The sequence below is a fragment of the Phasianus colchicus genome, chromosome Z (genome assembly GCF_987193195.1).
Source record: "Phasianus colchicus chromosome Z, bPhaCol1.hap1.1, whole genome shotgun sequence".
Taxonomy (NCBI): Eukaryota; Metazoa; Chordata; class Aves; order Galliformes; family Phasianidae; genus Phasianus; species Phasianus colchicus.
This window is the reverse complement of record NC_143476.1, coordinates 25,750,027-25,822,115: the sequence shown is the minus strand read 5'-3', so window position 1 is coordinate 25,822,115 and position 72,089 is coordinate 25,750,027. Positions and strand designations below refer to the sequence as shown.

Here is a 72,089-nt window from a genome sequence, read left to right as displayed (position 1 = left end):
TCCTGCAGCAGATGGGTATGCAACATTTCCTTTGCAGTGAGCGTTTGGAGAAGGGAACACTACCACCTTCAGAGAGTTGGTGGTAGAGCATGTGGAAATGCACGAGCTGTCTCCAAGTCTGACTGCACGAGCTGAAATCAAACACCCAAGATTGTTGTTAATTCTTCTCCTTGTGGGACAGGGTGTCTTCAGCTAACTCTATGCCAGCATTGGTACATCGCTCTTCTTTAGTGTCTTTTAAGTCAAAAGCACTGCTAGGTGTAATTTAGAGTAGTTTTTAAATAACCAGGGCATTGTTGTTGTTTGGTTTGGCTGGTTGTTTTTTGTTGTTTTAGGCATTTTTTTTTCTTGATGGTAAATGCATGAATTTGCTTTGAAAGGTCTGGCTTTTCTTGACTGAGGCTTCCACAGGGCATCTAGAGCAAGTCATGAAACAAGTCCAAGCTATAACTCCAGCTAGCAAAATCAGTTTCTTCGTTGCAGAACTCAAGCTTCAGCATAAGCTTCCATGTGCTGTCCTGATATTTATTGCTTATTTACAAGGGCCAAATCCTGCCTGCATGGTGGTTCTTTGCGCAAGGAGTCCTGGTCCGTTATGGTACTGGTAAGAAAAGCACTCAGACTCTGTTAGGAATCATTTTAAATGCAGTTTATTAGAGCCAATATTATAAAGAACAACTCTATTTACCATTCTAGCTGCCAAGGACAAGACATCCAGACAAGAATTCTGTGCTGCACTTTTAGATGAAGAGACAGCCATGGCGGTGTTATGATCTCTTGCACAGCTGGAAGCTGCCCGTGGACTCTGCATTACCATCCTGCAGCTGAGAAATTTATGCAGAGCTACATAACCTGAAAGTCAGACTGGATGTGCAACCCAGTTCTCCTCAGAACTGTGTTTTCCCCTGCTGGCTCAGTCTCAGTGCAAAGAGAGCTGATAAGTTAACGTGCCCACTCTGGAGGCCTGCAGCCACCCGCAGCCACCACTGAGGTACCACACCACTTGTCCAGGAGGAAAAAAGCACCTCAGACCAAAGCTTCAAAGTATGCAATAGTCACGTGATGGGATATGTGTGCAGGAGCAAAGGAAGGGCTCAGGCAGCCCACAGCTGGCCACAAAGCACCGGGCCCAGTAAGTGCACAGTTGTTTCTGAGCACACCTGGCCACTCCAGGTGCCCTGCCAGGCAGGGAGCGATATGCTGTAAGCACTGACTAGTGGTCCAAAAGCATCTCCAGAACAGACCTGTAGAGCTAATGCATAATATGCCCTAGGGCTGAGGTCTTGCCCCAGATTACTTCCTCATGCCTGGTGTGGAGGCTGCTGGAAAGCCTCTGCCTCTTGGATCAAGCTGGCCCTATCCCTGTGGAGTGGCTCCAGCATGCAGCTGTGATGCAGAGCAGTGTGCCAGCAGGGGCACTCAGTTTTGGATGCCTCTGTGTGTGCAGCACTGGACATGCATGAGGCAGGCAGGCTCCAGAGCCCTGGCGAGGCTCAAAAATGCACTTAGCACAGGCCATGCCAGGAGGAGCCACTGAGAATAAACATCCTGGAAACTTCACTCCTTCTGCAAAATCCTTCTCTGACATGTGATGTGTCCTCCTGGCTGGCCACAAATAGAGAATAGTGGGCAGCAGAGATCAGCAAACCGCACATTTGCTTCTTAAGAAATGCTTCAAAAAGATCAAGCAAAATACTTCCTAAATCCCATGCCACTAGAAATGCTATTTTTTGTATTTTGTTGCAAGGAGTAAATGCCCACCAACCCACAGATCATTCTGAGGTACAGAAAGAAGACTTTGTTTTCACAGCTCCTGAACAAAACAACTGGATACTGTTCATTGCTAATAGAATGAGCTGCAGAATGGGCTGGCTGTCCAAGAGAGACATGTGAGAGTCTGTAGCTTTCCATCTTCCCATCCCTGCTTGCTCTCAAAAGGCAAGAAATAACTATGCAGCAGTGATTTATCCTGGGCACTTCTCCATTAAGGGTAAGCTGGGTATTCTCATTGCTTTGCCTCAAGTGATAATATTTACACCTTACAAAAGCAGAAAATGCCTTTTCTGCTTTTACACCAGCCAGAGCAGATCCCAAACACATAAACTGCTGCTTGCTCCCTCATAAAACAACCCAAATACTTTGCTCTCCTTTCTTGGAGATGTGCAAGACACACCAGAGTTGAAAAATATTTTTTTCTCTGAATATCACAGCGGAACTGAAAACAGAGCGTCAGTGTGGAAGTCCAGAGTGGAATACTTGTTTTTGTATTGACTCACTTATGAGGTTTGTGCTGCAACACTTACTTAAGGAATGTTATAAACTTGTGTTTACACAGACCCTCTCTCCCTTCCTCCAGTTATAATGAGTGCTGAGGCTGAAGCACATGATGATGAAAGCAAGCAGACACATACTTCATACAGCATCCGCTACTGCTCATGTCTGATGCAGCAACAAATATGGTACTTGGAGAAACCCAAAGAACTCCCAGATAAACAAGCCATCACCAGATGATGACCCACCTGAAGTACTGTTGAGGTGTGAATTGTAAGTAGGGATGTGGCTCAAACATTGCCCTTCCTCTGCCCTACAGCTAGTTTCCTGTTTTAGTCCAGCCACACCGTTAGCGTGGGGCCATGAAGGACTCACTTCACACTGCAGAATGGATGAAAAGAAGCTCTTTCATCCTCGAGCTAACATCAACCATGACAGTCCAGGAAATTCTTTTCTCAGAGGGTGGTGAGGTCCTGGCACAGCTGCCCGGAGAAGCTGTGGTGCCCCATCCCTGGAGGTTGGATGGGGCCCTGGGCAGCCTCAGCTGGTGGGGGGCAGCCCTGCCCACGGCACAGGTTGGGGCTGAGTGGGATTTGAGATCTCTTCCAACCCAAATCATTCTGTGATCCTATGAAATTTGGCCTGGACTGTGTGTTGTTGAACAGCAGAGAGACCAAATATGTACACTGAAGGCTTTGGTATCTTGATGCATACCCCAAGTAAAGTAGCTGAGGCCAGCAGGCCAGTATGCTTGGATGCAGCCTGATGTTTCAAAACTAGGATATTTCCCATAAAGTCTGAACATGAAAGTGCACTTCACTATATCACATTTATTGTCACTGTAATTCATGCATCGCCAAGGAGCCTTGTAATCCCCCTGGGTTTAGCGCTGTAGGGTGATTTTGCCACGAATCTGAAGAGCTTACAGTGCAAACAGAAGTGAGGACAGCAAGAAGTAGATCACAGAATGTGACCAGCAGCTCAGTGGAGGGGCTGCGAGCAGAGCCAAGCCTTGCTGTCCGTTTCTTTACCAGGCAGGGGGCAGCAGCACTGCGAGCGGGGCACAGACCTCGGCCACCGATCTCGGTTCATTTCAGTGAGATGCTGTGCTGCGTCAGTGTATTTTCCACCCCAACTGCAATGCAGCTACGTGTGACACGAGGGGGCTGAGGATGACGGAAGTGATAGGACCCATTGCTTTTGCTGGCTTTGCTCTCTGAAAAAAAAAAAAAAAAAAAAGGAATAGAAAGGAAAGCGAAGGGGAAGGGGAAGGAGAAAGGAGAAGGAGAAAGGAGAAGGAGAAGGAGAAGGAGGAGAAGGAGAAGGAGAAGGAGAAGGAGAAGGAGAAGGAGAAGGAGAAGGAGAAGGAGAAGGAGAAGGAGAAGGAGAAGGAGAAGGAGAAGGAGAAGGAGAAGGAGAAGGAGAAGGAGAAGGAGAAGGAGAAGGAGAAGGAGAAGGAGAAGGAGAAGGAGAAGGAGAAGAAGGAGAAAGAAAGGGAAGCAGAAAAGGAAAAGGGAAAGGGAGAGGGAGAGGGAAGGGAAAGGAAAGGGGAAAGGCTGTATGACAGCGGAATACTTATCAGTGATCATGGTAATGGCCTTAGCTCTTTGCTTCCTACTTACCTTACAGGAGTTCAGAATTCAACATTTTGGATTTAAATTTGATTCCCACTGTCTGCATCCTGGAATTTGATTCAGACAAGGTCTGTATTTGGCTGTGAAGCTGAACACTTCCCACATGGCTGAATCCAGTAATCCAGACAGGAAACCGAGGCAGAGAAAAGCACTAATTAATTGCACAGCAAGACAGACATAATAGATGAGGCCAAGTGCACGTGTCAGTTGCCGTGTGCTTTCTTCATTTGTGACCAACACCATCTGCTTAAAAAAAAACCAAGGCACATATTGCTATGTGGAGACTTCCCTGAAACCCAGCTTTGCTCATTTGGAGACTTGGGGTACCTCTGAACTCAGACATTTTAAAAAGACGGGCATGTCACATCGCTATATGAAACTCAACTGAAGTTGGATTTTTATTGGCAGTGAAACCATGCAACTATATCACCATTGCTTCTCATGGGAAGCATTTACCTTTCATACATTTATGAAGAAAATGAATCCAAATCCTTCATAGAAATCAGTAATGGGACAATTGCTATCAGGACCAACTTCCTAGATTATGCTCCCAGTTGCTATCAACCATTCTGTTTTCTACTTTATTTTTGACCTATATAGGAATCTAGTCCTTTGGTTTTGTTCTTCAGCTCTGTCAGCTCCTCAGTGTGAAAGTCACTGGTAAACTCCCCCAGAAAAGTACATTTCCCAGTCAGGCAACATTTGATGAACGGACTTTTTTCTCTGGGAAGCCCAAATATCCAAGCTAGCATGCAAAAGTAAAACAGAGAAAAACATTTTTGCTATTGTAGATTCTCTATAATATCTGGAAATAGTTGTTTGCCAGCATTTTCTACCAGTGACTGGTGAGATGATGCAAGAGACTAAGATCCACAGGAGAATCAATGTGTGACTGCATCTTGCAACCTGTTCTGTAACTTTTTGACAGAGCAACTTTGATGACCCTTCTTTTCCTATGTGCTGTTCTAATTTGGAAAAGTGAATGATGAGGTTGAATGCTGCAAACAACAAAGTAGTGAGACGGTGGACATTACAGACCCAGAGATAATAAGTTGCTGATCAGCTGTGAGATGTGCCACCACCAAGTGAGATGGCACCAACTACAAAATATCAGCTGAATTTGAGGTAAGTAGAACAGTGGGTCTCTGCTGACCTACTGGAGGCATTGCAGTTGTTAGATAACACACAGAAACTGCAGTCAAGGATGAGAGGTGCCTTGTGCAAATCACATTGCCCAGTTCCCTTATAATCCTGTGATTTCAGACTCACCGCTCTGTGCAATGGGGGATGCCTTTGCTGTAGGCTGCTTTTATAAAGTTCCCTAGCTTGGAAGAACTGTCTCAAGTCAGCTGTTCAAGTGAGTGAGTGAACAACTTGAAAGACACAACTATTCTCCCTTCTCTACGTAAGCTTCTTCCACTTCTGTTTCTTAATCTTCCTGTTATATAAAAACCTCATCATAATTACAGGCCACAAAAACTGGTTTTATTCCACATCATCCCTGCTATTAGTGCAAGAACATGGTTGGCTTCATCCTGGGAGGGCTGCTCCAGCACAAATACAAAGACTGACTGATAGTTTTAAGTGACTTCTCATCATGTGGAGCCCAGTGTGAATGTGCCCACCAGCAATGTTTTGCTAAACTGCAGAAATATAGATTTGAAGGCTGGACTGTTTGGTAGATAAAGAATTGGTTTGACGATTGCAGCCAGAGAGTGTTGTGGTTAGAGGCTCTGCATCCTGGTGGAGGCTGGTCAGGAGTGGTATCCCCCAGAGTCCATTCTGAGACTGGTCCTCTTTAGTATATTTATCAATGACATAGACTGTGGGATTTAGCAAGTTTCACAGAATCACAGAATGGCCAGGGTTGGAAGGGACCTCAAGGATCATGAATCTCCAACCCCCCTGCCACATACAGGGCAAACAACCTCCACATTTAATACTAGACCAGGTTGCCAGGGCCCCATCCAATCTGGCCTTGAACACCTCCAGGGTTGGGGCATCCACAACCTCTCTGGGCAGCCTGTTCCAGCACCTCACCACTCTCTCTGTAAAGAATTTCCCCCTGACATCCAACCTAAATCTTCCCTCCCTCAACTTAAAACCATTTATTTCCCCTTGTCCTGCCATTATCTACCCTTCCAAAGAGTTGATTCCCCTCCTGTCTGTAGGCTCCCTTTAGGTACTGAAAGGCTGCAGTGCAGCCTTCTTTTCTCCAGGCTGAACAAGCCCAGCTCCCTCAGCCTGTCTTCATAGGGGAGGTGCTCCAGCCCCCTGATCATCTTTGTGACCCTCTTCTGGACCCTCTCCAACAGCTCTCTGCCTTTCTTGTACTAGGGGCTCCAGACCTGGACACAATACTCCAGATGGGGCCTCACAAGAACAGAGTCCCCGTTCCTGCTGGCCACCCCTTTTCTGATGGAGAATTTGCTGAAGACACCGATCCAGATGGCCTTTCACTCCTTGCATGGAGCTTATTAGCAGAAGGGAACTGACTTTTTACCCAATCTGATAGTGATAAGACAAGATGGAATGGCCTTAAAAAGGAAAAGGGGAGATTTAGGTTAACTTTAGACAGAAATTCTTTACTCAGAGGGTGGTGAGGCCCTGGCACAGCTGCCCAGAGAAGCTGTGGTGCCCCATCCCTGGAGGTGCTCAAGGCCAGGTTGGATGGGGCCCTGGGCAGCTGAGCTCACAGCAGAGGTTGGAGCTGGATGGGCTTGGAGATCTCTTCCAACCAAAGCCATTCTGTGATTCTTTCAATTTGCTGAGGCTGGTGTTGTACTAGTAACAAGCTGTGCTGGCTCCCTTCTTTGGTCTTTCATCATTCACTAAAGGAGAAGTGACAAAAGAATATATTAAGTTACTGGAAGCCAGTTACCTCAGCCAGGGAACAAAGGCCAGAGATGTTGTCCTATTTCCATTCTTGGAGGGGCTCAAGGCTGGAGAAAGCCTGGAACACCCTGCTCTGAACCTAGTGCTGACCGACCTGTGTAGGAGGCTGGACCGAAGACTTCCTGATGTCCATACCCATTTGAAACAATTTGGGATTTTTTCAGGAACAAAAAGTAAGATAACAAATCACCAGTTTCACTCCTCAGATAAAAAATCAGTTACAATACAGAGCTCGTGTTCTTGCTCAAGGGCTCTTCACTGCTGTGTCAACTATGGTCAGCCAGTACATTCAGAAGTTGGTCAGGGGTGAGCCTTCAAAGAGAAATGGTCAGAGAGGGACAGGCAGAGGGAATACCTAATCCCTTATTTCCTTAGGAAACAAGTTTAAAAATAACTCTATATGTAAATAAGCACTTTGGTTTTCCTGTGACAGTCTGGCCCCAGGTGCTGCATGATGCTGATCTCTGCAGTCAGCCTAAGTGACAATATTGGAGGTCCTGGGGTATCACCACCTACCTTTGCCCTTAATTACATGCTTTACATCATCTATTTCTTGTTGCAGGGTAATTACAAGGACAGGAAGTCTGCAGAAAGTGCTCATTTACATTATGAAGCCTTCTCCCTCTGTAGTTTCGCTAATTGATGCGTGTCATCTTTAGATATCTCGGAGGACATCTAAAAGATGTTCAGTAAGGACCAGGTATAACTGCATTTCAACACTGTTCCCCCAGACTAGAACTGGAAGAAAATTACAGTTGCAGGAAAGTGCGAAACAAAACAATGCACAAGCAACCCAGTGCACAGAGCAAAGCTGTCAGAAGCCTGTTTGCCCTGTAAGTTTTTGGTATGGCAACACTGACAGCGTTAAATACAGCACCTCTTGTCATGCTGTAAACATGCATGCTGACATAGCTTCCTATGAGAGCAAACAGCCTGCAAATATCCACCTGCATGTGCCATCCTTCCTATTGCAAACACATCACCCAGGCAGCCCCTGCCGCAGTCCTCAGGACATGCAAGCAGCATGTGGCCATTCAGCCTTTGGGCACGGACGAGGGGGTACACTTCCCCCTTCCTCTCCACTTTATTGTAGTTGGTTGGTGGAAATTTGCAGCAGGAAGGAGGGAAGGAGTGCTTGGCACAGGAATGCTTGATTTTTATTTTTGTTTTTGTTTTTATTTTTCGCAAGGAATGAGCAAATATTTTCTAATCGTGGAAAATCTGCAGACAGCTGGCACACAAAGTGCTGCCTCATTTCTGGTGCATGAGCTTCAGACTAATGTCACTTGCAGGGAGCAGAATGAAACTGTTGCTCCTGGGACATACTGACAGAGTCTCATTGACATAATTATTTCCAGTTAGCATGCCTTATGCAATAAATATTTCATTTCAATGAGATTACTGTGTTGACTTGATATACTTGAATTTTCCAAGGTGTCTTACCTTACAGTCTGTTGCAAGATTTTGCATTATGAAGGTTTTATAGAATAGACATGATAGGAGTGAACACCCTCTCCACTGACAGGTATTCAAGTTCTTTGGCTGATAATGGGACCATGAGAACTGTGTGGGCCTGTTTTAGCAATACCCCCACATGCAATCCTTGCTGCAATACTGTTTTGTATTCCCACTCTCTGTTCAGGCAACAATGCCAAATCTTCACTGATTAAGTCAGTGGGTGACTGAGGAGCTGGAGGAAAGTAAAACCTTGGAAGACGGGTCATCCTTATGGAAGAAAGCACTTGGAAAATGGTCACAAGACAATAAAACCACATTTTTGTGGAGCTAACAACTAGGTGCTGCCTCTGGGCACAGAACGTATGTCACACTGGTAGGGTGAGAGGCTATCCTTCTTAAAGCTCATCCAAGTCCAAGCTGAGGAGCTCAAAAGACAAAGATAGGCCCAAGATGGCCATCAGTTTGGAGAGAGCTACCCAAAAAAGATGCAGAGGAATGGGAGCCACTGCAACTGAGACACCGCTCAGCCCAGATACTGGCACATGGAAGAGACATCGGATGCTAGGGGACATTTCATGCTTGCCAACAAGGATTGCTGTTGAAGTGGCTAGTAGTTGAAACTGGCCAATTTTTAAGATTTTAGCTATATATCTGCGTGGTATGAACTATAAACGTTGTCCTGTTTTCCATGAAATTCACCAGATTTTTTACTTCCTTTTCTGACATACTCTTCCTAATTTTTTATCAACAGTTCGGCGCTTGAGTTCAGGTAGGTGAAACAAAGAGGACGTTAAAACCAGCCAGGATCAGTGCTGAGAGGAAACATGTTCTCATTACACTTTCAAAGTCAGACAAAACAAAGCAGACCGTTTATAGATCTGAAGAAATTACTCCCCCACAGCAGGTCAGGCTGGCACAGACAGAGTGAGTGGGCTGCTTGCCCTCTGCGATATACTGCATAGATTGCCAGCAAGCATAATGAAGCTAAGTCTCAGAAACCAAGTCCCTAGGACTTCATCTCCTGTGCTTGGCATAATTTAATCTCCTAAAAAGGGTAATAAATTTGTTCAGGCTGAAACTCTTGGCAAGAGAGCAGGAGGAATTTTATTATAATGCTGATCAGTTTCCCTGGTTTCCAGTTCTGCAGACTTTGTGGCAGAGACACAGGACAGTGAGCTGGGCTGGGGACTCAGAGCGACCCAGAAGCTCTAAGGACTCACACTGGCAAATGAACTGTGTGATTTCAAATACATGAGGCTTCTGATCTTCTAAAGGTGGGCTTAGTACCTACTGAAGTCCATTCAAACAATATTCTGAATTCACTGCTCCATCCTGAAGGTAGGACTAAATACTGTCTTTTCTTCAGACTCACTCTGTATTATAAAACACAATGTTCCCTTTGCCTTCATATGTTTTAAACTGCTAGACCTGACTATATACTACAAACTGATGAAGCTAGGATCTGCTTTCTTTTTTTGGAGGAAAAAAAAAAAAAGCTTTCAGGCTTGCATAGGAAGCGCACAACTCCCAGAAACCTCCGTCCAGAAAAGAGGTCTCAGATGCTTAGATTTTTGCAGTCAGGATAACTCATTGTGCCGTTCAGTCTGAGCCCCTGCTTTGTAGCCTATTGGAAAGAAATCTCAGGCTGCCTGGAAATGTTTCCCTGGCTCAGCTCGGAAACACAAGCCACCTGAAGAAGAATCTTCAATTTCTATTCAGTACTACATGGTTTTGTAATTATTTTGAGACTCTAGTGGCCGCTGGGAAATAAGCTCAGGATTGTTCATTCTTTTAAGGATTATACCTCCATCACACAACAAAATTAAAATAACAAAGCCTGCCGCTTAAAAAGCATTTGCCCCAGGCTCAGAAACACAATAACATAGTTTGACTGCTAAAAAAGGTGAAGAACTCACCCCAGATTGTAGAGAAAGTCTGACGCAAAGGAAAGCATTGATGTTTCTCAAGCACTGAACCAATGTCCCGTCTGCAGATCCAGCAGCTCCTTGCACAGTACACTCAGACTAGCTTCAAACCCAATCGATGCTCTAAGAAGTATTGCTTATTGCCTAGTAGTGGCTGTGGCTGAGGGCTGTGAGCCCAGCAGTGCATGGAGATGCTTCATTTCACATGACAACTGCTGGGACGCCTAGGTACACCAGGCCTGCATGGCTGAGGGTCCACCCGTGGGGTTAATCCCAGCTCCCAGGTACAAGAGTGGCACCGAGTGCTGCTCCTGAGCTCAACAGCAATGTCAGCATGTGAGGATCCTGCCCTCTGTGCACAGATCACAGAGAGTGCAATTAATGCTACACTCAAAATACTTCGTTCTCTCAACTTCTGAGTTCTCCTGGGAGGGAGGGAGGGGGAATCAAAAGTCTTACGATGTAAAAATGATTTTCCTTTTGAGGAGACAGTTATTTAGCACTAAGGTTGTATTCTCCCTCCACCAGCACAGCAAATCCAGCCAAGAAAAAGCACATGGAAAGAAATCACACCACTGCTGCCTCCCTGAGTACCACAGACTGTCACAGCCATTTTGGTCTTGGTTTCGTACAGCAACAATATTGTCACTTTCTTAGTGGGCTGCAATAGCAGACAACTAGCTGTTTCTACAGGTGTCTGATTTGTAACTTGTTCTCGTCTAGAATTGTTCAAAACTTTGCTTTTTGCTTTCTGAACAGTGGCAAATCCATATTGCTTAACAAAGGACATAGAATCATAGAATCACCAAGGTTGGCAAAGACCTCTAAGATTATCCAGTCCTGCTGTCCACCTATCACCAATATTTCCCACTAAACCACGTCCCTCAGTACAACATCTAAACGTTTCTTGAACACATCAAGGGAATCCACCACCTCCCTGGGCAGCCCTTTCCACTGCCTGAACACTCTCTTCAAGAAGTATTTCCTAACGTCCTCTCTGACCAACACCTACCTCACCACATCCCTTCAGGCAGTTGTAGTGAGTGATGATGTAGTGAGATGTAATGAGTGGGAGTGAGGCTCCCCCAAGCCTTCTCTTCTCTAGTGGACATGGGTTGAGCTGACGGTTGGACTTGGTGATCTTAGAGGTCTTTTACAACCTTAATGAGTACATGATTCTCCAGATTAATGATCCCAGCTCCCTCAGCTGCTCCCCATAAGTGCTCCAGACCCCTCACAACTTTGCTGCCCTTCTCTGAACACACTCCAGGGCCTCAATGTCTTTCTTGTAGAGAGGGACTCAAAACTGGATGCAATACTCAAGGTGCAGCCTCACCAGTGGGATGATCACTTCACCGCTCCTGCTGACAACACTATTTTTGATACAAGCCAGGATGCCATTGGCCTTCTTGGCCACAGTGCTGGCTCGTGTCAGCTGAGCACTGACTTACACCCCCAGGTCCGTTTCCTCTACACATCTTTCCAGCCACTCTGCCCCAGACCTGTAGCATTTCCTGGGGTTGTTGTGGCCAAAGTGCAAGGACCCAGCACTTGGTCATGTTTAACTTCATCCCATTGGCCTCAACCCAGCCACCCAGCCTGTCCAGACCCTTCTGTAGGGCCTTCCTACCCTTAGGCAGAACAATGCTTCCTGCTAGCTTGGTGTCATCTGCGAACTTACAGAGGGTGCACTCAGTGCACTCATCATCAACAAAGATATTGGACAGGCCCCACTACTGGCTCCTGGGGAGCATCACTCATGACTAGTTACCAGCTGGATTCAATTCTATTCACCATCACTTCCTGAGCCCAGCCATCCAGCCAGTTCCTTACCCAGCAAAGAGCATACCTGTCCAAGCCACAGGCTGCCAGCTTCTTCAGGAGAATACTGTGGGAAACTGTGTCAAAGGCTTTGCTGAAGTCTAGGTACACTACATGAACATCCTTTCCCTCATCCACCAGGCAGGTCACTAGATCAGGTTGGATCAGAAGGAGATCAGGTTGGTCAAGCAGGAATTGCCTTTCGTGAACCCATGCTGTCTAGGCCTGATCCCTAGTTGCACTGCATGTGCAGCATGTGGCACGTGTAAGACATGGCACCTTTTCACACTCGGGAAGAATAAGCTGACTGAGAAAGGTCTCTCAAATCATAGAATCGTGTACTCATTAAGGTTGTAAAAGACCTCCAAGATCACTGAGTCCAACCATCAGCTCATCCCACCACGTCCACTAACCATGTCCCTCAGTGCCACATCCACAGAGTTCTTGAACCTCCATGACAGTGACTCCACCACCTCTCTGGGCAGCCTGTGCCACTGCCTCACTGCTCTTTCTGAGAAGTTTTTCCTCATATACAACCTGAATCTCCTCCTGTGCAATTTGAGGCCATTACCTCTTGTCCTAAGTACCACAGTTCATATTCCTTATATGCCCTGTTTGTTCCAAAGATCCATAACTGTAATTCTTTTTTGAACCTTTAGACTCTTTTCCCTAACACAGCAGTAATTTCTGGAGGAAAGCTTGGCTCTTGCCATACTTCAGAGATTATCTTGATCTTCTCTCAGCCAAGGTTGCAAGGATATATTTGAATGAACTTTTCATGCAACCCTTCAGCAACAGTTTTGTGGAATGGCTGAACTGTTGTATGCTCACCTCAAAAACCACCACTCCTCCTCTCTGTAATCTTAGTAACTCAGTTACGATACAGAGTGCCCTGAACTGGTGCTGCAATGCTCGTATAACTGGGAATTAAATTTTTGGCCAAGGAGAAAGGAACACATTTACTATTAAAAGAACAATGTTTATTATGAAAATGTGCAGTGGGTATCTTCAAACTTAGTCTCTATTTTATGTGGTTATGACACACTCAAGAAGTGTTTATGGGTTTATATATAATCATTATTATCATTATTAGACTTTCAACACTCAAAGACTTCAAAGGTTTCAGGTGAAATGCTATGTCTTCACATCTTGGGCCAAGCTTTAATGAGGGACTCAATTTTTGGAGTTACAACTAATTGCTAGTACCAGTGGTATAGCTTGAACAGCTGAACACATCAGGGAAGCCATAAACCAGGCAAGATCCACTAGGTAAGCTGTAAGCAAGATAGGGGGTGAGGTTTTTTTGTTGACAGTACAACTATAGAGTTCTCTCATTTGTCACATCCCTTTACTCATTTCTACATGAAAGAAACAAGAGAGGCACTGCTTCTCACCTCTGAATGCTTACTTAATGAGCACTCTGTGATGCTTGAGCCTTGCAGGAATTAGTCTGCTTACATTTTTCTTAAATCACAGGACTATCCCCCTGAACTGAAAAAGGCACACAAGGGAGAAGAGTACTTGAAACTTTGAACACTGCCACAGACACCACCATTTACTTTAGGAAAGTGGCTTTTCCCTTAAGGCCTATCTGCATTTTGCCTCCATTCCACAGAGAAGCCCATGGCTGAGGTAACTTTATTTCAGAACAGGGAGAATCCAACCATTCAGAAGCAGATATGCAGCTGGTGCCTCTTTAGCTCTCCTGCATCAAATGTTACACATGACCTCTGCTGAGGTTTATTTTATGCCGAGTCTTTTCAGGGTACTTACAGGTTTAAAGGAACAGGGAAAAAATGGTGCTTGTTGGGGCAGTTAAAAACATTTGAAGAAATCACAGTGGATGGCCACACACATCTTGAAAACCTGACCTTTCATCTTTGCCGCTCATACCCAGTTAAAGAAGGGGATAATGGAGGCACTGGTATTTGCCAGACTCATCGTGAAACGTAACAAATGTACCAGAACAAGAAAGAGCAACCTACTGCAGATTGAAGTACCTAGACATGATGGGAACAAAGGCCAGGAAAGGAGCAACAAAAAAGGGCCTGGGATAACCAGTTCTGAGAAAGAAAAGATTAAAGACTCCCACTGACTTGAATGGAAGTTGGGTGAAAGGTTTGATTGTGTATGCCTTGGTGAAGCAATGAAGGCACTGATGCAAGGCTGCAGAAGTGTTAGAATCAAACATAAGAAGTGGTCTGCTGCAGATCGAGGGGGCAAGGAGAGCAGGATTTCTTATCTGGATAAGAAGCAAAGAGCTAAATATACAACAGAGCATATGAAATTACTACAGAACTTCTGTCGGAATTAAGGGAAACAACATCTCCCTCACTACTTCGGTAGCATCTAATGCTTCTGACCCAAGCAGGATTACCTACCTGAATTAACTGAGCTGTAATGCTCTCGGAGCCAGATCTGCAAACCAAGTCACTTGAGCCGTCTGAATACATAACACACCAGAAAATATGCTGTAAGAACAACCCTGAACAGGTTCTGAACAGGTTTAGTGGGTTCTCAGCCCACAAGACGTCTGCATGTCCCTTTCTTGCCACTCCCAGCCCCACATGGCTGACTAGAGAGTCACAGAAAGGCAGCAGAGTCAGGGGTAGGCAAATCTGCACCAAGTCCACCTGCAGTGAAATGTGCCCCTTGCTAACACAGCCATGAGCCTGGCCTCCTCCAGACACCTGCTTTGAACCAGGAGTGTCCCTCTGCACAGAAGAGCTGGCCATTTTCACATTGTCATGGCACAGGAGCATGAGGTGAGGGATGCATTTGTCATGGCTGTGAGGTCAGACTGGTCAGACTGCATGTTCTAGCAGGTGTGTCACCAGCCAGAGGCTGATTTCAGCCCTTCTTCAATGCCCAGGAAGCAATACAATGCAACCTATTCTACTACCTGAAAAGGAAACAAAATAACTTTATTAGCAGGTAATGGGATTAACACTGGGAATTTCCACAGTATTTCAGAAGGACTAGTCTGATCCTCATGGTAAGGCTTCAGAGGTCACACAGGGAGACACCAGCTTTGTAGATGAGAACACAACAGTGCTGCACGTCATTTTCGATCATGTGAGTAATCACTTTGAAGTCTAGGGACCGAGTTACATGCATACTCAATCTACCAGCAAAGGGCACTAATTTGCATGTTCTGAACTGTATTTAATTTCTGAAGCCAGTAATTACAAGTACAAACAAAAAACCTCAAATTTAACAAGACCGCCTGTCCATACAGTCACACAACTGTAGGAAGTCACTGCAAACCCATTCTAAAATCAATATGTAAGTTTTTCTCTGTTTTAAAGCAGGCCTTTAACATCCTATATCAGTGGATTTCATCAGTGTTGCTTTTTTGTATCTGTGAAAGCTGGTATATCACTAAACCATCTCTCAATGGCATCTCATTCCCAGCTGGGATGAAGGGATACGAATCCCCTGACATGTAGAACTGTGGTAATTTACATCAGCAGATGCTCTGGCCGCCGTGGTAGCCTTTGTTGCTCTATTGTGAAAAGAAAATTAATGGCTGCGTTTGTTATCCCTCTGCACTTTAAACAGCACCTGATTCTTATTTGCACTCAGCCGTCCTTACACCACTCCAGCTTTGGAAGAGGCTTCTGTGTTTGAAATGAACTTCTATGGGGTGCTGACAACAGCTGCAGAGGGGTTAATGGGAGATACGGAAAAGGTTTTTGAAACACGTCTGTGCTGTAATTATGCAAACAGGTTGTTCCATGTTTTAGACTGAAGGTCGCTTCATTTTTTAATCAGTCACTTTAAATAATAATAATAAAGGACTCTTAAAAAAAAAAAAAAAACACTCCTTGGAAGGGCACTTGATACAACTGCAGAAGGTACTTAGCAAATAGAATAGCTCAATAACAGGTATTCATTCAGAAAGTTTGCTTATTAAATGCTTAAGCATTCAATGTGGAGGAGCTTGTGACAGTTTGCAAAACAGCTCCACAGGAACTGATGGCAACAAGTACAGATGGCACTGAGGATTTAGGACTCAGCTGTTGGGTTTGGTGTTTTCACTAAGATTCTGAAGAGAACTTTTTTTCCTAGAGCAGTCACATCAGTGAGATTGACATAATTATTTGCTGTTGTCATGTCTATCCATTCAAACAGCTCCAATCCTATAAACCCAATCAGCAGTTTCAATGTGGGCAGATGTTTCCAGCCTAAGAAAGAAACATTCATAGTATTTCAGAAAAGCAGATCTCAGTGCAAACTGGAAAAGTGGGTGCTGAGAAACCAAAAGAACAGATGAGGGAAAGAAAAAGTTCTATAAACATCTCAACAGAGAGAGAAAGCTTCTGTGAAGGCTTAATGTACACTGAGAGATACAAAACTACAGACAACTTGGTTTCATTATTTCTGACACTCAAAGTTAATAATCTTATTTATTTCCATTGTTACGGATCTGAGTAAAATACTTCCCTAGTTCTCCTCCCAGCACTTCAGATGGTTCAGAAGAGTGCTAGGATGATGCAGGTTAAAACAGAAGAGGAGCACAAAGGAGTTGTCAGTTGATCTATTCTTTACAATGCATTTTGTTCTTTGCTCAATTACTAAAACACTCATAAAGCTAGTATGCAGTTACACCCTTTCTAAATCTCTTTTTATGAATGACACAAACGACCCATATTCCAAGAATGTAGCACAAATACTCCGTGTTCTATGAAAGCCCCATCTGAGAATCTTGTCTTAAAACACCCACACTCCCAGGAAGGCTCAGCTGCTGTTTGGGCACCAAAAGCCTTCCACTTCCTAGGAACTATAAAACTCACATTCAAGCCTCAAGCAGAGCCTGATTTTGCTTGTTATCATGCAGGTAAACACCCTCTCAGGCTGGCAACTGCTAGCTAGCTGGTCAGCTAGCTCCTTGAGAGATGGAGACCTCCACAACAACTACAGGAGGCTGCAGGGATAAGAGAAGATCTAATACAGTGGGGTTCATTACTACACAACAATAGAGTAAAGCTTTGGGCCAACGCAATGTAAACCACGTTGCTATGTCTAATTAGGGACCACCAGCTTCATCATTAGGGAAGAACACAATGCACTAGAGATGACTTGGGGACAATTGGGAGTATTTTGAACAGGAAGGTGAGGGGGAGAACTTTTTAAATTTGCTAATACAATGAAACAGATGTAAAGCAAATTGCACCATGCAAACAAACCTCTGCTTTATAATGTGCAAACCTTTAAAAATCAGAGAGGACTGGACTCCCAGATTGCCATAAGGGAGCAGCTTAATGGTGTGAATTATTCTACTGTGTCAGAGTTGCATCTAGAGATCTTCACAGCATCAAGTGCATTGTTCACATACATTCAGCTGCATCACTGTTTTTTCTTTCAGCAAATGCTCTACAGTATGATACTGTCTGGTCAGCAGATGGCTCTTTTTTCTCCTGAATACTCATCTAGTACGTGGCATGTTTCTTTGAGTTCTGCCTCCTCCTCCGTCTGCTCACGCTCAAAATCACAGAGAGTCCAGACAGGCAGGGGCCCAAAACACAGAGCAGTGGTAACACTTCACTCAGAAATACAGCCGAGCAGTCCTTTAGCTTGCATTTTTTTCATATCCACTGTGCAAAGTTCTGTTCATCGGTTTGTCCAGACTCTCCTAGAACTCAGGAGTGAGCTCTGATTTCTTGGCTTGAGTTAGCTCACACTGTGCACATTTGCAAAAGCAAATGCTTTTCGCCATCCTTCCTTTTGTCAGTGAGAAAGGTGCATGTTAACTCCAGGGCTGGTAACTAGGGGGTCTTTTGAAGTGAGACAGCGGACAGCTAAAAGCACCCAATTATGTGTACTTTCCTGCCCTGTCATTCCAGCATATGAATTCCTTTTGCCACCACCCAGGCAGACACTATAAATTGAGAAATCCTCTGAGAAACTTCCATATGGACATTCATTTTCACACTGTCATTTTTCAGTGGAACAAAAAAAAAAAATTACCAATGTTTTAGCAGCACAAAGACTAAAGCAATTCAACCTAAGAAAAAGGATCGGGAGACATTTTAGTGAGGTGGAAATGTATTATTCTTGTGGCTGAAAGGAAGCTTTGACCTTCTGGCTCTAAGAGTCCTGATAAAGTGTCATGCTGTTTCACTCCTTATAGATTGCCAGAGTGATTCAGGATAATGAGATTCTCATTCTTCATTCTAGACAGCTGGAATTTGCACATTTCAGAACATGAAAACCTGAAATAGGACGTGACAGAGGAAGTCACTGCACAAACAGTTAAAGACTTGTTCTGTTTCTGAATTTTCAGCTTTTGCAAGTAGCCTCCTCTCAACTTCAACTCAATCAGCTTTTTGACAAAGATGTAATTTTGTTAAGAATAATACACCCCCCTCTTCCCGCCCTACTCCCCCTTCCCCCCCCCCCTTCATCCCAATCATCACTGTTACTGGCTGAACTTAAAATACACCACAAATTAAATGAGCCCATCTTGACAATCCAGTCAGAGAACATCAAAGAAAATGACACTTAGGTAGGAGTCAACCCAGGGCAGAAAAAGGAGACAGCAAGCACCAGCTTGCACATCTGCTTTGTTCTACAGTCATCAGAATGGTCTAACAACTTCACATAGGCACATGGAAGAACATTCCATGACAGATAACCTTGATTTTCTAACAGAACAATTGCATTCATATTATCTGAAGGAGCCTGTACGTTTTTAGACTAAATGAGATGCAGAGGACATTTACCTTACATGCTATTCAGATTCTTTCTTTCACTTTACAGCATATGTCACAATTCTTGAATAAGACCTGTCATCCAACTCTTTACATGATTCTGGAATTTGGGATATAGAAACTAAGGATGAACCTTCTCATAAGTTCTGTCTCCACCACAAAAAGCAAGGCGTATGGCAGTTGAGATGCTGGAACAATCAGATTGGAAGGGACTTCTGGAGGTTCTTGGCCCAACTTAGAACAAGATTAGCATTGAGGTCATACCAGCATGCTTAGGGCTTCAACCAATCAGCACCTGAAAAGCTCAAAAGGTGAATGCAGCACAACCTCTATGGGCTATATGTTCCAACGTTTGATTTAAATTTCATCACTTAAGAATCATGAAGTGGCTTGAATTGGAAAGCGAATTTAAAGAACATCAAATTCCAAACCCTCTAGTGTGGACAGAATTATCTACTGTCAGATCAGGCTGCCCAGGGCCCCATCCAATCTGGCCTTGAGCACCTGCAGGTAAGGTGCATCCTTTGCACAACCTGTTGAGTGCCTCACTACCCTCATATTTCCTTTCATTTTCCTTCAACTTTTCCTTCTTATAACCAGTCTAGTTCTACTTTTTTTCAGTTTAAAACTATTGTCCTGTCACAACATGCCTCGGTGAAAAAAACAACTGTCTTTCTTATAAGCCGAGTCCCTTTTATAGTCCGGAAGGCCACAGTGAGGTCTCTTTACAGCACTCTCTTCTTCAGGCTGAACAAACTCAGCTCCATCAGCTGATCTCTGTAGCAGAGGTGCTTCAGCCTTCTGGTAGGTAATCTTTGTGGCTCCCCTCTGGACCCAATCTGACAGCTCCACATCCTTCTTGTATAGGGGGCCCCAGGCCTGCATACAGTAGTTCAGGTGGGGCCTTCACAAGAGTAGAGCACATGCAATCACTTCCTTCACTCTGCTGACTATGCTTCTTTTTACAGAGTCCTGAGTACCACTGATTTACTGGACTGCAAGCACACATTTCCAGCTCAAATCCAATTTTTCATCCATCAGTAACCTTAAGTCATGCTTTGCAAGTCTACCCTCAATCAATCTCCATTAACACTTGGTTCACGAATGGTGATCAAAACCACACAGCCTTTCCACTTCATCTAAGCATTAAGTGAATGTTATAGAACATTTTCTTTTATGGAAAATAGTAAAGCCAGTTAGATGAGAAACTTTGCTAGAAAGCCTTTACAGATATCTGCAGAGTACAGATAATGTTGTGGTTTTAAGATGTCATTTCCAAAGCTGATTGTGCCATAGCTTGGTGATTCATAGCCTGTGATCTGTACGGTGTCTGCAGACAGTCCCAAAAATCTGCTGCCAACCGGAAATGGAACATCTCTAATGCAAATATAAGGAGACAATAGAACAACATAGAAATTAATAAAAGTAACACCAGTAGAGAGTTCAAGTTTCACATACTTGTAAATGTAAGCTATTGTACTGTGACACTGCCCAAACACCAAGCCTACAGATCTCAGGCACTCCATTTTCATAGGGCAGTCAATCACCCTTCCATGCCTACCATATACAATCTGTGCACGAATGGCAAAATCAGAACAGGTCTGCACACAGCAGAAATATTAACCTGTTACATACAAGATCTCAAGTTTGTTGAGATGGATGTGAATAACAGTCAAGATTTTGACTTCTTATACCACAGGCCATCTATGTGGACATTGAGTATTGGAAGCCAAGGAAAAAACTCAAATTTGGTTTTTCCTCTTCCTGGCCCCAAGTACACAGGTGAAAAAAAAGACCATATCCAAAAACATCTACATATCTAGTACCTCTGCTCAATGAAACAAGTTTGAAATTGGAAAGAAATGTGTTCCTATAGCCCCAGTATTGTTTTCCAAAACAGCAGAACCATTTTTATATGAAATATATCAAAAAAAACAGACAGTATAGACTGTGACAAGGAGACATCGACCATGGGAAGTTTCCAGATTCATTTCAAATGAAAAAAAAAAAAACAAAAAAAAAAACAAAAACCAACAGAAGGATTTCAGAACAGAGAATGTAGATCAGTTTTCTCTACTGGCAACTATCTTCAAAACTCCCATCCCACCTCCTTCCTAATCAAGCTGCATATACTTCCATATGTCTACAAAAACTCTCACATATAAGCTTGCATACTGTTAAATTCTTTAATGTTATGCTCCAGACTCAGTAGAGCCTCACAGATTGCTACATAACCTGTATTTTATTTTCTCTTGCTCCAAGTGGAGAATCATCCTGTCTCTTTTCTCCTCTCTCCTCAGTTACCTCATATGCCAGCTTCGTGTAACTTCCATCTACACATCTGTAACTTCTAACTTAATTTCACAGATGAGCTGCACTATTCTCATCTTCCTCGTGTAGTTTACTCTGCGATTGCAAAATTAATTGTTAGCATGAGAACAAGAAATAAAGCTGGTGGGGTCAGAAATGAAGGATTAAGCGAAGCAGCCAAGACTTGAATTTTATTAAAGCCACTGTATGTCATTCCTATAAAAGAAGTTTTAGTCCTTTTCCTGACACTGAATTGTCTACATATACACAGAACTGGGTATTAGCAGAACATAATAAACAGCAAAAACATGTAAAAATGGGTTTCATTTGTCTCACTCCAAATTGTATTCTTCCCACAAAGCAAAACTGCCTAGGAGAAGCTATATAAGAAGAGATAATAACATTCTTCCACACCCTCTAAAATACACTAATTGTTCCATGCAGACTATGAAGATGATAGGACAGCCAAGCAGAAATCTTTCTCAGTTGGAAGGAGTAAGATGGCAAGCTTGCAGCTTCTCTGCCCACAAACCACAATTATGCAAATGGGCTCTTATGACCAAAAAAATTTTAATGTTTAATGTATTTTTTAATGTAAACAGACTTAAATCACTTGGATACTAATAAGGCATTATTAAAGCACAGTAAGGCTCATTAAGGCAAAATAAAGCATTCTAAAGATATCACAAATCCCAGCAATGCTAGCAATAGAAACTACAGCCAGTGTTCTCAATTCAGTCTAAATACACTAAGGAGGGATTCTGCCTATGCACTAATTAAACATTATATATTTTGTATATATACATACATATATATATATATACACAATATATATACACACACACACACCTTTGCCACACTAGCTTCCAAGAGTTCCTCCTCTCTCAATTTTTTGTTTCCTTCAAGGGCACATCAGAAAAAAAACATCTGGCATCTGGTCCATCAAGAGATGGAAATTACTAGATCATATAACCTCCACCAACTTGTATTCATAATACTCATGCTTACATGAGGAGAACTTCACACAAACACAGATTTGAGCACAAGGATTTTTCTCCTGGCTGATCTTCTGTGACTGAAGAGGATCCATGCAGCAATTTAGAAGCAATTTGACTTCACTTCCCTTAAATTATGCTCTGCAGATTCATTAAGAACCACTACTTTATCTCTCTGCCAATTGATGACACCAACACTAGATATACTGCATCACATGCAAGATTCCAACTTCAGCATCAATTTACATAACTGTGCTAATGTAATGTAGCTCTTAAAAAGTTGAGTTCTTAACACTTCATGAAGCCATTGATGTCCTCAATTCTCCTCTCTTGCATTCTTAGCTCTCAGTTAGAATCTCTTTTAAGAAGTGTAGGATATACAGCTCAAGTAACAAAGCTGACTTTCTTAATGTTGCGAAGCATTAGATCCTTCGCAATAATTCTGAGGCAACCTTTAGCCTGAATTCAGGAACACAAGGCAAGTTGCACTGCCAGCAGAAGCATACAATGCCACCACTAGATGTTATGTTCCTTTCTCACAGACTGTCATACCAGCAACCAAGTGTCTCCATTCAGCTATCCTGCAAGTGAACAAAGTCATCTCTCTTGTCCCCAGCAAACTAAGGTTACACATTTCATAAACACCATTTGTCACCACTATTAAACAGTAACTTGAACACTGCATCAATTCTATGATTCTATGAATACTTCAAATAAGTGTTAAAACTGGTCTTTCATCTATTTTAACTCCTTTGTATTTCTGTACCTATGAACCAGTTCCTTTAAATTCCAAGAAATAAGAAAGAAATAAATCGTTGTCTTTATTGATTGTAAAAAAAAAAAAAAAAAAAAAAAAAGATATTGCTCTGTTGATTTGCAATCCAGTTTCATACATCAATAGCTTCTCATCCTGACCCTTCTGCTCTGTTGAGATTAGCTATTTCCAGTTTTTGATGCAGATTCCTACAGGTTACAGTTTACAGTTTAAGACATGTACTGATGGGCCATGAGTTATATTCACACTTATCCGGCATAATTCCATCAGAATCAGTTCTCAAAATGAAATTTGCAGCACTAATCTATTGGCACACTAAATAATTCTGCCCTTTGCCAATGGAAATCTGATATTTTGCGAAGCTGTACAAATAAATGAAACCGTGCTATTACTAAGAAATGCACAGTTTAGGTGGACCACCCTTTTTTCCAACCTTGAACAACAGCTTCTGAAGACTTAAAGAGCACTTCAGGTCGTAACAATGTGGTATGTAGTTAGAAGTAAAAAAAAAAAAAAAACAACAAAAAAACACCTTAGCACTTCAGTGGGTCTGGACAATCCAAAACTCTATGTTGGCAGAGCTCTTCACTCTGCAGTCCCCTGGAATGCCAATTCTGCCCATGCTTTCTCTGTTAATAAAAATCTTGCTTATTGATGTGTGCAGTCACACCAACAGTTCACTCATTAGCTGACTCTTCACTCAATCCTGCTGCACTCTGAACATTACTGCTGAACTCTCCCAGGCATGCACAGTCCCAGGCAAGCACTACTGTCCCTCTTCCTCTGCTTCCCCTCTAATACCCAACGTATTCAGAAATCACTGTTTTGTTTTGTGTCCAACCCTGAGATCAACCATTTCATTACCCAACATCTCAGCTTCTGAACTCTTCTTTTCTCTAATGTGAGTTGATAGCACTCCCTTTTGCAACTTGCATGCTTTCTCCAACAATATGGAGAGGGGGAAAAGTAGGGCTGGGCAATACATTTAAAGGATGAGGGGTGTGTAGGGAGTTAGCTTAATTCAAAAGATATCTTTGGCAACAAGAATCTCAAGGATTTTTCTCTTTGCCCTTTGTCATACAGTATTCACATTAATACTTCAAGACTTATCAAAATAAAAGTATCTATTTTGCAAGTAAAACAAACTTTTTATTCTAAGTCTCTAGATACAGCTGCAGAAGAATATATGATACAAAAATTGTCCCAAATCCCTAAGAGATCTGCAGAAAAAAAGCCAGAAAGCATTTTGTGCAGACCATTCCTGGTAGCACATAAGAAGTAGGGCACAGCTTGCTTGGGTCACACTTACCTTCTCACCATGAGTTCTATACAGTCTTCCCCTTTGGCTGCAACTAGAAAGATACTGGTTCTTCTTGGCATATATTCCAATACTGAACAGAAACAGTTTTTACTAGCATATAAAATCATACTGCCATTCACCAGAAGTCAGATGAACTACTACTTCACTGCTGAAGACTGGAAACATCAACTACTACTAGGTTTTCAGCCATAGCAGCTATAAACCTGTCAGTCAGTCAGCTTTTTTTTTTTTTTTTTTTTTAAACAGAGACAATGCTGAACAGTCTTTAATTCAAATGCACAACACATAAACATTTCAGAATCTTAACTACGGGAGAAAAGCGAAACATTCACAGGCACTCATTTCGTCCACCATCCTCCTGAGAAGGTATGGTTATTTCCGACAGCAAACAAATTAATCAGTACAGAAGACACCCACAAGCTAAAGGCTTTTGTTTTTATTTAGATATCAGCTATGTAGTAGAGTACATTCAGGAAGTACTTGCATCAGTTTGGCATTTCTCAAGCACCTGACAGCTGCTCCTTTTACATATAACAATTATCCCCTTTTTTTTCGTGCAGAGTGTTACATCATTACAATCAATCTCTCCAAGTCCATAAATATACTGATATTCCTGCTTAGTTAAAACCTACTGGCTGACTCAGGTATTAATGTTAATTTGTGCAAAATGAAACATTATGAAAGATTTATTTTCTGTTTAGCAGTATCACTTCTACTTATACAGTTTTGGTTGCATCACTGATAACTCAAACAATATGCACCTATGAAATTTGAAAATAATGAAATTTGAGCAACTAAAATACACACTATCTGGAAAAACATCACAGATGTTTAAGAATAAAGAAAAAGCAAAAGGCTTTATTACATTTAATTATTTGATTTAGATAATTATTTACAGACTACAACAAAGCAAAGAAGAAACAAAATACAAATGCTTCAGTCTTTCTCACTCTCTTTTCTCAGGACTTGACTTCTACTCTGAGCATAAGTAGTTGTTGAATCCACTGCTGCACAAACAAAGCAGGAAATCATTCTTTGGTTGTACCACTAAATCATTACTATCATTAATGGCACAACTCACGCTGTACCACTAGTGATACTAATAACATCTTCGTTATTAAATACAGAGATAAAATTGTAATTCAGTTAATTGGAGTACAACAGTAAAAAGTCAAAATATCCCCAAGTTGTGTTCAGGAAAGGATGCATGAAGTAATTTTAGCCAAAACTTGAATTTGCCTTCACCAGTAGCACTGCAAGATTGTCTCTAACAGAGAATGTATGATAAAAGGAAAACTACATTTTGTTATGACTAAACATAAGTGGTAAGAAGGTACCAGGATCTAAAAAATCAAGAATTCTATAACTGGAGTTTATTTTCTATAGAAGGGAAGGTATGCATGCAGATTTTTTTTGAACAGCAGAAACTTGATTGTTTGCTGGATACTACAAATTCTGAACTCTGTTCCTCAAAGTGAGAGGAAAAAATCCTTACTTAACAAAAATAGTTTGATTTTTACAATCTCCTCAAGATCAATAGAATGCCAGGATCTTCAGATGCTTACAACTGTATTTTTATTTTCTTTTGCAAAGGTTGGTCCAAGGTAAGTATGGAAGTGAATTTGATTTGATGATTCAGTCTCATTGCAATGGACAGAACTGAACCTAGTGTTTTGTCTGCTGGCAAAAAAAGGATATTCAGTTCACTATAATGCATACAATAAAGTCAAAAATGCAATCTATTGCTTTTAACACTTTTACTGAAACATAACACGAAAGTGAACAGTAATTAGGTATCTATGAATTTTCCCCAAAAGAAAAGAAGTGAACAGGAGAATATTTTCTTCTTTGTCTATATACCTTCCCAAATCACAGGCAGCATGGGTGGGAGATTTTCTCAATTAATAATCAAGATTAGGGTTTTCATTTGAATAAATCCATTTTAAATTCAGCATTAAAATAACATGCTTCTTGCACTAATTTAACAGATTTCAGACAGTAAAATAAGTACCCACATGTTGGCATTCATGTTTATATCTAATCAGATCTTTTAGATGTCATAAGGTTGCTTTCCAGTGTTGCCATGAAATGCAGACTATAGAGTCTAGTAGTGTAGGCTATTTCCAATACCAACAGAAAGGAACATGAAGCAAGGCATTACACTACCTTTCTATAAAAAGTACAGTAGGAATGAAATCCTAGAAAAAATGTTAAACTACATTAGAGAAGGAGCTAAATGTCTGCAGAAGCTCATTTTTGGTTGTATTTTACACTGCGTGGTTTGCTGCATCTGCTAATTTAAAGCAGAAATGCTTACTGTTTTCTTTACTCAGTTTACCACATTTTCTTCTCCCTCGTCATACACCATACCCCAAGCATTATGAATATAAGCCCAAATATCCCAGACAATCCAGTGAACAAAGTTAGTGTAATGCACTGGTGTGAGGTGTAGCATTTAAAAAAAAAAAAAAAGTCTCTCAATCTTCATCGAAGTTCTGTTGTAGAAGAAAATTGGCGGCCAAGTTTTCATTCTTCTCACAAGCAAAATATGCTTGTATCACAAGTCCTTCAGGAAATCCTAATGCCTTTAGCTGAAGAAAAGAAACATATTTAGAATGTTTTGTATACTAAGCTTACTTGTACCTCTAGTGTCTTTAGATAACATTTAAGCAAATGTCTTTTTTCTTTTTGAACAAACACTGCTGCCACTAAAGGGAAGAGAGTAAGAAAATGTTGCCTCTGTCTTTAGACACCAAAAATTAAGTTTTTAAGTTTGTAATCAAAAAGAGATTTCCATGAATCTAAGCACCATAAATCACAACACTGTTCAACAATTAAAGGTACAAAGCTCATGGCTTCTACTAGAACTTGCCTGCAGCAAGATCCCCAGACTCTGATTTGGCTTATCACTGGTAGGTTGCACAACAGACCACATTAAGCGACACTGGACGTTCATTAAAATTTCAGCTAAGAGTATCCAGTTGAGAGTAATCTCTTTTTCAAAAGTCAGTGGACTAATATCTAGGATACATTAATAACTGGGTATTAGAATATTTAAGAGATCTGTTACTATGCCAGGGAAAATGGGTTTAGCTTGTATTTAAGATGCTTTCCACAAATCAAATTTTGTTTTAGCCTAAGTCCAGAGGAGGGCAACAGAAATGATGAGGGATGAAACAAAGACAGGCTGAGGCTGTTCACTCTGAAGAAGAGAAGGCTCTGGGGAGACTGACAGCTGTCTCTCAGTATCTAAAAAGGGAGGCAATATGAAGGAAAAGGACAGAATCTTTAGCAGGGTCTGTTGTGGTAGGACAAAGGGAAATGGCTACAAACTAAAAGAGGGGGAGATTTAGACTGCATATAAGGAAGAAGCTTTTACAATAAGGTGGTGAGGCAGTGTCACAGGTTGTCCAGAGAGGTGGTGGATGCCCCATCCTTGGAGTTCAAGGTCAGGCAGGACAGAGCTCTGAGCAATCTGATGTAGCTGTAGGTGTCCCTGTACACTGCAGGGGAGTTGGCACAGACGGCCTTTAAGGGTCCCTTCCAACTCAAAATATTCTACAATATGCTGTCATCTATGGATTTTATTAAAATCCTCACAGCACCTGCAAGGTACTTTTTTTACACAGGGCAGGTCAAACCTCTGCAAGAAACTACTTCCTACTATTGCTTGTCAGCCATTTTTAGTTTTAATTTCATGCTTACAAATAGCATCACGTGTAGCAATATGATACCTAAGTTTTCTGTGAATAACAGGAGAAGCTCACAGCCCCAGCCCTCTCTGTTGGGTTTTGCAACAGGTTATAGAGGTAATACACCACTGCATAAAATGGTGTTGTAAATAAATGCAGCAGACTGGGGAAGATGAGAAGTATATAGGATGTATATAGGCAAACAGTTTTTTTAGTCAATAATTAACTATTTCCTTGATACCTAGAAAGTTGACAAATACTAAAGGGTTTTTCTGATAATATTAGGAACCTTCTGATTTACCATTAAAAAAATCCATCTCTGATAAACAAAAAAAACATTACTACAGTATGACAATTCTTCACTATTTGCTCTTAAAAAAAAAATCAAAACTTCTCAAGAGGCACCGAGGTAAATACACATTTTAGTATTAGATACAGTACTATGAATGCAGTGTAACCTCAAAAGTATATTTGATTGACATGTTTATCTACATATTAAAATATAAAATTAATTAACTCTCATGATGAACAAATGATGGAGTTAAGGAACAACTTCAACTAATCTACTTAACTACGAGAGTTTTAACTATCCCAATGCTTTGCAAAGAAGGATTATATAGACTCCTTTATACATGGAAATCAATCACAGTTGGCATTATCTTAAATAGCACTCTCTGAGGTTTTTGCCAGAGGAACTGTCTAACATCCCTTTCCTCAGGGAAGCTCAATCATCTACTATTTCAGATGGCCTCTGATCACTTAAAGGACTTTGCAACTTTACAGTAGGACAAACTGAGAGATTTTTAGATGAAATGGCTAAAAGGTATATGATTTGAAACAAAACTACTGTGGCTATGGAATAGCAGAGTAATTCATAAACTACTACAAGTGTTAACAAAAAAAAAGCTTAAGTTAAGGCATATCTTAAGCATGCAACAGTCAGCATCTTAGAGCAACAGGCAAACATTTCAAGAAGAAAAGGCTCACCCGTTCAATAGCTTCTTTTTCCTGAGGTGTTACTTGAATATAGCTCATATGACCATTTCCAGCTTCTGCTACTCCTCCAGTGCTGGCACTATCATCACTGCCACTTAAACCTTGTCGAGACTCTGTAACTGGCTCATTCAACATATGAATAAAATGCTCCTGATGTTGGCTTATTTGCTGCAATGCACAGGACAATAAAAGAAAGAAATATATTAATATAAAACATGTTTAGTTCTTCTTCAGTGAATTAAGCAGTCAAAAAACGTGTACAAAATGTGTAGTGAAAAAAATTATTAAATCTAGCTGTAAGAGATGCAATTTCACATTTAAGTTCAGTTGTGGTTACCCTCTCCTCTTCTTGATGCCCTTTGCACCTCTCAGAAAGAGAGTAGGTCTCATTTCTAATATCATAGCACAATGTTCTATACAGTAAGACAAACTGAAAAGTAAAAGTAGTATTATGGAATTCCTATTAACATTTTATCTTAGGTAATGGCAACACTTCTCTTTCTTGTAAAACCTACATCAGAATTAGCAGCACTATTTTGTTGGTTTAAGATTCACCTGTAGTAGTTGAGGATTTTCCCGTCCAATCTGTTGCAGCAATGCTGGTAACAGAGAAGGATTTTGCTGAATGATCTGTCTCATCTGCTGGAACTGGGGCTGATTTCGCAAGAACTCGAGAGGATGTCCTGAAAAACAGTAAGATAATGCCTTCAAAAGGTTAGCAAGCCTTCTGTAAAGTACATATCTAACATCTGTACTGTAGACAGAAAAAGGATACCAAATTGGACAATAAACCCTTTACTGAAGAAGAGCTTACTTCCTCACACTAAGTGTAATTTACTAAGGTTAAAACATGCAATTTCATCTAACTCAGCTTTCTCTGAAAATCCAACAGGTTTCTGTATCTGACCTCCAGCAGTTTTCTCTTTGTGTCTCATCTCTGAGTAATCTCGTTCAGAGGCACACAGCCAGCTACTGTCTTCCCTCCAGACCTACACCTGAGTTTCAATTACTGTAATAGGTCAGTTCTTTCCTTCTCAAGTAAATCTTAGAATACCATATATTCTGTACTATTAGATACTGCAGTGAATTCAGCACAATCAAAAGTGCTCTGAAACATTCAGTTCTCCAGTTCTCTCTCCTTATAGATGAAGCCTGTCAGTCCTACCTGTATTTAATACCCTGGATGCTAACCAGGCTTACAGCATGGACACTGTCTTTGCCATAAACTGAGAGACATTTTACACTCACTGATTTTGCTCCTTTCATACACTTCCTCCACCTTAAGACTAAATTTTCTGCTGTGGATCCTAACCATTCTGTCCACGTCTTGCACTGCACAGAGAAGTGTCCTACCTCACAGTGGGTCTATTAGGTGCTACATCTAACTGCCTCAATTTGTGGTAAATATGTTAGTATAGGCACAGGCAACAGTACAAATGAGATAAAAAGGAGGAAGCCAGACCCTATGCGAGAGAAAGTACGACTGTCTCCACATTTGTGCTTTTGTAACCCTACTGGGGTTATGTGTATGGTCAAGATCACAACACTATTAGAAATTTCAAGAATTATTCCAGATATATAGACATAAAAAGCTTTTTGTTGCAAGCCAATACCACACTCAGCTAATTTTTGTGTTTTGGCTCTTATCAATTCACTTTGATCAGTTCACAATTACCAGGAATTCAAATTCACTGAAGCACAGAATGCTTCAATACATGTTTATTCTATCTCCTCAAGAACAGTCCTTCTTACCTCCAAGTGAAGTAGCAGTTGTAGGTATGGTTGCTACCGCTGCTGCCACTGCTGAAGACTGAGAGGTACCAGTGCTTGCTGCTTGAGTTGGTTCAGCCATTGCCTGATTATCTCCAGGTATACCCTAAAGCCACAGTTGACATTGTTACCTACAGAATGCTGCACATATTTACATTTCAGAACTAAGAAAAATATTACTATTTCCATTGCAAATGCAAAGCAAGATGCTGTGACAGGTGTGCGTTTACAAGTGGAGGAACATTCGGTGACAGAAATAATTCGTCATGGTAAAGCATTTAACACATCAGTTTAAAAGTGCATTTTGGTCCATGAACAAACACTTGCTATGAATATGTTCCAAAGTATTTGATATGAATAGAAAAGTTAAACTACTTATAATGTTATGTTACGGTGTTTTGCAGACAAAGTTACATTACAGCAACAGGATTGTATATTACACAATGCTAACTGAATTTAGATCAAACAGTTGATTAATTTTTGCTGATAAGAAATTAAGAGGAATCATAGCTCTTTCAACCACTTTCCTCAACAGAACAGTTTGACAGTCACCATTCACTAAATGTTCTGTGAAAATGCCTGAGAAGTTACAGTTGTACTGTTATTCACAGGGATAATTTTCTTGATTACACCTGTATGATTCTGTGTCTTGGGTTTGTGATGAAATTAGTATTGACAATTCATCAATGCTTTAGCTGTTAGAGAACCACAGTATTTTCAGATTCTCGTACTGCTCTGCCAGCAAGGAACTGGGGATGCACAATAAGCTGTGAGCAGATGCAGCCTTGTCAGCCAACTCCAACAACCAAAGGGATATCCCAATGCTGTATGATGTGCTCAGCAATAAAAGTTGGGTAGAAAGGAGGGAGAAAAGGGCAATGTTTCAAATTACAACACTTGCTTTCCCAAGCAAGTTTGTTTGTTTTTTGTTTTTTGAAGTGTGATGAAAACCTGTTAATCTGAAGATGATCAAATATCTGCCTGTCAATGGGAAGCAGTGAACTAATTCCTAATCATGTTTTGTTTTTGCAAGTAGCATTTTTGCTTTATCTATTAAACTGACTCTTATTTCAGAATATTTTTCTAATTCTTGGCCCTGTGTCAGTGCAAGGAACTGAGCAAGCAGCCATCTGGTGCTTGGCTGTCTACCACAGACAAACCACTACATCAATGCAACCAGATGAGTAAGGTGTGTGGGACACCTACCACAGAACTCAGTGGTAGGTAACGTAGATTGAAAACCCTGCTGTAACGTGTGCTCTTTCACACAATGCATTCATCACTGTAGCTGAACTAAAGGGATAAATATACAGACAATGTGAAGACCACATATAAAAACACAGAACCACACAGCGACCCAGGAAAAACTGATCTGAGATTTAAGAAACACATCAAGGTATAAGCTGCCTAAAACATCAAGTCTGTATTTAGGCTACTCTGTGGAATAAACACAAACGTTCCCCCTCATACACTTTATTACAACTTTGACTCCATAAGCTGGCTATACATTCTTCCTTCCACAAAGTGGTGAGAAAAGTACATTTGTCACATAATTCAGTGGTAACTCTTCTATCACTGTTCTACAGAGTGCAGTTTAAATACCTTCTCCCATAAGAATCAGTTAGGCTAAATATAGACAGTAGGAAGAGAAGAGTAAGACTTCAGGGCAGAGTTCTACACAGTGCCCAGCATCAAAACCTGCCTGAGATCAAGAAGCATTTGGATAACATGCTCGGAAATATGGTTTGATTTTTGGGATGTCCTGTTTGGAGTCTGGAGCTGGACTCCACAACTCCTATGGTCCCTTCCAACTTGGAATATCCTACGATTCCAAGATTTTTGGGAATTCAATTATAATACATGAACTAAGGTATGATGTGGAGTGTAACACTGTGGAAAAAGGGAATGGTTTTAAAATGAAAGAAGGGCAATTTAGGCTATATGTCAGGAGGGTATTCTTTACTCAGAGGGCAGTGAGGCCCTGGCACAGCTGCCCAGAGAAGCTGTGGTGCCTCATCCCTGGAGGTACTCCAGGCCAGGATGGATGGGACCCTGGGCAGCTGAGCTGGAGGGGAGGCAGCCCTGCCCACAGCACAGGCTGGGGCTGGGTGGGTTTTAAGATATCTTCCAAGCCAATCTGTTCTATGACTCCACAGAACCACAGAATAGCCTGGGTTAAAAAGGACCTCAAAGATTGCCTAGTCTCAACCCCCCTACTGTGTGCAGGGTTGCCAACCACCAGACCAGGCTGCCCAGAGCCACATCCAGCCTGACCTTGAATGCATCCAGAGATGGGGCACCCACAGCTTCTCTGGGCAACCTGCTCCAGTGCATCACCACCCCCTGTGTGAAATATTTCCTCCTAATATCTAACCTAAACCTGCCCTGGCTCAGTGTAAAACCATTCCCCCTTGTCCTATCACTATCCATCCTCATAAACAGTCATATCCCCTCCTGTTTATGCTGCCTTCAAGTACTGGAGCATTATCTTATGAACACGGGTTAACCTTCTGGAATTACTGGTTGACTTCACATATTCTCAGGCATGTATTGTCACTGCAATCTGTATCCAGACCAAACAGTGCATGTTTGTTTAAACCTTAAGTCTGTCCTTGAATGGAAACACTATGGAAACTAGTCTAACCAAATTTACTGAGAGATAATTTACTATTTTGAATATTGTCTCAATTCTTAAATACAATGTTGAAGAATCATTATCAAAAAACCAAACAAACCATACAAACCAAGACTATATGTGATGGTAATCAGTAAGGTATATGCACCTCCTTTACGAAGCTATACAAGCATGATATCAACTAATGTAAACTTAAATTTGAAATGTGCACATTACTTGAACTGTGAGAAGAGCATTTTTTGCCTTACAGTGAGTTAAACGTTTACAGTTTTACCGAACACCAGAGTGTTTTTTTAGCTGATACTGTTCACCACAGGTGCATGTAATCATATCAGGCACAGCCCAAGGAACATACACATTTTTGGACAAGGAGGTTGTAAAGAATTAGACGGTTGAATGACTGACAGAACATCTCTCTAATTAAGTAGTTAAGAAAACATTTGAATCTAAATGTCTCCCAAAGGCAAGCCTGAAGTATAGAAAAAACATGTGTTTTAGAATTGGAAATCTCCTTCTACAAACAAGGCTCAAGGATATAGGACAATATAAGATTAAGAAACTAAGCCATAAAAATTGAATAACTTGTTATCTGATCCCACTTGCTGTCAGTGATTCTTCAGTGCCAATCTACAGAACAGCTACATTAAGTACTGATACTGCCTTCACCTTTCCTTTCCAACAGTTTACAGGCTCTCAATAATTGTGTGTGTGTAAGAGCTTCTAAAGCTACCCTGCAGATCATCTGGAGGCTGTTAAATTAGGAGATCAATTAGTTACCAGTGGAATAATACTAACTAAAGAAAACATTTTCCTGGTGCTGCAGAATGGTCATGAACATATTTAGTTAGACCAAGAACAGTCTAAAAGATCAACTGCACCAATAGCATTTTTCTAAGTCTGTCTACTAATGTTGCCCAAGAACAAGATTCCTTCTCCTCGCTCCTTTCTCCAGCTGACAGAACAAGGAGAGCATACTTTTCTGCAGAAAAGGATAACAAAAAGTAGAAGGGAAACCACGTATGCAAGAGAAAGACCCACAGGCCTACTGAACAAGAAATTAACTACTCATGACAAAATCAATCTGTTTGATAAACATGTCACCTGCTAAACTCTACTTCAAGAACACTCTGTTTTTCTTCAGGACTTCTTGAACACAAATAAGCTAAAGCAGGGAAATACTATTCTGACTACAAAAGCCATACATGCTGTACATGGCTGGGGATTGCACAGCAAATGCAACGCTTCTAAGGGGCATTGGATTTATGCACAAACTAAATGCACAGTGAGCAGACAGTAAAATCAACACTTTTCAAGACATGAAAAATAAATATCTGAGATTCCCAGATTAACAACAGCTGGATTGAAATGACTCCATTTTCCCTCAAGGTATCAAGAATTCAAAGCCTTTGTTTGCTCCCCTACCAGATGAGAGTTTAGCTTTTACATTCAAGTACTCAAACCACTTGTTGCCCATTTAAAAAACTGCATGTTACAATATCTTGGGATCATTCCTGTGAGTAACAACCATGCCAGTGACTGGTAGTTGTATTTACTAATGAAACATTTTATTTACAAAAGGGAAATTCTGCAGCTTAAGGTCAGTTTTCACATCAGTCTCTCAGAAATTCCGTTTTCATATTCTACAGGGACTAGTTCAAGACAGCTGGCTTTAAAATGAGATGTAATTAAAACAGCAACAACAACAAAGACAGCAACAAAAAACCCTAAAACAACTTACAAGATTTCCATTAAAGTGAAGTTACTGTTTTATTACCTCTCAAGTCAATTAAGTTCATTTCACTTTTGAAATTGTGTTTTTGAAGAAGGAAATTGTTTATTGCCCTGAACACTGCATAAGTAAAGCACTTGTTAATAAAAACTTTTAAGTTCTTCTGTTTGGAAAACACATTAATATGACTTTTGTGTACAACTAGTAGTAAAGATGAACAGGAATTTTTGAAGTGCTACCTTGTGATGCGATATATACTAATAAAAACAATGTTTTCACTAAGACATCACAATAATCATGTTTGGCTTGGTCACTGGCAATTTGAGCTACCAATGAAACTGGGCATACCTGACACATATAACCACAAAATTCCACACAGAATATAAACAAAGAAGAGATAAATGTAGCTAACAACAACTTCAGTATTTTCTATAGCACATGATTAAAACAATATTCAAAATAACAGGTAAACAAAACAGGAAGTTCTTGAATGAGGACAAAAGAAGAAGCAAAAGAATGGAGTATACACGAGAAACTGCTCACCATTAAAAGGTATTCCACTGCTCTGTCTGGATTGTTGAAGCTGGCTCTCAGTGCTGCAATTACTTGCTCACGTTCATAGCCCATGGACATGATTTCAGTCACCATATTCTCATAGGACTGACCGGTCACTAGAAGTAACATGATGACCATTGTAAGTGAATAAGGTAAAAAAAAAAAAAAAAAAAAGCATAAAAAGCTTCCATGGAGAAATGTCACTTCTATCCAAATTTGAGTCGTTCACTGAAGTGTAAACACAGAGTCACATTAACCTTGCCATGGTTCTATCAAAACATGTTCTGGTGGTTTTGTTATGCATTTGGTTGGAATAGTAGAGTTCTAGGATAATGAACACACTACAAACTTCCACTGAAAAAAGCAGCATGTGTAACAATTCTGACTTCATAATTGAGATACTATTCCCTTTCCATCCTTCTCTAAGGCTCAAGGACATCGTTACAGCTAATATTCAATTCCTAACATAATTAAGAAAAGTCTCCTGCAGCTTAAGTTCGGAAATCAAGCTTTTCAGGCAGAAACCTGCTTGTCAGACTCTATTAGCCACTGTGGCTTTTCCCTCAGAAAGACATTACACTAAGCTATGGTTAGAAAGATGACAAAGTTATCATCAAATTATAATTGTCTACTAACTATAAGCTGGTGACAACAATTGAAGTAACTTAACTGAACCTGGAGCAACTAAAGTTCTCAAGACTTGAGTGAGGATTACATCATCACAATGTATTTTTGACTAGACATCCATCACACTGAGTTTCCAATCTTTTTGAGTACAAATGGACTAAACCTGGCTCATGTCTGCAGGTATCAAGACAAAAAGGTACAAATATTGTATATGGAACAGTTTAAGGACAGCTCATGATACTACTAGTATAGAAATAAAATCATTTCTTCATAAACTGCTTCATTTACTCTTGTTGTAAACAGAGATAAGGTTAAAAAACCCTCAGAAACAAAAAGGAAAAAAAATTTAAAAATATTCAAAAGAACGGATCAGCACTAGCACAATACTTGTGCATTACTTGTGCATTATGCATAAATAATGATTTAACATCTATTGGCTAGTCTGGGTACAGACTTCAAAACAGAAAATTTAATCGGCTTAAACAAAGGTACATACATGTCTTTACATATAGACATTATTTTACGTATTCTTTTTCTGAAAATAAGCAATAATGCAAACTTTGCCTTAAAAATATGTATTATTGTACATATCTTTAAAAAGTAAAAAAGCCAGTTGTCCCAATACAGTAATTTTTATTAACTTTCTGCTCATATTTCCCTATCCATCAACAGTTTATTCTTACTATTGATCACGAACTAATGAAGATAAAGAGCACACAGAATACCTTTTCATTTAATTAGTTACTACTTAAAACACTTCTGTAGTGCTTTTTCCAACAAAAGCTTGGTAGAGACCAGAGTAGTATGATAGATTTTGTACAGAAAAAAGAAGCAAGATGGAAACAGAAGTACTGTGAATCTAAGCACATGTACTCCATACACAGCCTACTAACATGAGATCAACAGCAGTAATTCAGGAATTGCACACCAGCAGTATCACTATACAGCCAGGACTCCATTCTAAGTAGAATGTTTGTGAGACTGCAGCTGAGTGTGCTTGCCTGCTGGCCACAGCTGCTCATGCTGGGGTACACACCAAGACACCAATGCTGTTCAGTGTACACATTCAGTCTCTCTGCCTGTTTAAAAACACACAGCCCAGGCCAGATTTCGTAGTATCACAGAATGGTTTGGGTTGGAAGACACCTTAAAGTCCCTCACCAGATGAGGCTGCCCAGGGCCACATTCAACCTGGCGCTGAGTGCCTCCACAGATGGGGCACCCACAGCTTCTCTGAGCTGCCTATTCTAGCACCTCGAAACAAAAGCAATTCAATAGAAAACAATCTCTGCTTTTAAGTGAAGTCTATTATGTTCAGACAGTGTAACTGAGAAGCCACAGTACGAACACGTCCCATTTAGGATGCAAAAACATACTACATGAATTCGGGCAAGCGAATTCCCTTTAAAATAATTCCTAGAGGAAACGAGCTCATGACTACTGCCTATAGAAATGTTTTGGCATATAACTCGGCAGCATGCTTCTCTGGAAAACTACATTCAGTGTCTTGTGCTTCCAAATGTTAGGGCCATGAGTTTGCTATACTAGAAACCAACCAAAGAACTTCACATAAAATAGATACGCATGGTGGTCCCCTTCTCCTACACTAAAAAGAAAGAAGTATTTCCATCAGATTCGCAGTCATCTGTTTCAAGACATTCAGTTTAATTAAAATAGTTGGTCATTACTATTAACAGGAGTATTTACGATGATCACATCTCTGTCATTAAGCTATAATTAATATTTAAGGAAGCTTGTAGCACCTCTGGTACTTTAAAAACACAACAGAAGTAGACCGACTGTTTCCTACGGTACCTAACAGTACCCTGTTAACTATTTCAGTTCACACAGTTCTTCAGTCTACACCAGCACATCATAATCCAAAAACCCTAAAAAGACTAAACCTTGTGGTTACTAACAAAGGTTAAACTTTCTTGCTTGCTTTTAGAACACCTAAGGCTGTTTAGTCATAACACCTGCTTCCAATGCACCCAAAAACTGGTATACAAAAATGTATGTGAAAGATATTTTGGTTTAAGACATTTTGTTCTAAGATATGCTTACTGAAAAAGACAATAAAAGTCCACTTCCCTCTTTATTTCTGTGTGCTAACTTACTACCCTCAAAGAATTCCTTCCAAAACTTTAAGTAGGGATACTGTTTATCTAATAATTTCCTAAGTATGAGAATAAGCACAAGAGAAATACAGTAATTTCTATTGTTTTTATTCTGTTTATTCCACTGAGAAACAAAGACATTTAAACCATCAAAGAAAAGTAAATTGAACATTAGTATATGGAGACATTTATTCCTCAACAGACAGTAGCATATTCACTGCATTCATCCACTCTGACAGAATCAAAGTAGATTCTCTGACAGCACTGTCAAAGTAGAACAGGTGAATAATAAATGCAGCTATTTTATATGACCTGCTCACCAGGAAGCAAAGGTAAAAAGAAAAGCATATACATATTTACATCTACTGTCTTATTCCCCACCAATTCAAACTGAACAGTTAGAAGAGAAATTAAGGAAAGCATTAAAAAAAAACTAGGAATGATAAGGATCTTCCTTTTACACAATAAAAGTATATGAAGTGAAATATTCTTCAGTAAAGAATTCTTGATGCTGGTTCTAAGATATTAACTTCAACTCAGTAAAGTGTACTTTGATCATAACTTTACCAATGACAGATATAGAAGAGAATATCAACATCTGCTAATCCGTCATTTGTTTCTGCTGCACCAAAATAATGTCTACATTAAAAAAACACTCCACTTACCAAGTGCACTTATAGCATCCTCAAAAAGATTTGATCGAGATGTATCACCTGTTGTACTGTAAGATGAAGACAAGTGCAATGGTAATTACAAAACTTTGGAAAGCTTCCTATTTTTATTTTTTATTTTTTTCAAAAAAGCAGCAGCAGCTGTAACTCTTAAGTGGCCCCTTTTGGTTTTTGTTTTTTGTTTTTTTTTTTAAAGGAATAAAAAGGTTTTCCAAAGAACTCTAACTTGGATTTATAGTGAGACCAGATTTTATAATCTTACAATGCTACCACTTTTAACACTGATAGACCAACCACTCCCTCTACCCCCCAATATTTTGGCTCTTACCCATCTGCTCAGGGATTAGCCATCTGTTTGCTATAATGTTTTAAAGAGTGGGAGAACAAGGTTTTTCAAAGCAGACAGCAGTCTCCTTAATTGCCTCCCCTTATTCAATGGTATAATTTGGATTGATCTCAGCAAGGACCCAAGGAGGTCATTGGGAAGCACTTCTTAAAATATCAGTATCTTACTTTTCCAGTAAAACAGATTGCTGGTATTTGCAATTATTCTCTCTCAAAGTATCAAAATTATTATGTTACAGGAGAAAAGACTCACCAAGGAGCACAGAGGTACAACAGCAGGCAGATGAACCCCAACAGCCCTATTAGAGACAAAGGAGCCCCTGTCTCAGCTCTTTCCAGGGCTGCAAGCTGAAGCTTGTCAGACTGATGGGCTGGGGGTGACAGCCTCAGTGAGAAAACAGGAAATGATCTCCAGGTCACCATGGGCACTATTGCCTACAAGGTGGTGGGACTCACTATGTGTGGCCGAAAAAGCATTTGGAGGTTGTGAAAGACTTATCACGGACTATTTAGAGGAAGAATGAAAGTCAGGGAAAGGGAAATATTAAGGCACTCTGAGGATGGAAAGTATGGGGATGAAGAAGAGGGGGAAAAGACAACTGAAAAGGACCAGTCACACATAAACAGCACCTGACTGGTCATGCCCTGCACCTGATCACCAGCCTGTCCTAGACATAATCTTAAATAATTTTTCCATTACCAAAAGTGCATCTATTTAATATGCAAGAGTGTATGGAGATCTAGATGCCAGTAACTGAAGAAGGGATGGACCACATGGGCCTGTGTCAAACTGAAGAAACTGGAGTGCATGCACGCTGCATGGGGATCTGTACATTGGCATGCACTCATCAGTGAATGTCAAGGCTGACCAGCTGTTAAGTAGGATAAGAGGCTTGGGAGCCAAGTATGGAATGTCTGGGAATCAGAGTCAGCTGCTAGAAGGACTGTAGCACCTGAGCATCAGCTACAGGTAAGGGCATTGGCCTCAGTCAGGTAGCAGAGAGGCCCATTTGTTTGTGTATCCATGCATAAGAGAGCAGAACATCTAGGGACTAGGACAACGCATGCCTACAGCCACAAAAGATCCACTGTGTGTATGTGCATATGAATAGGGTACAGAGGGAGTCTGAATATGAATAGCTGGAATGGGTTTGCTGGGCTCAGGAGGTTGGCTGTGTGTACAAGCACCAATGACTGGAGAGATTGGGAAATCTAGGATTCAGCTACTGGAACAGACTAAGGCCAGCTACTGGATGGATTCATTTTCTGGGTATGTATGTATGTATTCTTCACTAGTAAGCTCTGCCTTTGAGTAGCCAGATGTGAATGGCATGAGACCGCTGGTGATGTATGCTTGCTTGAGTAGGTGTTTTTTTGTTGTTGTTTTTTTTTGTTTTGTTTTTTTGTTTGTGCTAATCTGTGCAGCCAACCATACATATAGGTACATACATATTGTGTACAGGGACCATGTGCTCCATCTCAGTACTTAACAGACCTGGGGACATGAAGCTGCAGCTACCTCACATCTATCAGGCTACAGAGCTGGCAACTCCTAACAACAGCAAGTGTAAGATCATATTATACTGAATCAGTTTTCAGAAGATAACATTAGAAATACATATACTTCACTATCTATCACTAGTAAGATTTACAACTGCAATTAATTAAAGGCAAAACAGAAAAATAGTTTGCTAGGCCAAGGGTAAAAAAAACCCAAAAAACAACAAACATGCTCTATCGGCCTTAGTAATTTAGCTTCTAAAGCAAATCAAAACCAAGAAGTAGTTAGCAAAAAAATCAAGGCAGGTAATAACACAGTATTTCTCAGGTTTTTCTTTTGCTTTCTCCTTATGTATCTGCACTGAGACTCCCTTACTGCAGGTATTACAACACTGCAGTCTCCACATGAAAAACATGGAAAGTTGTTTTAATACTAAAGACAAAATTTAATCTTTGAACCCACTGTACAAACTGAGCAGCAAAAAAAGCACTCATTAAGAATTTTAAGTTATTCTACTGACAATTGAAGATTCATTTGTAACTTGTCATAAATAGCTGAATTTCTCAAATGTAATTTTTTTACAAAATTAAATCAACAATTAAGGTATTTAGTGCATGAAATCTGTTCCGAGATTTTTAGGACCTTAGGCAATTAAAAGTTTTGTTTCCTCAACATCAAAATGAATCAATATTTGATGGCATTTAAGTACAACCATTTCAAAAATTAATGTCCTATGCCTTGATATTCACATAAATGATACAGAAATAATTGCAAACCAATATGAAAAATGAAGACCTGATGCTAAGCAGCACTCAAAGGCCATTAAACTATAGTTAACAAGATTCTAATCCCATGCAACACTTATGTAAATTCAGGTGAGCAAAGTCCAGAATATAGAACAGGGAGGTAACCTCTAACTTTGCACTTGTTTTTCCTGAATGTTGAGAACTGAGGTTAAAAGGTACCCCAGTTCCCACAGCTAACCTGCATACTGGCCAAGTATTAGTCAGAATGACTAAAGTTTGTGGATTTAAGTTATTACATGATTAAGAGCAATGTTTTAATGTATGCTTTGGAAAAAAAATAAAAAAAGCTCTTTCCAAAAGTTAAGAGCAGTACAGAGCATGATTCAAAGTTAACCAGGTATGATGAATGATTCAAAACAGAACCAGAGTTCTACGAACAAGAGAGGATACACCCCTTTAAAAAGCTTTGGTAACAGCACTTCTCCACACAGTTGAATATCACTATAACAAATTTTGGGCCACAGTCACTCTGAAACACCTGCAGGCAGAACAACTATTCCTGTGACATTAAATTCCCCATTCCACAGGTTTAGTCAAAAGACCACATTCCCACATGAAAAAGTACAAAGTAATATTGTAGCTGAGTCAGAGACTGAAGTTACAGACAAGAAGTTACATAGAACAAAAAACGGGATTGGACTAATACTGTAACGGAAAATTCAACTTAAAGCCAGAACTAGCAACAGAAATGGACAAGCGAAGCCATTTTTGGAGGTCTATTCATACCTTTCATTTGATGGCAGGCTGACAGCAGCTGGTGCCTCTGGTGGTTTTTCTGCAGGCTTTTCTTCTTTAGGAGTACTCACAGGTGCTGATTCACAAGCAACTGCAGCTGGTGCTGGAGTGGTAGGGACAGGAGCTGGCACAGGAGCAGCTGCAGGAGTTGGTGCAGAGACTGGTGTGGGAGCTGCAGTTGTTGCACTAATGCCAGTAGTGGAATTAGTCTGCTGAGTTGCTGTAGTTGTTGCAGTTGCTGCTTTGGGCTATTGGAGGACAAGAGAATTCAGACACAACACAACAATGCTATTAAATGAATGCTTCCTATAGTGAATACAGTGATGAAGTTCAATTTTAACCATTTGTTGTTGAGGCAGCAGTGTCAAACACAACCATAATATTAATATCTTCCAAGATAATCTACACATTTTATTGTGCTTAAATTGGCAACTGGTAGTGTCGCTCAAGTAGTTATTTAGACACCTAAGCACTCACACTGTTCATATATGATGTGAAATGCAAAGGTCAGGTCCAAGTATTTATAAATTGCATTTCTAAATGTGAGAACAATGTTGTGTCTTGTAAAAGTGCATTTTTTAGAGGAAACAGTTGTCAGAAGATATCTGACAAGCACACTAAGCATAAGGTTTTTCACCACTCATATTTGCAAAGAAGTGATAAAGGCAGAAATCTCTTTTCATTATGAATATTGTTTTCTGGAAAATGAGATGCTAAGAATTAAGGGTAATAAATTTAAGCTTCACCCATAACAAGTTTAACTTACACACTGTTGACTGATTTACAGCATCACACAAATAACATTTCACATGCTTGAGTTTGATAGTAAGTACTGGAAGTCCAGCAGAATCAAGTACTATCAGACCAATAGCAAGAAATTCATGTTTGCTAATGCACAACTGCGCTTTAATCTTCATGCCTCACTATTGGAAACATGAATTTCTGATACAGTACTACATCCATCAGAAAGAAATCACTTTTGGAATTGAATTTTTGAAAGCTGTATCCCTGTAGTCCTTTCCCTACACGTATCTTCATGGTCTGGCCACATCCTCAGCTCACCATGAGAAACAGCATAACACAACTACTTACTCTAAGTGAATTGCTTTCAGACAATGTTTTTGTGCTTTTTTGTTTGTTTGCTTTTAAATTAGGGAAAATGTATTTCCTCCCTTTGTCTGAAAGGAAAGTCTGAGATTGAACAGCTTCCAGCAGGTACAGCAAAGATGGCTTTAACAGGCATTCACAGAAAAAAAAAAGTCAATAGTTCTGATCATTGGAAGATGTTTGCAGTTGTGCTTATGCAACAAGCATCTCTTACCCAGAATCGACTCACAATAGGAAAACTGAACTTGAACAGAACGACTGTAATACTTCAGAATTGCCAAACACTGAGACACAAGTTGACATACGAAGATACTGCATTTAGCAATTTTTGTTGGCTCTTTGTCTCTTGTACTATAAACAAAATGAAAAGCATACTCTGAAAACCTATCCGTATCTGCTTCCACTGATAAATGCCACAAATGGCATACTGCAGACTAGAAAATTTGTTTATTCACAACTGCAGCAACAGCTACATTCAAATGAGGAATCCTAGGAACTAATACTGGACACATGTGAAGTGCAAATGAACATAGGTTTTCTTCTCAAGAGGACATCCAGCACATCTCCAGTTACCCTCATATCTCAAGACATAGATGAAGTCAGTTTCATTCAACTCCAAGCGTATGGAAGAAGTAGATAATAAGGGACTTGATTCACCAACAGCAATCTAACAACTGGTCAAAAGCAGAGACACATCAAGCACACGTCACAGCCACTTCCTTTAATTTGCCAGTGCAGCCCTTCCAGACTCAGATTTATCGATGGAACTTTTCTATTAAGCCACCAGGTTTAAGCTTCTGTGCTCGACAAAAGAAAGAGCCATGAGTTCTGAAAAGCAACATGGCAAGACTGGAATAAATTCTTTATAGATAATTGAGTAACAAACTTATCTAGTTTCCTTTTTTCCTTAAAAAAAGCTCTGGAGGGATCAAGTCTATTCAAACAGTTACATTAACTTTAGAATAAAACTTTCAGAGAACAAGTTTCCATTGCTTTTATGGTATGTAAAAACAATGAAAAAAAAAAAAAGAAAGGAATTTTCCTTTCAAAAATAAGGATTACTCACTTTTGTCACCATAACCACCACAAAGTTCTTCTCATCTATTTTGTATTCTTTAAGAGCAGTATCATCATTAAGAATTTTACCTGGCAAATAAAACATGAAAATTTGTAAGAAGTCACGTAATGCGTTATTAGATTTGGTATTCCCCCACATAAACACAGATCCAAAACCACATAAAAGTAAGTCTTTTGCATACTTATGAACTTAGTAATTTTGAAATGTTTTAGCCATTAAGCTTTGGCAGTACAGTTCCAACTAGTTTTCCTCTACGATGTCCATCGTTAGCTGCAACTCTGCTTTGGTACAAAGTCTGAACTTCCTCCAAGTTTTGAATATGCTTTTAAGTCACTTAAAACAGAAGTGTAACGTCAACAATAGAACAAATCTTTCTGTAAACGCAAATACAAGTAATGCAAAAAAAGTTATTAGCATACAGTCAGCCAAACAGAATAACTTATATCTGTTTACATACACAAGACACAGCAAGAAAACTCCTGTCTGCTCTCTTCTGCTAGCTCTTCAAATTTACTACACTATCTACAGTTGCCTGCCACAGTTTATCTGCATGACACAGATTCATGACTTTACAACTTCAAAAAATTATTCATAAAAGAAGGCTAAAACATTAGAAAATTTTAGAACTGCTGCACATCTAGAACCCTGACAGATTTTTTTTTATATACTACCACTTCCTATGTTTCATAAGCACAGATGGTACTGTGGCTATTTACCTCACTTCTACAAGAACTTAAAAATAAGAAATGAATATACAACAGTGAGTTTTATAGTACTTACTTAATCTACTACAGAATTTTCAGTATGTATTTCATGGCTTTAATTGGTTCATTTTTTGAAGACATGCCAATGGCCACTTCCCCATTTCAGCATTAAAATACAAATTTTCATAACCATTCTCAGCTGTAGCAGAATACACTATTTAATAGCAAGACATATCCTTATACTGTTTGCAAGGAAATTAAGACATTATAGCTCTTAAAACATAAATGAGGTGCAACTGTCCCACTCCCCACAGTTTCCTTTCAGGTCAAATGACCAAGAACAGGTTATGTGTAAGGTAGTAGCAATAATGGTAACGCATGTAGCAGATGGTGCAGCATCTGACTCAGAACCTATACAGTCTTATTTACGCTCTTCCAGCACTTTACAGAAGGAGCTTGCTTCTCAGGATTCTTAGATTCTATGCTAGTACGGATGACAACAGAAGATCTACCTCGCTGCTAATTAGCCTTTTGTTTTTTTTAAATAAGAAACTGTTTTAGTTACAAATGAGTGTTTTTTCATCGGGTGGGATATCAATGTGCTAACATACTTTCACCAAAACATGGAAAGACTTAAATTCATTTAAATGTAAAAATATCAATACAGTCTTACATCTCTTGTCCAAGAAAAAAAAAATCATCTTCGAGAAGCACCTTCAAGCAGGATATGGTTATGTAAATATGAAAGAATCATTACAAAGAGTAAAGTTCTATATGTTATTTTCTACATCTTCTAATGCTTGTGCATCATATAGAATCTTGTGTATCATACAGCAACTTCTCCATCAGAAGAGGGGTGGCCAGCAGAGACAGGAAGGTGATGGTCCCTCTCTACTCTGCTCTTGTGAGGCCCCAACTGGAGTACTGTGTCCAGGTCTGGAGCCCTCAATACAAGAAGGTGGAGAGCTGTTGGAGAGGGTCCAGAAGAGGGTCACAAAGATGATCAGGGGGCTGGAGTACCTCTCATATATGAAGACAGGCTGAGGACAGCTGGGCTTGTTCAGCCTGGAGAAAAGAAGGCTGTGGGGTGACCTCATTGCAGTCTTTCAGTACCTAAAGGGAACCTACAAACAGGAGGGGAATCAACTCTTTGAAAGGATAGATAATGGAAGGACAAGGGAAAATGGTTTTAAGTTGAGGGAGGGAAGATTTAGGTTGGACATCAGGGGGAAATTCTTTACAGAGAGAGTGGTGAGGTGCTGGAACAGGCTGCCCAGAGAGGTTGGGGATGCCCCGTCCCTGGAAGTGTTCAAGACCAGACTGGATGGGGCCCTGGGCAGCCTGGTCTAGTATTAAGTGGGGAGATTGTTTGCCCTGCATGTGGCAGGGGGATTGGAGATTCATGATCCTTGAGGTCCCTTCCAACCCTGGTCATTCTGTAGTTCTGTGATACAGTGCATGTAGATAGATGCTGGCTTTTGAAAATATGCAAACCATATTCTATGAGCTTATGCAATCCAATTTATTTTTTTTAATCATAAATTATTAAAAATGTAATACGATTATATGTATTGCACAAAGCCTATTATATGCCTTAATTATATATGGGATTCTCACCTTCACATTCACGTGCATTTTCTTTATTTAAGGACAAGGATGAACTTTTTCTTAGCAAAGAGCTGTGAGAAGTTCCTACAAACACAGATTTCTGACTTCTCTTGCGATTATCACACTTGTATCGTAACTAGTGATAGAACTAGAGGGAATGGCTTCAAGCTGCGCCAGGGGAGATTTATGCTGGATGTTAGGAAATACTACATCTCTGAAAGAGTGGTCAGGCACTGGAATGGGCTGCCCAGGGAGGTAGTAGAATCACCGACCCTGGAGGTGTTGAAGGAATGTTTGGATTTTGTGTTGAGGGATATGGTTTAGTGAGTACTATTGGTGATAGGTGGATAGCTGAACTGGATGATCTTGAAGGTCTTTTCCAACCTCGGTGATTCTGTGATATTGCTTATTAGCAGTGAAAAACTAGTACTGCTTACAAAGTAATAAGATGGTGGAAAAAAAACAAACACCAAAATTTCATTCAGGCACAGTCTAAGAGAAAAAAGCAGAACTGTGGGTTTTGTGATGAAATGTTTTGCGTTCTGACTTCAAGTGTAAAACAAAAACTAGCTCTGTGATTTAATGATCAGTGAGGTAGAAAAATAACAGGCAAATATTACCATAGATTTCAGTGAGCTATGTTAGTATGAAAGGAGTAATTTCATATCTTTATCTGACATTAGCATGCTTTTTGCTACCACAGAAAACACACTCTTAAATGACTGTTTGGAAGTACTACAAATTACAAAAACAAGAACACTTGAAACTAAAAAAAAAAAACAGTTTTGGTGGTGGTTTTCTTTTGTCAGCCTCAAGGAAAAATACTGTTTAAGTGCCTGAGATAAATCGAGAAATGCTTCAAGTAGACACAGTATAAGCTGAATGAAAGGTAAAAGACTTGGAAGCCTACAAAGGTGAGGGGAATCAACTCTTTGAAAGGGTAGATAACTGCAGGACAAGGGGAAATGGTTTTAAGTTGAGGGAGGGAAGATTTAGGTTGGATGTCAGGAGGAAGTTCTTTACAGAGAGAGTGGTGAGGTGCTGGAACAGGCTGCCCAGAGAGGTTGGGGATGCCCCAACCCTGGAGGTGTTCAAGGCCAAATTGGATGGAGCCCTGGGCAGCCTGGTCTAGTGTTAAATGGGGAGGTTGTTTGCCCTGCATGTGGCAGGGGGGTTGGAGATTCATGATCCTTGAGGTCCCTTCCAATCCTGGCCATTCTTTGATTCTGTGGTAAGAGTTAAATGTAAATCTCAATTTCTTGTAACAAAAGCCATTTCATTTCCACCTAGTTTACACCATCCATAACTGAAGCCATTAGCATATCACATTACAAGAAGAGAGGCAACAACAGAGATACATACATACATTAAAGCCTGAAAGAATTTTATTTAAAGTTAGGAATTCTCTTTGGCAATAAAATCTGCTGGGTTGTTGGGGTTTTTTTGCTTAAACTTAGTTTATGTTTCATTACTTATCTTTGTAAGACTTAAGATCCAAATTAAAGCGTAACAGAAATAATATGGTAAATTCAGATAAAGCATTTTCATTACCTGCATAAATTAGTTTTTGACCAGCAACTGGAAAAGCATCTTTCCCCCTTTCTGATTCAATCTTCTCTTTCAGAGCCTTCACCTAAAGCAGAGAAGATTTGTTTTAAAAAAAAAACATAGGTTTACAGTGTAAACATTAAGTGTACTTTGTTCCATACAATTTTATTACTAAAAAAGTAGTTTTCAGTTAAATCTTATGTACTTCATTGATAAAGTATAGCAGTCTTCCAAAGACATCAGCACAGACACTTTATCAGTATAAAGTATACCCTCCACAAGTAACTGATTTATCCATGAAAATTCTTCTTTCTCATCTTAACTGCATTAGATTAAGTGTGAGCTTACAATACAATGAAAAGTTGAGAAATTTGGGCAGAAAATACTTTTATCTACTTCCATTCAATTTCCTGTTCTTTGAATGCTGGGGGCAGACCATGCTGAAACATTTATCATAATGACTCTTCATGGAATGTTTGATGGCTTGTTTTATTTGTTGTTGCTTTATTTTTGTTAAGGTCACCATGACATTTGATTTAACTCACTGGAATTACCAGAACCACTGATAAGCAGCAATTTGTGCAAACTCTCTCGTTCATTTTACAGAAGTAGCTTCCAACTCTTTTCCCTCCCTGGTAATATGCAGAGCTTTGCATAGCAAATTTAAGCCTACAAAATTCATTTTGTGATCATATTCTCCAAAAAGACTGCATTACAATATACCAAGGAGATAAAACAAACATATAGAAACATAAAAACACAGACAGACAAAGGTTGTTCCTGTAGAAATGCCTGTACTAACACATTTGCAATTGTATTTTAATGCCTGTATCAAAACATTCATTCCTACTTCTTGGCAGATGCTCCCAATATAGATGCAGAAGACAGCCAATTGATTATGAACTGATTAATCCAAACTAATACCACCTTCTGTGTTCCTGTATCTTCATAATTTTTTTTAATTAAAAGCTTGATCCTGTTATTAAGTTTCTATCTAGCAATTTAACCAGCTATACATGGGAAAATGCATTTAACCTGACAGCTGGACTAGACTGACCATTCTTTTGTATCACGGGTACTTGCAAAATTATCATTTTTGTTAATTTTTAAAGCAGTAGTTCTCTGCTAGGATTGCTTAAGTAGTAAATACACTAAAACATTTTCACATGTCAATGCTAAATTTACTAAGACTCACAAACGCCAACTTTTCAGCAAAATTAGGATCTTTCATCCACTCAACACGCAGCCACACTTCCTAAGTTCACATCTTTCTTCTGTAAATGTCTTAGACCTTCATGTTGTCTTCCTCCTTTTCCTTCTCAGCAGTCCCCCTTCTTCTACCTCTTCCTTTTGGATTTTGTGAGACTTCTTATCACACTAATCCTTGTCCACCAGGGACTGATGAAACTTGAACACTGACAAAGAAACTGCATCTTTTCAACAATAATATAAAAAGAAGTGCTCTTTTTACCATGCTTTATTACCTCACAGAACAGGCCTGCAGAATCAAACCTAATACCTAAGCCTTGTATCCCTAGTGATACAAGGATACAGAGGACAAGATATGATACTGTCTGTGGGACAATGCTGAAATAAGAAGCCAACTCTTTTTTCCCCTCAGCAACTGGACAAAGACACCATTGGTACCCTTACTGTGTGTGCCACTTCAGGACCTGACAAAAGCTTTATGATCCACCACCAGCTAGTCACTTGCTTTTCCACAGCAAGACTAATAGCAGCTCACAACTAGATATCTCTCCAAAGCATTAGCTGCCTTAATACTACTGATTCACTGATAGCATCACCATTCTCTTGCATTTAGTTTGACAAAGGTCCACTTTACCCCTGGATTTATGCTTGTTCAATGGCTTAATATTGTTTCTCCCAAGAAGTAAAAACTGAAGCTATGAATTACTACCCAGTTACTACCTCAAGCTGACAGTCACTCACAACACAACAGTCTGCCTAGGCCATGGAAAGCAACAAAGCAGTTTTTCTGAATTTAACATTATGTAACAGCATTGACTAAAGTTCTATGTTCCACCAGGGAAAACTGTCAAATCACGTTGAAAGGGCCATCTTCTAGAAGCCTACATCTTAACATACTGCTTACCTATTTCATGTACTTCTGTACATGAAATTACTTGTACTAATGACTCAAAAAATGATGTCTCAAAAATTCTCCTTCCACTTAGTCACTGGGTTTGCCATAGATTAGACAAATAATGTAATGTGATCCTTTTTGACAGTGAAATTTAAGGCTCGCTTCACATCTTCTGCACTCAGTCAAGCTATTGTTTTCAGATGTCTCCTGACTTCTATTTTCCTCATGTTTTAGTTCTATTCCAGAATACTATTTTTTTTTCTACAAGGAACAAAACTAAAGTCTGCTCTCTCAAATAGAAACACCTCAGCAGCTAAATGTAGGTTAGGTTGGGACAGACAAAACACACACATTAACTGCTACACAATAATTGTAACTACACACAATAATTGAACTCCCATGTAAAGGAGTTCCTTGCTTCGGTAAAATATTAACAGCAAAATTACAAGGATGCTTTTGCTGTCCAACTCATGTGCACTGATATTGCTGACACAGTGCAAGTGACCCAGGGCACTGTCCTCACTCAAAGCCTTTTGTGCAAGCCCATTTCAACAGACAAGGCACATGGCTGGAGGCGTACAGCACACCTCTCCAGATAAACACCACTGCCAACCAAATTAAGTTAAATGTGTTAGCTGTGACGATGACAAAATAATAAGCAGTACTCTTTGCTTCATAATCATACTGTAGTAGTAGCACATTTGGAAATGCTGCACTCATGGGTGGTTTTACATCACATTCAGTAATCAAACCTTAGTAACCAACTATTAATCTTAAAAATCTGCTGGGGTTCACAAGAGCAGGATGAAGGTGCTGAAGGGTGAATGAGTTTAGACAACTACTCCTTGACTCTTGAGTTCTTTTATACATTATCTCTGATGTTATCATCACTGCTCCATATGAGTAGCAGCCAGCACAATCAACAGTGATGTCTGCTGTTCTACTACCAACATCCCTTCTAAGAGATCAGGCCATCGCCCCAAAAGGTGCAATGCCAAATACTCAATGTTTTCATGGATCATTGTAACACCTGCTTCTCCAAAATGTCAATGCTCAAGATGCAAGGGCAAGTCCCTTTACAGTTTCCAGTTTCCTTCAGTAACACTAAACTCAGTTTCTACTACATACAGCTTCTGCTGGCTTCAGTGGAGTAAGAGTCAGTTCTGACTTCCCTACAAGCTCATTCTACCCAATTGAAACTGTTAACCCACTTCCTGCTAGACTTGTACCCTGAGCACAGCTCAGAGCACAGGATTATGTTCACATATACAACACAAGACACCAGCAGTGGAATCCCCTTTTCACAGTCCAAACACTCCCTATATACCCTACTTCTCATAGTTGGTGTTTTATTGCTATTGTTCTTCCTTTTTTTAAATGACCTTTTACAATAGAATGGACTTAGTTTCCCTAGTCACTGTCTTGAGGATCAAAGACTTGAACAGTGGGATTACTTCTGAAAACCAGCAAAAAATTGTTGAGTACATCAGCCATCCCCCATGTCAGTTGCCACTAGACCTCCTGTCTTATTTATCAAGGTGGGGATAACATTTTCTTTAATCTTCATTTTTTGACCAATGTACCTACAAAAGCCCTTCTTAGTATTCTTCATACTCCTTGCCAAATTCAGTTCCAACTGTTCTGTAGCTTTCCTGACTCTACCCTGTGCTGGTCTCCTGTTTTCCTTGCATGACTTCTTACACATGGGAATCGAGAGCTCTCATGCTCTAACAATGCCCTTACACAGCTGCCAGCTCTGTTCTGCTCCTTAATCCTTAAGAGCAATCTCTGGAGGTCCCATTTAGTAATTCCTCAAACAACTGGAAATCTGCTACAATTTAGGACTGTAACTTTAGTCTTCACCTGACCAACACTCCTCAAGTTTATGAATTCTACTAGGGCATGACCACTGGGCTCAGGCAGCTACTAGTCCTGACCCCTCTAATTAAATCATCCGTGTCAGTAAGCAAGAGGTCCAGTAATACTTCTCCTTTGGTTGCACTGTCACCTGGATCAAGATATTTTCCTCAATGCAGTCCAAGCCTCCTGAACTACTCCTTGTTGTGCTACTTTTCTGCATGTAAGTCTGCACAGAAACACAGTCAGCTGCAGATGTCAGCATCCAATTGTTAGAGGTAGACGTTCACAAAACACTCACACTAAAGTGTATTTTTCTGAAGAGTAACTGCCTATTCTTTTGGTTTCAGCCACCATTTAGCCTGGAGGCCTGAGCCTCTTCACCTGCAAAGAATACAATACCGATTCGAAGAATTAAAAAAAAAAAGACATAACTGATGCATCCAATTCAACAGTAACATGCTAATGAAAGATAAGATTTCCTCTTGTAGCTCTAGCTGGAGTGACTTAAGTCTTTGGCACTCACTGAGGCTATGATACTTGTGCTTCTAGTACATCAGTAGAAAAGAAGCATTCCCCAAACCACCTGAGTTATGTTAGACACAGTAGTCTGAATCAGCTTCGTTTAGACTTGAAATATAAATGCTCAGTTTTCAAGCAAAAAAAGAGAAGCCTGTCACTACTGTTCAGAAGGGCAGCAGTATCTTCCAACTAAAGGCACAATGAAACACTGAAAATAGTAATAACCTGAACTTTGCCTTTACCACATTATATCCTCAAGTCTCTAGATTTTCTAGACTCTAACATAATCATCAATGCAGAGTTAAGTAAAAATTACTTTCTGGAAAGAAACAGCAGCAGCAAATTGATCTGCTGATTTGGAAAAATAGGTTTTAAAATGCACAGTAAACTTCTACATCCACAGAATCATGACATTTTTCACACAAAACATTGTCTGCACAAGCAGCCCATGCTTCAACAGCTTCTCTAAGAAGATCTTATGGGATAGCATCTAGATCTTACGGAAGTCCATGCAGACAGCATCCGATGCCCCACCCTCATCCATCATACCAGTGATTTCCATTATAGAAACTTATCAGCCATCCTGCAGGCCACTAACTACCACACAGCCTCTTGCTCATGCTTCCCAAACGGTATGGAGGAGAAAATGAGAAAGACCTCCTGTGTAGAGATAAAGACAGTTTATCACTGCAAAGCAAAAACACTGCATGCAACCAAAGCAAAACAAGGAGTTAATTCACTGCTTTCCCATCAGTGGGCAAATGTTAGAGGCTTCCTGGAAAGCAGGGCTTATCATGCTTAACAGTTTCTTGGGAAGACAAACAGCACCACTATGACCTCCCCTTCTTCCTTTTCCCCAGCCTTTATAGCTGAGTACAACACTGTATGGTATGGAACATCCCTTTGACCAGTTTGGGTCAGCTGTCCTGGCTGTGTCCTCTCCTACCTTCTGTACCCCCAGCTGGAGGGCAGCAAGAAAGGCAGAAAAGCCTCTGGCTTTCTGCAAGTACTGCTTAACAATTGAAAACATCAAGTGTGTTATCACCAGTGTTTTCATTAAAAAAAACAAAACACAGCACCGTGTGAGACTATGAATAAAATAAAACCCAGCATGAGAGTCAGGCATGACTGCCTCTTGGTGAATATATGCTTACTGCTCCTGATATTTTTCCTCCCCTTCATGAGCACAGAAACAGCTTCTAGAACTCTCCAAAGACTGTTCTCTCACCTCTCCAAGGACTGAGCTGAGGCTGACCAGATCCTCATTCTTACTTTTTTTTTTTTTTTTTGAAGACAAGGTATCTGCTTTATTCTTCAGGCATTTCTCCTCTTTGCCACGATCAAGCAAAAACTGTAGGGAAGTGTCTTGCAATCACACTTGTCAGCAATCTCAGCATTTATGAGCCCTCATGGGATGCACTCACAGACTTAGGAATGCTCAAGTATTTCTCTTCCAACAAAGGTACATCTTTCTCGCTCCAGCCTTTCCCCCAGCCTCTGGGACCTGAAGCATAATCTTGCTGGAAAAGATTGATGCAAAAGTGGCATTCAATACCTCAGCCTTTTTACTGTCCCAGGTAACCAGGTCTATGATCTTGAGAACAGGGCCCACTTTTTCCTTTTGTAATTGTAGAAGTTCTTCCTGTTGCCCTCACTGTCCTTGGCCAGATTTTATTTTCTCTGAGCTTATACTTTCCTAACTTGATAACTGCTGCCCAGATGCTTTGCATTTGAGCTTGAAGGAGCTGATCCTTGAATATCAGCTGTATTTCTTGGGATCTTCCTCCCTTCAGGGCTTTATCCCACAGCACTCTCACAAGATCCTTGGAAAGGCTAATTTGCTTTTCTGAATTCCTCAGTCATGAGCTTGCTGTACACCCTCCTTGCCATCCTAAACACCTTGAAAACCCAACATTTCACAGATAGCTACTTCAGCCAAGGCTGCCTTTGACCTTCACATTCCCCAACAGCTCCGTCTTATTGACAAGAACAAAGCCCAGTACAACACCTCCTCTCAGGAGTTCCCTCTATCACATGAAGAAGGAAGTTATCAACAACACATTCCAGCAATATCTTGGATTGGTTATACCATGCTGTGCTGCCTGTCCAACAGATATCAGGCTGTCTTAAGCCCCTCATGCGGGCATGTGAACATGAAGCCATACCTACCTTTTGCAAAGTGACTCATCTGCCCTCTTTCATTCTTCCCAATAAGGTGGCCTGTAGTAGACACTCGCTACAATGTCACCTAGCCCCATCCTCCCTTAAATCCTAACCCTAAACTGCCGGTCAGCTCCTCATCTGTACCCAGGCAGAGCTCCACACACTCTAAGTAGCCAATAATACAGAATGAAATACTCCCTTTTCATCTCCTCAAGGCTGTATCCTTCCATTAGAACACTCCAGTCAGCCATCTCCTTTATGCTAGTAAGATCAGAGCCTTCCAACTGTACACATACATAACTCATCCTCCTTGTTCCCCACACAGCGTTTGCTAGTGTATAGGAACTTAGAGCCACCCTAGCATGCTAAGTACTCATTTATTCGGGACAATACCCAATTGCTTGGGACACTTTTTCCTTAGCAGTACCTTACAAGCGCTTCCTTGCTAAACCCACAAGCATTGGAAGTGACCCTGCTTAAACTTCATTTAGCTGATTTAGTGATCCCTCCTGATTACAACATCCCAGTGTCCCTTGTTCAGCAGCCTGAACCTCAAGGTCCATCACTCCATAGAGTGGTTGCTGGTAAGTCTATTCCCCATTAATTTTCTTTGAGACACCACAACATATTTACCTGTTCTCATAAATCTTTAATGTGATGGCACAGCTCTTCTAGGATAGCACACCTCCTGCACAGTAGATTCTACCCTCAGAGGCCCTAGGCACCTTCTGGAGTCAGGGACGTGGAAGGCTGTAAGTTGCCCAGCTGTGGTTCTTAGTTATTTCAGTCAGCTAAGTAAGCAGGACACGAACAGTTCCTTCTAGGCAAGCAGTTCCCATGACCCAAGTGTACACAACAAATTCATTCCCTTCACTCTCACACAGCAGTTTCAACTTTTCTCAGCTTATACTCTGTGGTAAAATGGACAAGTTAAAAAAAAAACACAGCTTTTTCTCATTTCCAGCCCAAACTACTTCATTAACTATTAATACTCCCCTGTTTTTATGCCAGTATTACAATTTAATCACAGACAACCTTTCCATTTGCCATGGTATCTACCTATGTAGAATACTTAGCACCACCAAATCCTCCTCCCAGCTTGTGTGCTAAGCTAAGCCAAGGCCCTTTCGTTTACTCTCAACATAATAGTCTCAGTCTTCCATACTGTCTCTGCCACAACTGTTCTAGTAAAAATTCACTCCTTTTGGGAACAAGTGGCCAGCATACATATTGAAGATGTTGAAGTCTAGATCTTTAAGTTCTTGGCTGAAGAACTTTCCTTGCTTGAAAAGTCAAACTCCAACACAAAATAAAAGAGACTAACTACAGAAGGAAAGCAAATGCAGAAGCAGTATACACGTAATAAAACAAAAAATCTAGTAGGATAGAGCATAACTTTAAAATGCTAAAGTACTTACAAGGTGTTAAAATGATGAAAAAACTGCATGTGCTTCCTGACACTTAGTCTGGTTATCATCGAAAATATTTTGCATAGTCATCTATCAAATCTTAAGCAGCAAATACAAGCCCTCTAAATTCGTACCTTCTGCGACCTTTTCCCAATACCCCAGCTGCCCCTCCCCTGACACACTCCACGCCATCCATTCCCTTGGGCCGTGTCATGGTCACCAGAACACAGACTCCAGCACTGCCCCTCTGCACACCTATAATACCTTGATGCCCTTCCAACACTGCGGCAGCCAATGTGCACGCAGTGCTGTAGGTGAGGCCACAAAGTACAGAGGAGAGGGGGCAGCCCCTCCTCTCGCCTGGTGGCCCTTTGGGCTCCAGGGCACACTGCTGCCTCATGTCCTGCTTGCCAGAATTCCCGATCCCTTTCCATGGGGCTGCTTTTCCCCTCCCTCATCCCCCACTCTGTACATAGAGACAAGGCTGATTTTTGTTGGAGCACACTTCTGGGATATTCAGTACAGCTTAGGTTAACACCTAGCCCAAATTTCTGAACTTTAAAAACAGGAGATCCAGCGCAAGAAGGTATGATGTGCACATCCTAAAATCCCTACACATCTAACAATAAAGCATATTAAGTACATATGAGAACATGAAGAGGTTCTAACTTCCCTAACGAAGCATCCTATTAACCATGCACAGTGTTAAACAAGCAGGCATCTCATTGTGTCAAAAAAGCTCTACGTAAAAGCCCACTGTACAAGGATGAGACCAGCAAACTTTGCTTCACATAGTGAATGTATCTTCTACTTCTCCCCTTTCTGACAGTGAGGATGTTAAGGGTATCAGCCCAGGGAAACTGATAAAGAAACAGAACAGCCTTGCTTAAAATTACTATTTCACTTTAAAACAGAACTTAAAAATATTTGTTGAATTTTTTTAAAAAAGCTTATTTCAGACTTACACAGCAATAACTGGCAAAAGACTTAGAAGTTTGCAGTGCCAATCCTATCAGTTCAGATGAGATTTATCTAGACAGGTCTGCATCAGCTTCAGAATACTTATTATTCCCTTCTAACACGTAGTTTAACGTGTTCTCTCAGTTAGAGAATGAACACAATAACCAGCCTGTGTCCATAAATGCACATTCTGATTTGACCTGAGTGCTCAGGTAATGAACTGCTTTGTGCAGAACTAGAACAGCTACAGCTAGTAAATCCATTCTCTATAAAAAGCACGATGAGTACATGCTTTTGATGACATCTCCTATGGCTTTGTCTCCTCTCCCGTCCCTTCCCCCCCAAAAAAGCCACGCTTGCAAAAATTTCTTTATTTGATAATAACCCTTCTCAGACAACATGGCCTGAAGCTAAACTTTTTTTTCCCAACTTTTATTCAGTTAAAATACTTGACAGTCCTTATCTACTGCTTCCAAAAGCAAGAGTACTTCATACTCTCAGTCTGATTTTTCATCAGCAAAACTGCTCAGTGGGCTAGCACTTCACAACAGAACAGCACAAAATAAAGTCAGAGTATAAAAAACACTCTTTGAACTGCACATTTTAGCTGCCTGATCAAGCAGAAAATTAATCAACTGCTTGTGTAAAAGCTTTAAGAAGCCAAATCAGTTATTTTGAAGTGTATTTCTTCATACTCCCTCCTGGAAAGTCTATTTAGTGCTTTCCTTACTACTGATGAGAGTTCTCTATTACAAGCATAAACTCTTATTAGAATACTATCTTGCATTCTAACATAAATCTCTTCAGACTCATATTTACTCAGAATGCAGGGAGAAAGTGCTAGAAACAGAAGCCAATTTTAGCGCAACAAGTTTCCCCGGCCTATCACAACTAGATCATTTTTGGCCTTGTCACAGCACAGGGCACAATTCCAAGTAAACAAGTCTACCTCCAGCAGCAAAACATGCAAGTGTAGTTCAAAGACTAAAACCAATGTTCCCTGAACTCTCAGAGTGGACACATTTGTTCAAAGATGCCAGAAAATTCCCCTAAGGATTCCATGCAATCTACTAAAATCAGTATTCTTCAAAATCTGAGAAAACCCCAATGGACATTTGGTTAGTACTCTGGGTTTGAGAGTTCCCCCATTCCCTTTATTAATTTCTAATATCCACAGCACTTTCTACAGTAAGCCCGCCCTTAATTTTCTAAAACACTGTCCTAGGAAGTTTAAACACATTTTCACCTTGATGCCTTAAGGACTGACACAGCCAAGGCCTAACCCTGCACACCTTTACAGGGAGCGTTCCCCAAATCCTAACCACATTGCATCTGCACGAGCACCTGCTCTTAGCCAAGGCCAAACAGACTGCGCTCATGAGAAGCATTCCTGTCAGCTGCTGCACCTCAGTGGCAACACATCTGCATGCAGACAGTGCAAGCAAGTTTCACATCACACAACTTCTTACTGATGCGTTTTGCTGTCTCACAGGCTGGCAACATCCTCCCAGCCCTTCCCTTGCCCTCCTTTTTCTCAACGTGGAGAAGAGCAGATAAGCTTACAAGAGAATTTCTCCCAGCAGTAAGTAAAGTGCAATGTTTTAGATCCTTGGTGGCTTCTGATACATGCTTCAGCGAGCAATTTGCCATCTGCCTGTCACACCGTTGGGCCAAACGAGCTCAACCAGATTTTGGCCGTCCTCCTGGATTGTTTTTACAGACGGAGGAGGGCAAGCCAACAGGCCTGGCAGCAGCAGGCACAGCACAAACATAAGGCTGCTGCAGACACCTCCAGAGGCCCAGCTCGCAGCTCTGCTCCAAGGAAAGCGCTTTACAAGTGAGCAACTACCTTCCCCGGGACTCCCTCCCCGCAAGGAGCTCCGTGCTTGCCCGAAGGCACCCAGCGGCGCGCCAGCAATCACCCACCGACACCCCCACCGCAGCGGAGCAGCAGGGGCGGCCCCGCCGCTTTCTCCGCTCGCGCTTTTTCGGCGGGAAGCCGCGTGCCGCCGCCCCGCTTCCCCCTCCCCCTCCAGCGCCGAGCCCCCACGACGGGCGAGGGCCGGAGCTCCCGCCATGCTCCGCGGCCGCCGCCTCGACGGAGCCCACCTGTCCCGCGGCGGAGCGCACGCGCCGCCCGGAGCGGTGCAACCCGCCCGGCCCTGTCCGCCCCGCGGGGCCAAAAGGAAGCTATTTCCCTTCCGTCCTCCGCGCACCGGGAGCCCCGCGGCCCTCCCGGTCTCTTCCCCCGCGATCCCGGCCCACCCCGCTCCCGTCGCAACCCCCCCGCCGCCGCGGCTCGGGCACGGCGCTCGCCCCGCCGGGACGGGGAGAGGCCCGCAGCTCGGGAGAAGCGGAGCGTCCAGGTTCCCCCCGCTCCCGCACCGTCTCCTCGGGGTCGATGTCGATGCGGAAGGTCTGCTGCTGCAGCGTCTTCAGGGTGATCTGCATGGCGGCGGCGGCGGGCCGTCCGGCGCCCCGGGTCGGCGCACTGCACGGCACTGCACGGCGGGAGGAGCGGAGGCGGAGCGGCGGCGCGCTGTCACCTCACGGCCCCGAGCGGGCGCGGCAGCTGCCGGAGCTGAGGGAGCGGAAGGCGGCGGGTGCGAGGAGTAACGGCTGCGGGCCGGACGGGGGAGGGGCGAGGGGAGGCGGGGGTGGGCGGAGTGCGCACGCGCAGTCTCGTGGGGGTGGGGCGTGTGTCGTCGCTGAGTCGGGGGACGCCGCGCGCATGCGCTTCAGGGCTTCCCGCCGGCGCCTCGCGCCTGCGGGGCCACCAACAGCGGCGATCGGGTGGTGCGGCGGCCGGGTGGGGCCGCTGCCCTGCCTGTGGGGCCGAGTTCTTCTTAGGCGTGCGGTGGGCCGCGGGAGCGACTGAAGAGACCGGTTACTTGCTTAGGATGGAGGCGGGCAACATGAACCGGGCAGCGTGGGGGCCGGATCCTGCTGGTGCTGCTGCAGGAGTTATTGCTGGCCTCCTTTTCCCTCGGCATTCCTCAGGCAGCGAAGAGCAATCCCTGCTGCGCACAGCGTTCAACCCGGTGTTGAGCCAGCTACTCTGACACGAGAAATACCTGCCCTTGTTCCATACAGCTGCTTCCATCTGTAGGTGTGGGACCTTGCACTGCATTTCTTGGTCCCCAAGGCGAAAGGTGATGCTAATAGTAGGTGAGCACAGGGCATTGACCCTGGATGTCTTAAATCATGCCTTGAGAAGTTCTGCTAAGTTCTGCTTGGCCACTCACCATAATTTTTGGTAGCGGAAGTCGCACTTTAATTCATTATTAGGAGTTTGGTTTCCGGCAGTGGAGGTGCATCGCAGAGCGAAGGGGCAGCCACCTCCCTGCAGCAGGGTGTGGGTGCCTGTGGGCTGCACGTACAGGTGTGCTGCTTCTGTCCTCATCCCCCTGAGGCCGTGGTGCACAGCTGCTGGGCAGCCAGAGCTTCCTGGGGCTTCTGCACCCGAAGAGAAACTGCTGAGTGTTGCTGGTAGGAATCCGGCGTTCTTGGCAGCGCACAGTAGCTTGCTTGTGTTGCAGAGAGCCATTCAGAACTAGAGGCTTGAGATAAAATATCACTTGCTATTTTTTGCATGACTGTTTACAACCTGCAATATACTGTTTGCTCACTTTCACTGTTGCTCGATCCCAGATTTAGTTCTGTACGTTGCAGATAGAAAGGATATTTTTTTTCTACTTAGCATTTAGCACTCCAACATACATTCTGCTGAATGAATGCAAATGAAAGTACTTTGTGCTGAGCAATTGTATTAGTTTCACTACTCCTTTTTGTTCAGACTGTGTTGAAAGGAAACTACTCATACTCTCATTTTTGTGGTTGCTGGTTGTAGTACAAAACAGCTCTGCACAGTTCGTGTTAGGGCAAGGATTCATTTACATGTGGTTGCTTGGTTCTGCCCTGAAATCTTGTAAAAGCCTTAATATAATTGGGAATCAGCTCCAGAGGCTGTGAACCGGTAAGAATGATGTTTTTTGTGACTATTGGAGCTTGGAGCAAAAAAAAGAGAATGTTGGGGGAAAAAAAGAATGTTTTTCTACTTCAGAGTGATATGGAACTTAGGGACAGCTCGCTGTGTGGAGCCCACTTCAAATCAATGGGTTCTTGATGTTTTCTGTAGCTCAAAACTTTCAGCTCTATAAAACGAGTTGTGACAGGGCTGAAATTCCTTTTTCAGGCTGCTTTCTATCATTTACAGAATTGAGGTATTTTTCCAGAGTATTCTGAGTGTAGTTTCATGGTACTTCTTGAGTCAGTGCTTGGTTTTTGTTTTGTTGGTGGTTTTTTTTTTTCCATTTTGTGTGGAAGTAAATAAAACTTTTCATCCAAGAATAATTTAGTTACTTAATCATTGATTTCCTTGGAGCACTAAACAGTTGGAAGGGAAGGAAATGAAAATGATTTAGGTATGACAAGCACCAATGTTTTTCTCTGAGAACAATTAGCTGATGTCTGGACCTGGAAGGGCTGTTGTTACAGTAGGAGGATTTTACAGTACTTCAGAGCACAGTCTCATTGCAAGCTATTTTAATATTTAGACTTATTTTGAGATTCTGTCCTGTCTTTGGTTCTTTCTGTGCTGTAGTAACAAGCACAAATGGAAGCTGAAAGTTGCACGCTGGTCTTCTGTAGCTCAGCAGAGCTGCAGTGGAAAGGCAAGACATCTGAGTACTTCCAAAGCAATACTAATTATTGTGTATGACATTAGAGTGGCAAATAACATAGCGAGCACATTGCTATTACTGCAGTTGGACAGTGTCACACTAAGGGGTCTTCCTAACTTCATGGCTGCACTGAGGAGCTGTTGGATGGATTGCTCTCTGCCCTACAAAGAGCTCCTAGGGAAATTACATCAGAAGTTGGCAACAATTAATCTGGATTATTGAGTCAAGAATAATATTTATCTGGAAAATAGTGGATCAAATCCTGCAGGTCTAACTGGGCCTACTGTGAATAAATTAAAACAGTGTATTTTTGTATGAGTCATAAATCATATTACAGTCATCACTGTGGTTAACTAAAAGTATTTTAATTTAATCAAAATACAGTTAAAACTCACTTAAAGAAGTTTGATATCAAATGTACTGCCTTACACACAGATTAATTCTTTCAATGGTGGTGTGAAGAATTAAACACCAAAATAGATCCTGTTATACGTGACTGTGGATTTATGCATTACATGTTTCTGAGCATGAGTTTCCAACACTTTGCTTTTTCTTCTTACATTAGAATAAAAGAGAACAATATTCCCATGCTTTTGAGACTTCTGTTACAGCATTCATAGCTTTAACAGGCCATCTGCTTTGGAGTAATGTAACTGCTGCAGAGCATTGCTTTCTTGGTATACGCATATCTTGACAGATGGAGAATGTGAGCCCTCTGGATTCATCAAGAAATCACTTTTATGTGTAGCTGCTCTATACATTTCTAGCCATTTGTAAAACAGTGCTAACTCCTAGGTCACAGAGACTACAAAATCACAGAATCACTGCTGTTTCAGGGATATACAGGTTGTCTTTATTCCAGATTTCTTCTCAGAGTGGAGTCAAAAACAAATTCAGACCTGGTGTGCAGAGCTTTGTCCAGCCAGGTTTTGAAAACCTCCAAGGACAGAAATCCCACAGTCTCTGTGATTCCTGCCAGAGTGTTTATTCTCACACTCATTTTTTCTTTTCTGTCCATGCTGAACCACTCTAGTTTAATCTGATGTCACTGTGTTGCCCATATACAAGACATCACTGGCAAGAGCCTGTACCCATCTCCTTGTCCTTGTTCATGCATAGGTATTAGAATATTGTTTTGTGCCTCAAAACCTCTGCTCCAGACAGCAGTTGTCATGGACACTACAAGGAGTATTTCACCTCCCTAACTCAGCTCAGACACTGTCATGCTTTAAGGTTCTATATACAGACTCAAGAGCTGCTACACAGCTCTGCTGTGGATGGCCTTCCACCACACCTCTTCCAGGAGCATCTGGGTCTATTCTAGCCCTGGTTGCCCTGGCTGTGCCAGGAACTGGGGCAGTCTTTGTGGATGATCCTTTGGAAGCAGATGAGGAGAATTGCATCTTGTTCATGTTGGACTTCCTTGGCCCAGATGAGGAGGTGCTGAGCCAGCTTCTGGACTTGCCCCTGCCAGCACATACAGGAGCTTGTTGTTCTTGAGTGGTGCAGTGAGGAGGCCCGCTGCCTGAGTGGTTTGAGGGGCATTTCTGGTGATGGGATCAAGAGAGCAGCTCTGCTACCTGCCCAGCAGGCTCAGGGACTCCTGCCCCCCAAGTAGACTGCTTCAGGAGATGTTCTCTGTCAAATGCAGGATCTCCATCAGAGCACCTCAGCTACTTTTCATGTGGGTCCCAGCCATCTCTTCTGCATCTCTGTTCACATCCTGAGGGAGCAAGAAGAGACTCAGGAGGCATTAGAAAGTCCCTCTGCTTCCAGCCAGGGCTGTGGGCATTCCTCAGTGAGTCTCCATCACCAGCAGAGGAGAATTTTCACCTGTCCAGCCTTACTGCCACCCAGCAAGAGGCCACACCACCATCAATAGCAAGAGGGTACCTGAATACCTTGCAAGTGGCCTCACAGTGTCATCAGTCAGCTCACTCAGCACCATCAGATACATCCCACAGGTACAAATGGAACTCGTATGTCTAAAGCTTTTCTGTTGGAGCAAATGATGTTCTGTTATGAGTTCCCTGGTTAGCAGTGCCAGTCTCCTGATGATGTGTTGTTGTTTTTTTTCTTCTTGAAAGTGAATTGTTCTTGTTGAAGAGAAGATTGTAGGGCCTGCTAGTCCTTTTGAACTCCTTTCAAAGTTAGCTCCCATAAGAGCCATTTTCCAGCTATTTCTTAACTGAAAAAAACAAAGCTGTCACTCTTGAGTTCAGGGCTTTCAAGTGCTCTGCTACTATGGCTACTCACCTTTTACACACACCACAGGATCTTGAATTCATCTGTATAAGGGTCAAAGCTGCTACTGATTATCATGACCCTGACAAGTCTTCCACATTTGTGTGTTACAGATCCAGGACAGCATCACCCCAGGTTGGTGTATCAGCATCTGTGTTATCCCTGCTCCCTCCAGAAATGTCTGTGTCATTTGTGGCTGATGCCGGGGAGATTGAAGATCACCAGAGAAACCAATGGCAGTGACTGAAGAACCCCAGCAACACTGTCATACAACGGAAGTGCTCCAGCTCAGGCTTAGCAGTTGAGGGTATAAGAAGACAGTGCCAAGAGAGCATTCCCCAGGGATCAGATGTACTCTCTGAAAATAAAGTAAGGTGGTGTATTCTGGTGTTAGGTTCATCGGTTGGGTTTCATTGTTTTGTACATACAATAAAGTTATGTTGGGTCAGAAACTGAATGCTTGTCTCCTGTGTGAATGTATTTGTGATCAGTTTAAACCTTTTTGTTCTTGGGCACAGCCTTTCAGAATTTGTACAGAATTCTTGTACTCTAACTACATGGCTTTTATTTTGTGAGATTCTTCCAATCATTTCAGTTGACCTTCTCTGCACCTGCTCCAAATTGATTTAATCTTACTTGGACTTTAACTGAAGCCCACACAAATCTCACTGGTACAATTTGTGCCTATATTTTGTGCTCTGTACCTGCCCTGCAAAGCACTTCCCCTTCTCACAGCACTGTCTTACAGGTAGATACTGTAGGACCAGCTGTATACACTTGGCCTGCTTGGTACTTTCTCAACAGTTGTCAGCCGCGGATCTCCAGAGCTGAAATTTTTGCTACTGTTTCTGAAACAATATGACTTCAGTTGACTTTGGGATCTGGGTTGTGGTGGCTTCACCTTGGTGGGCAGCTGAACAGCAACATGTTTCCCTCTTGCCTTCCCTCTTTGAAGGAAGAGGGGGAGGGAATATGATAAAAAACAGCTTAAAGTTTGAAAGAAGGACAGGGAGATTGTTCAACAGTTAGTGCCAGAGGCAAAGGCTCAGCAGAGGGAGGTTAATTTAATTTACTACCTCTTAACAAGAGATTGGAACAGTGAGAACTAACAGTAAACCTACCTACCCACCCATTCCCTCTTCTGCCTCTTCCCCCAAGCTGTGCAGAGGAACAGAGAGTAGGGGCTGTAGTGAGTCTATAATGTTCCCACTCTCTGCCACTCCTCCACGGTCCTTCTCTGCTCTTGCTTCTATGGATGCCATCTTCTCTGATTTGATCCTGAGTGGACTTCCCATGGGCTGCAGCCTTCCAAGCACTGCTCCAAGATGGCTCTGTATTACAGGGCCCACTGTTCAGGCACTGCTCCACACGGGTCTCCATGGCCAGCAGCTCCCCCAGCTCTCCTGCCCCAGCATGGGCCACTACCCACTCCAGGAGCAGCTCCAGCCCGGGGCTGCTCCTGGAAGGTACCCATGGACTGCGCCCCCCAGGTCCCTCCACTACTGCACTACGGCATCCTTCATGGCTGTACAGGGCAGTGTCCACGGGCTGTAGGAGACAGCCTGCTCCTCCATGGGCCTCTCCTGAGCTGCAGGGAGCTTCTGCTGCATGCCAGGAGCACCTCCCACACTGCTCCTGCACTGATCTGGGTGCCTGCAGTACTGCTTCTCTTCCATTTCTCACTCCTTTCTCCCAGTTGCTGTCATGCTGCAGTTACTCCCTTTCATATCTGCTATCCTAGTGCACATCCAGTGTTGCTTATGGCTCAGCACTGGCAGTGGTGTGTCCTATTGGAGCAACTGGAGCTGACTATGCTCTAACATGGGGCAATGTTGGGCTCTGAGCAGAGGACAGCCCCACAGACCACTCCATTACACAGACTTCGCCAATTAATCCCAATAGCTCACATTTATTTACTTTATTCCTGTTATCAAAATCATATCCTTTTCTGTGTGGACAACATCTGTGGACTTACAGCTAATCACAGTGCACTTTCTTGCCGCACAGTTATTTAAGAAAGTTTTCAGTAAGGTGGGTCTGGACAGCAGACCCTGAAATGTGCAGTAACTCAATTCTGAATGAATTATACCCTGTCGCTACGTATCTCTCTCTCCACTCCTTCTTCCTATAGTCAGATTCTTAGCTGTTATACCACAGAAACTACTATTTTCTCAGTCACCCATTGTTTCTAAAATGACACCAGTCAAATTTCTGCTGTGTTAAGGGTGTCATGACAACATCCATTAGTTTGTGGTGGTCTCCCAGCTCTCAGGACTGTTTTTACGTGAATGTAATGGAAGGTAATACAGCCTAGACTGTGCTAGTAACACAGATTTTAGATTCCTTCATATAACTTGGGCTTAATGATGCTGTTGCCTCCAGACACTTTCTTACATGCAGATCAGTGCACAGACACGTGGTTGCATGTTGCATTATCCACATATAAACTGCCACAGCAAGCGTTTGAACACTGATGGGTCAGCAGGCTCACTTGGGAGTGTGCCCTGCTTCATTAGATGGCTGAGAAGCATGCTTGGTGCTTAATTTTTTTTAGAAGAGAACTGTATGGCTTCTTAGCTGGCTGTGGTGCACATTCCAGTTGAGCACTTCTTACAATTTCAAGGTTCAGCAAGCAATTCAGCTGGGGCAGAAGAAGTAATTACAGAGTTGTGAAAGGCTGAAATGTAAAACAGATGGATGGATTGTTCCTTCTCCCTGCCAACCATAGAGAAAATATAATTCAGACTCTCGATAAAAGTGAATTCTCTTAGTTTGAAGAGATCTTTTCTCCCTCCCAAAGAGAAGAATGACACTGCACATTTGAGCATCAAATTCTGATACTCAGTTTACCATCAGGATCCCTGGCGTCATTGTGGTCAGCACAAGTATTAGGTAGCTGTGCCCACTGGAGTACTGCAGCCACGCTGAGCTTTCCTGATGGATGCCTATTCAGCTGACACGCTGGTGGGTGACTACTGAACTCCTCAGGCAAAGCCTTTCCTGGTGCAAACGAAAGTGGGGATATGTAGCATTTAATTCATGTACCCCTTCCCGTCGCAGTCTTCTTGGCTCTGTCCTCTCTGTCCTCTGCAGTGTGGAGTTGCAGTGTATGTGAAATGTGTTAGCTCTAATTTTGCATGACTACCAGTAAAAGCAAATACAGAAGAAACAAAAACAAACAAACAAACAAACAAAAAACCCCACAATTTCTTGGGATTTAACAGCATGTTTTCCTTGTTAACTCTGAAACAATTTGTTTCTCACTGGCATTTCATTGGCAATACAGGAGATAGTTCAAACCCATGGGCATGGTGTCATAGCAGGCATCCAGCAGCCTGCTGCTGGTTCTGCCCAGCACAGCCCATCAGGGACTGATTGTAATTTGAGTTCTCTGTGGTATTGTGGTGAGAGCTCAATAGATCTTCCAAGTTGCAGTGACTTATAACTTCAAAATATTTTCTTAATTAAATAGAAGAAACAAATTAAATTACTAACACTGAGAACAAGAAATAACAATCATCCACTAATGGTTTGTCAGAAGACAAGTTCAGTGAAGAGGAAAATCAAATTAGGTGCTGCTGGGTTTGTCTCTGCTTTCTTGCTTAAATGGTGTTTTCTAAGATCAAGGAGAGGACAGATCAAGCCACTATTCCATTTCAGGATCTCTGTGGTTCTCACTTGCACGTCTAGTTACAGATACTGGTGGTTACAGCAACACTTGCTGCAGCAAGAGTCACAAATAAGATTGTTAGGAGTGTGAGAGAACTGAAGGGGATAACTGGTTTGCTGGGAGAGAGGATGATAAAGACTTCAGAGCTGAGAAACTGACCAGAAACATGTTGACATCAGTGGCAAACTTGAAATAAGGAAAAGCAAGCAGACCTAAACCAAGTAAGAAGCAGTGCTGTCCAGGTGAACCTACATTGAAGAGAGAAGCTGAAAGTTCAGGAGGTATCAATAGTTACGAATTATTTTTTCTCCTTCTCACAGCTGTTGCATGGCTGCTATAAGAGCACAAAGGGAGAGGATTCACTTACATGAGGGAGCAGTGGTGGGTGGATTGGTGTACATGGGGTGAAGCTGGTAGTACAACTATACTAGTGCACAATCAATAGCATTTCATACTGAGAGGCAAAAGAGCAAAAGTAGCAATAACCCTCAGCAGTGTGCTTCTTACAAGAGACGGGGCTTCGTATTTCCAGCTGAGGCATCACTGATGGTACATGTAAATTACACACTTCAGCATGTACAAAGGCCACCTGATGCACTCGGGATGCAGCAAATCACTTACACCTGCTGAAAAGACATTACAGTGTGTGCCTTGATCATGGAAGCACAAGAGTTTTCAGTGGTAGCTGAAAACAGCACAGTAGCCATGCAGAGCAGCTACAGCTAGTTGCCATGGCTCAAGCAATGCTGTGGTCTCATCAGAGATTTCCAGCAGGACAAATGCTGCTCTTAATTTCCAACTGGGAAAAAAAGAGCAAAGGGCAATCCAGAGAAGTCAGTGTTGGTCACCTGTGCAGTGAGAATGTAATATTAATATGATAAGTGATTATTTTGTCCATTTTAGTAAGCAAATATTTACTGTGTTTGGTTTAGAATAATAGTTAGGTCATGCCTAAGGGCACATTTCTCAGGTATCTGATTGCTGCTTTAGTAAGAAAACTCCTAAATCTCTCTGTTCACTTACTGCAGACTCATTTTTCTCCCCCAGCTGACCATTCACTGTTGGAAGTGGCAGTATCCCAAAATGCTTGTTGCTTTTGCACAGGTTGCTGTATTTAAAGCTTGTCAGCATGTAAACTCAAACTTGCAGGCAGCAGAAATCTGGAGTGCAGTTAAGCTAAAAATCTTGTTCTTTGTGCCTTCAAAGGATATAAACTTCTGTAATTTTTTTTTTATCTCTAACAACTGTTTTATCAGTACTTTACAATTAAAAAATAAATCATCTTGTCCTTGTAGTTACAATCAAGTTTCTTCTTTATGTCTCTCACTTTCAAGAGCTGAGTATTCTTGCACAAAGCAAGACTCAAGTGCTACGTCTAGAGCCCAAATTGAAAGACAGCTGCCTTGACATGTGTTTTGCTGGAGAAGCATTTTTTCAAAATATGTGAATTTGGTGTGCCTTTCCATCTTTCCTGAAATGGATTTTCCCTTTCTGAATAGAAACAAGCTGCAGTTTTACATCTTCTTTTATTCTTCATTCTTCCAATTTCTGGTGATCTGTCCAGTTCCAAGAAGGGTGTTTTGTTTTTTTCCTCCCTAAATCTGATGTTATTTTTTAGGTACCAACAATTTAGGGGATAGTCCATCTTCAGATTTCCATGAGACAGAATTATCACTTAGATGCCTCAGGTCCATTGCGTTCTTTTTACCCATCCAGCAGATGGCATCTAAGCTTTAGAAAAGGTCATCTTCCTTCATACTCTAGATTCTGCACAGATTCTTTTTTTGTTTGATATTTTCAATTAAAAAAGATGCGAACATGATTATTTTAGAAAACTATAGTCCCTTATTAATTTAGAAGTTTATGAGCCTAACAATATGTGAATTTTAAATTTCTTCTTCAGTCTACATATAGTAAATATAAAAAGAATTTATCTTATACTGCTTTCATGGAAGGCTAACTTTTATTCATCAATTTGAATCTTATTTCTCAAGTTCATTACGAAATGAATGTCATTATTCCAATTATATTCAGTGTTACAGCTGTTATGGATACTGACGTAGGTAACATAGCAGCTGTTAATCACGTGTTTTGAAACTCATGACTTCTTGTTCCCTGATGTTAAGTTTCCCAGTCATGGTTCAGTTCATGTACATATAGAATACAATAACTTATGAATGCCCAGATCAAAACTACTGCTTATAAATCAATATAAATAAAATAAATATAAGTAAAATAAAGTTGCTAACGTGAAAGCCTATTTTGATTGTATAAGCTGTAAGGAATTCATTTATTTCATCATATCTTTATTTTAGTTGATTCTAATTTCTATCCTTTGTTTTGGGAAAGGAATTGTAATTTTCACTTCAGCGGTTACTAAAATCCATTTGCACTTTCATTTCCAGGATGGCAAAAGACAGCTGGCTGGCTGTGTCTAATCCTGCAGACACTGATCTTCACAGAAGGATGCTTGTGCCAGTTCCCTTAGGAGGAACATTTATAACAGGTGTCAAATACAACAAGGAGTACTAAATTACATTCTTTCCTCTTCTTCTCCTCCTTCTTCTCCTTCTACTCTTTTTTATTACTTTAACCTCTAACCAAAGGAATGCAAGTTACGTGTGAGGGGCCCAAAATTCTTTCACAGTTTCACAGAATTCATTTGTGATAGAGGGCATTTTTTTATGCAGTTGTAATAGTTCTCAAGCAAAGGAGTATTGAGGTATACATCCTCTTGTACCAATTAAATCCTTGGTGTACAATTAACTCATTCTCCAGTTTCAAATTAGAACACTCCAAAGTAAAATATCTTCAGATTTTATTTGAGTCAACTTTCAGTCAACCATGCTATTCTGACAAGTCTGTTTGCAGTACTCAAATGCCTGTTTTGTGACATCTCAACAGTAACAATGGACAGTTAATTAGATATCAAGTTTAAAAAGTGAAATCCATTGGGTCCTTAAAACACATAACAAGCTAACTTTTCTGAAAATGGGAATCTCCCTGACTTTCTTAATCATAAATTTCTTGAGCTGGACCTAGATATTGGGTATGTAATTTTAATTTGTTCTGTGATTACATATATTGCAAACACCTATGAGATTAGCCAGGTTGCTATACTAAAGTTTCCTTACCACTTGGTTCAAGCACGGGAAGAGACTGGCTGAGTATTTTAGACTTAAAGCTATTAGTAGGACTTTCACACTACAATCCCACTTGCAAGGCAAGCGTGAGCTGAAGTAGCAGCCACCAGTGGTGATTTCACCCATCTTGAAAGTAAAAATCAGGATGTCTGCCAGTTATTAAGCAATCTGCTACAGACCTTTCCTAGCAAAGAGCTTCACTAAAAAAAAAAAAAAAAAAAAAAAAAGATTAGGTGATGCTGATCAAGCAGTTCCATTTGCATCACAAATTCGGATGTTTTTGTTTCAAAGACTTTGAATTTTCTCCAAGGGATAAAAGTGCCAGAAGATGTTGATCAAGCAGCTTTGGGCGGAATGATTGTCTAAGACAGCATATCAAAGGATGGGAATCTAAGTGGTACTGTGCTATAGTTTTTGAGATTTTTATTTTTTTTTTTAAGGTTATCTTTTCACACACTCATCTTCTTTCAGGGATTTTCTAATTAGAGCTACAAAATCTCTAAGGAAATTGACTGTAAAGAATGACCATGAAGATTTGTCCCTCGATGGAAATATGCTTTGGTGAATCTACTGACTGTAAACTTTAGTATCATTTCCTTTTGCTTATGTCAGCACAATTTTGCTTCAAAATATGAAAGGAAATTGTTTGCATACATCCATCAGTGGCATATATTCTCACTAAGCATTTCTTGAAGTACTGCTTAGGTTTTGGACAGAACTTAAGTGTCACCATCTTTAATTCAACATTGTTTTCAACATTGTTAAAAATTACTTCTAACAGAAATTCTAATTCTTTTTTTTTCTTAACTCCACTCTTTGTAATTATTCTAATTCTTTATGCATAATTCTCTTTCACTAAGGTTTCCATGTTGGTTAACAACAGGTTTTCAGAAGTGTAGAATTTATTACATTCTTAGTAAACAAATATTCAATATATCAGTTATTAATAATATTCCACTACTGCATACCTAAGCTGTTGCATGTTTTCATAAC

General features: G+C 41.2%; 1 protein-coding gene and 1 long non-coding RNA gene across 3 annotated transcripts; one reads left to right on the top strand and one right to left on the bottom strand.

The window, feature by feature from the left end:
* Positions 1–24,534: 24,534 nt before the first annotated feature.
* RAD23B (RAD23 nucleotide excision repair protein B) lies at positions 24,535–60,008 on the bottom strand. Of its 2 annotated transcripts, none has more exons than XM_031607757.2 (10): positions 59,743–60,008; positions 48,346–48,427; positions 44,471–44,550; positions 42,289–42,545; positions 38,905–38,960; positions 35,484–35,611; positions 30,559–30,682; positions 29,362–29,489; positions 28,798–28,974; positions 24,535–26,709 (listed from the first exon to the last, which is right to left on the bottom strand). In XM_031607757.2, the coding sequence occupies exons 1-10, from the start codon at positions 59,806–59,808 to the stop codon at positions 26,596–26,598; spliced, it is 1,212 nt and encodes a 403-aa protein (XP_031463617.1). In that variant the 5' UTR covers positions 59,809–60,008; the 3' UTR covers positions 24,535–26,595. The 2 variants fall into 2 exon arrangements, with proteins under 2 accessions (XP_031463617.1, XP_089986805.1); XM_090130679.1 differs by lacking the exon at positions 59,743–60,008 and adding an exon at positions 58,827–59,129.
* A 1,331-nt stretch (positions 60,009–61,339) lies between these two features.
* On the top strand, positions 61,340–64,740 carry LOC116238199 (uncharacterized). The gene is made up of 2 exons (XR_004168907.2): positions 61,340–64,003; positions 64,397–64,740. It is a non-coding gene; the product is annotated as an uncharacterized LOC116238199 (long non-coding RNA).
* The last annotated feature ends 7,349 nt before the right edge of the window (positions 64,741–72,089 follow it).

Coding starts and splice junctions, on each gene's coding strand:
- RAD23B (XM_031607757.2), bottom strand. CDS start 59,808: ATGCAGATCACCCTGAAGACGCTGCAGCAGCAGACCTTCCGCATCGAC. Junction 48,428..59,742: donor ACATCGACCCCGAGGAGACG/GTGCGGGAGCGG, acceptor TCTCTGCTTTAG/GTGAAGGCTCTGAAAGAGAA. Junction 38,961..42,288: donor AGCCTGCCATCAAATGAAAG/GTATGAATAGAC, acceptor TTCATCTTACAG/TACAACAGGTGATACATCTC.